Genomic DNA, 72089 nt, shown 5'->3' with positions numbered 1-72089 from the left:
ATTTTAATTTTAAAAGTTAAAATTGTTTGAGACATTATTCTTTTTAATATGAAAATTATGAAATAGTACCCAAAAAGATAAAATATAAACTGAGACTTAAAATATACTGTGCAACTTTTTTTGTGTTACATAGTAAATTTGCTCATAGTTACTTCCTTTCTCCCACTATATTATCTCCAATGTGTATACATCTCTTTATCATCTCCTGCCTCCATGTTCTTTCTGCTTTCCTCACAGACTATGCTACGAATTCCATATACCACAATAACTTCTGAAACAACATGCAAGATATCTCCAAAGAAAACGGTGTATATTTATTTTTAGACTCTGCATTGGTACCTACATGTGGTACTTAAATAAAAAAAAATTTAAAAAAATACAACAAAAAGAACAATCAATAAACATACAATATTTGAACATTCTTTCATTCTTTTTTCCGTATATTACGCTCCCCGGACCGCTTCCCGGTGCGCGTACCGGGCGCTCCCCCCGAAAAAAAAACGATAATAATTTTTTTTTTTTTGCCCCGCGGGGCCCTTTTAAAGCCCCCTCATCAAACCTAGGGGGTCAGGGAGGATGTACTCTGCCCCCTTATGCTCATTTCCCACTTTGTTTTTTCCACCTCTTGTGTCTCGATCCTACTGAGACACAAGATGGCGGCCGCTCTGGACTGTTTAGAATGTTGACAGTCACCATGGAGCCAATCCGCTTCTCCTCGCGAAGTTACGTTACGCGTCAGTTACGCGAACCGGGGCGCTAACCGGGACGCTGTCACAGATATATCTGTTTTTTCAAATGTTAATTTCTCAAAATCCACTGGAGCACATATATTGAGACATAGCAAAGGCACGTCGGGCAAACCAAATCTACAATTTTGCCAAGTTTCGTATAAATCCATTCAGCCGTTCGAGCTAAAAGTGATTCCAACCGCCCTATGGAAAAATGAAGGTGAAAAACACGTTTTGGGACCCCCCTTTTTTCTCGGCCCCCCTTGACGACACCCCCCCATATTTTCAGGGGCTGCTCAGAAACAAAATGTGCCATTTTCCTGAAAATTTCAGCCAATTCCGTCCACAAACGCCAAAGTTATTCGACATAGAATTTTCAGATATCCCATAGGAAAAAAATCCTAACTATATATACCTACTGGCGACCGCCAGTAGGTAATATATATATATATATATATATATATGTATATATATATATATATATATATATATATATATATATATATATATACATGCGTTTTTGTACATCAAAGTCTTCACAATTATGTGTCACATTAAAAATATATAGCACTCCAACAAAGTTGTAGGATTATAACACTTTTATAACTTATAAATATATACAACGCTCCAACAAAGTAAACACGTTAAAAAAACTTTTTAAACAACTATTTACATGACATTGCTTTAACCAGGATAGACAAAGAAATGACACAGTGATGTAAAAGTTTCTGAAAGAAATGCCAAGAATGTCCCATGTGAAAGTGAATTTTATCTGGCAATTTTTTTCTTTTCCTTCTCATGAAAAGAAAGTTAATGCCAGGTTCGTTACCTGCCTCATCTGCCAAAAAAAAACTCTCGAGAGGGACCGAAAAAAAATATAGCTATGGTAATCATACCATGCATCGGCACATGGAGAGGTGGCACTCTCTTAATTATTCTAAAGCACAACTTCGAGATTTGGTGGATAATCCCCGACCGGCAAAAACATCCACCAATGACTTAGCAATAAGTGAGTCAGAGGCAAGGGAAACGGTCCCAAATCTGTAAAAGAACTTTAGGCAGATGAGATTGACTTGTGTAGCATGTGGAAAATTAATTTCATGCGGAGAGATGAGTATTACTTTAATAAATAGATCATATGAAAATCATTGATGTCCAAAACGTCCTAGAAAGTAATTTTTGTCATTTTTGAGGAAGAGAGATAACCTACAGTGGTACGGGGTCGTTTTCGTTCGTACTAGGGGGGCCAGGTGACATTCGTTCGGGGTGGCTTAGGGGCATTTAAAACAACTTCCCTGATACAGGTAGCATATAAAGTAGAGGCTAAATACCAGGATCTTTATCGATTGCTTTATGCTGTAGAAAAATGAAAAACACACAACAAACCTGGACCATTCATATTTTCAATGTTTCTGCGTACTATACTTTTTAACCCTTAACTAATTGAGCTGCTTCATTTCACCTGCTTTTTTTTTTTTTTTTTTAAACGGAAACAGTGGCCATTTCTTCGAAACTTACCAATCTACGCGTTACAACTGCGTTTGCTTTTTCAAAAACCTTTAATAAAAATGTTGGTGCCCAAATACGGGCTTACAACCCCGTGGGCCGGCCACGGAGCAGGCTGGAACTGTAAATGGGGGGGGGGGTATTTATTTGTGGAAAACATAACAGAGAGTCAGTGGTCGTTGATTTCATAGTAAAAAGTGCGACAAGTGCAACAAAATCATATCGATAATTCATTGAGAATACTAAAAGTACCAAAAGTGTCGACAATTCGAACCTTCAATAATAAATACAGTAATCAATGATGCATTAGAACTTAATATCAATTCATTGTTCGAACGTGTAATCAGTCTTATGCCATATCAATTCATGTGCTAAAAATTGCATACATATCTCATGATATCAAGGCTGAGCAATCGGGGCACAACAAGGAGTTGAGAGTTTCATTTGTACCGGCGCCATTTTGGGTGAGGTCAGGAAGGTCCAAGTATGTCAAAATGTCTCCACCAAGTCGTGGTTGGACCGGGACCTCTTTCGGTAATCCAAAAGTTTTTGTTGAAGGGTAGCAGAGGGGACTGGTGACATGAACCATCAGTGAATGTGGGGTGGGAGGAAACAATTTCTCCTACCGGGTCATATTGGTGTCCCACCGGAACTGATCAAGTTGGTAGTCTTGCAGGATTTTGATCATTTCAAGACTGAGGCCGGCACCGGCATGAGCGCGCCAACGTCCCGCGACTACGTCGTGGTCGTTCCGTGGGTGATCATGGCAGTCATTCCCCATCGGGGGTCGGGGGCCCCCGTGGCTCTTATAGAATCTTCAAAGTTGAGGAGAAGGTTTCTGGACGCAGGAAACTAGAAGCGTCGTTGCATCGCAACAGTGGACGAGATCCTCGCTGGGTGAGCGGAGCATCATTGCCTCGCAATAGTGGACGAGACCTTTTGTCGGGTGAGTGCAGCGCCGCTGCATCGCAAGAGTGGAGGAACCCTTTTGTTGGGTGAGTGTAGCGTTGGGGGTGCAGCTGAGGGGCCCCCACCTGTGGGGGTGGGAGAGGCTCGTTCGCGCTGCCTCTCCCTCCCAGCGCACCCCACGCCGACACTTGGCGTTGATATCTGTCGGAGGCAGAGGCAAGACATCCCCCCCCGTGGCTTGAAGGGCGTCGCTTCAGGCCCAAACGGGTAGCTCATATCAAGCACACGTTGACTGAAACTTCATGGACTCACGTCAGGAATTCAAGGCAGCGAGCACGTCGCCAAGTGTAGGAAAACCTTTACAGTATTCAGCAAACGTGCCGACACCTGGCGTTGATATCCGTGATGTCCGGACCAGGTGATAAGAGGGGGGGGGGGTCGGAGGCAGAGGCAAGACATCCCCCCCGTGGCCTGCAAGGCGGCAGAAGAAGGGAATCGGGAGACCAGTACATTTTGGGCCATCCACCTCACGGCTGATGGCGGTTAGGCGGGCCCCGCCCTGCACGTGTCTAGGCCTCATCTTCCGGATGGGCGTAACCGTGGTCCTGTTGCACTTCGGGGTTTCCGGAATGGGGGTAGGTATCTGCTGATTTGTATCTATTTCATGTTACCGTTAATGGGCGTGGCGGCGACAGACATGCTTGGAGCAGTGTGGGGGGGGGGGGCGGAGCCTAGCTACCTCGTGGCTGCCGTAACGTCAAGCTTGGCTTTTTTCACCACTTCCATGTTTCTTAAGGTATTGGTGAAATTGTTTTTGATGGTAAAATGATGTGACTCCTGCAATGTGTTGCTTTTGCGGAACAGATATATGATGTAATTGTGTTGTTCATGTTACGGTGTACATGTAAAAAATGATGCATAAGTGTTGCACGGGAATTGTAGATACTCTCCTATGTGTGCTTAGCAATTTCAAGTCACTTCCCCCGGGTTCATGTGCCTTGTAAATACGTCCCCATGTGTGTCTGGTCATTTGAAGTCATTTTCCTTGTAGTGTAAGGCTCTTGTAAATACGCCCCCATGTGTAAAATTAATTAATTTGCCCTTAAATGTTGCGTTTTCGGTAATTTTACCGAATCGGTAATTTTACATATTCGGTAATTTTACCGAAAATGCAAGATTGAAATGTGGGTAGCCAATTTTCCATTGGCACATGGCTTACAGAATCGGTATTTTACCATGGAATACAAATCCATGGTAAAATATCGATTCCTGTGTACATGCACATCTGTGTATGTACACATATGCCATGTGACAGACAGACGTGTCCTTAGGGCATGTCGGTGTGCCACATTGCACACATGCCCGTTTTGGGGGTGCTAGATGGTGTCAAAGTGATACCCCCTGCACCCTTGACAAATTCGGTATTTACCGATTCGGTAAATACTGAATCGGTATTTGAATTGAATCCTATGGGCTTCAAGGCCCATAGGATTCAATAGCAAATACCGATTCGGTATTTACCGAATCGGTAAATACCGAATTTTTAAGGAATCGGTAATAAATCAGATGTTTGTACTTACATCCCATTTACCGATTTTGAAATACCGAATCGGTAAAATTCGGTAATATTCGGTATTTCAAAATCGGTAAATGTGATTTACCTACATCTGGCCCTAGGTGTATTATTGTTTTACATAAAATGTTTTAAAACTTTGTTTGAAATCAAATGCATGCACACTTAGGGCCAGATGTAGGTGGTCGTTTCAGGCCATTTACCGACCGGTTACGGCCGTTTTCGGCCGTTTCCAATCGTTAAATGGCAAATCGGTATGTAGGGGCTTAAATCCAAGGCCACGTGTAGGTAAATCTACATATACAGAATCGGTATTTTACCATGAAGTTTGATTTCATGCTAAAATACCGAATCAGTCATTTTACCGATTCTGTTAATTTGTTATGTAGGGGGGAGTCTTCTGAGTCCCAAAGGCCTTAACGAATCGGTATTTTAGCATGAAATCAAACTTCATGGTAAAATACCGATTCCGGTGTGCATGCACATGTGTGCTCGCACACCTATGTCATGTGAAAGGCAGACCTGCCCTTAGGGCTGGTTTGCTTGCCACATGGCACCTGTGCCTGTTTTGAGGGTGTCAGAGGGTGTCAAAGTGATATCCCCTGCACCCTTGTGCATACTTTTTTTTTTTATAGCATTGTCGAATCTAGTTCTTACTGTTATTGATTTACTGTTTGGTAATAGTGGTTAATAACATTTTTTATTATATTTCACCACAGATTCAACTGCAGATTATTTGGGAATTAGACAATGCCGTCTAAGGATAGAATTCGAAAGGCTACAAAACGTCAAAGACAGCTTGACCCCGGGAGCCGGCCGCCTATGTCGGGTGCGATCTCAGGCTACACCAGGGCTATAAGACTTGGGGAGGGGGTCGGAGCCAAGCGTCTTCTCCGAGTCCGTGCCATCACACCGCCCCTCGGGGGCCTCTGTCAAGCGGTTTAGGGAGGTACCGTATCACATTGTTTTCAAATGCAGTCAGGTCCACAAACGGCCCCCACTTACTTTGAGAATAGTGAAGCTGCAGCAGGTGCAAATAAGGTTTAGACAGTGTTACAAGTGCTGCTCAGAACTCTGAAGTATGGCACCCAACATCCAGGACTTACGCCATTTGTGCAAGGCAGTGACATCGAAGCAACTCAGGGACCAAAACCATGAACGAACACTCATGTATTAAAATTTTAGTATTGATGCTTGACTGAGGCCAAGGAGATCAGAGTGCATGAGTCTCATGCTCGATCGATTGAGCTAGCCGGATCGGGCAACTAAAAGTATAAAATAGTTATGTAAATAGTAATTTAATAAAATGTTTTACCCTGTTACTTTGCTGGTGTGTTGTATATATTTATAATATTTGCATAGGGTTTGTTGTTGTTTTGGGTGGGGTGGGTGGCGGAGCCGAGCTGTCTTGCAGCCATCATCGTGTGGAGCTCAGTTCATCTCACTAGTTTTGTATTTCTCATGAGGGGTTGTTCTTAATGTTTCTATTTTAGCTAGGTCAAAAAGAGATCCCATTAGTGGCCTACTGATTTTGCTCGATTCCTTTTGTTTTTTAAAACGATTTTTCACTATCTGCAAAGACTAAACAGAGTATTGCGACTCTGTGCTTGTTTGTAAATAGAGAATGAACCAAAGAGAACCAATTCTAAAACAGTAAATGCTTGGATAACAATCAATCAAATGGAGAGAGAAGCAGACACGACGGATTTCTATGGTTTTGTGCGAGTAAATTAAGGTTTTGTAAATGCTAATTCCTAACTATATATGGCCTAAAACCTATGGTTTTTTCAGTGAATATATATATATATATATATATATATATATATATATATATATATATATATATACATATATATATATATATATATATATATGTGTAACATGTACTTTAGAAAGACATGAAATATCACTGATTTTAAATTGTACAAAGTAAAGGAGCTCCTGATGTAAACATTCTTATTGCATACTCCCAATATACTTATCCAGAAGTAAAAACTTCCAATGGGCTACCAAGTGCGGTCCTGTATCAGAGGTGATTGCTTGAAAAAACCCAGAAAAATAGAGATCACAGAAGCTTACTGAACGCATGCTGCGTCAAAGTTCCTCAAATGTATCGCAGCTGAGGCCGATTTCTGCGAATTGTCTGATTTTTTTTATTCAGGTGGGAAACTGGGTGGGGCGGTACAGTAATGGTATCAGCCATATACCTATCTTCAGCTGTGATTCATCATTCATTGTGCAGCCAACAATTGGTCCATCGTTGATTCTGTCTGCACTGAGCACAGTGCTTCAGGGCGAGCGTTGGTTGTCAAGGGTTGCTCTTTAAAAATTACACGTCAAAGGGTTAAAGTGAAGAAACATCAAGTTAAGTTCCGTGTGGCCGTTTGAATAATTAAACCCACTCTTGATTTACAAAAAAAAATGTGCATATGTTTTTAACGCAGCGAATATACTGAACTTACTGTCTTACCCTGTAATGCTTTTTACAAGCAGTAAAACCAAGTAAACTGGCATTCAAACGCTGATTGGCTCTTCCCTTTACTACTTTAAAGTATACAGGTTGTTTTCTTTTCCTAAAAATCAAATCTTGCCGTTTTTGGCAGCCCCTCATCTTTCATTACAGCTGCCCACTTCTGTTGTTACCTGGCAGACAGGCCTGTCACTATGTCAATTACCGCTGCATATTTCGGCTTTGCCTGTGACCCAAAGGCGCTCTTGTTCTCGTGCCGTTGACAGTCACTGAAGGCTCCCGCCCCGCTGGCCACTAGCTGCTGACCCAGGGAGGCACCACATTATTAATGTAATTGCAAGGCTGAAAGCCCGGGAGACGGGGTTCAATTATGCCTGTCCTTGCCCTGTACCATGGGGGTTTGAATTACCTGGGCAGTGTGCACATGGTGGGTGCATCGACAAGGAGCTACCTCGGCTCTGTTCATCTGATGCTTGGAGGCCGACAACCCTGCTGGTCATCATAATATGATGAGCCTGTTTTTAGAAATGGAGTCAATGACAGTGATGCAAATTATAATAAACAGCATTTACTTGTTTATCCTTGAAAGGCGATTACTTTTACAAACCTTAGTTGTGTCTAATATCATATTCTAACATTTGCACATTACCAGTGAGTGGATTCAGCCAGAGACATTGCACTTGTCGCAGGTCTAACAATGGGACTTGTTCTGCCAGTTTTCTGTTTTGCAGGTCAATGTCAATGTTTATTAATCCTGATTTAGTTCATTAAAACCATTACATGACATAGGAACGTTTAACTTATGCGCAATCGATTAAAACTATAACAACATTCTAGAACAAAAATCACTTCAATAAGAAACCTAATTATTCACATTTGAAAGTGCTTGAGACTGAAATCATCTACAATTAAGATTTGATCAGATGAGACAATTCGGACTGTCTAAAACCAAGAACAACACTTCATTAAATGTCTAGTTGTTCAAATGATATACATTATCAAGTGCTAGTGCACTTTAAACTCGTTATTTGGTTAATAAAATCTATAAGTATTTTTTACATGTTCCAAATATGAGTGTGGTCATCGAAATTCAGTTTTAGGAGCAGAGTACATTCTGACTATGTAAATTGTTTCTAATCAATTTGGAGCGCAGCCCAGATACCCAGAGAGTAGACCTGTCATTTGTAAAATTGTATAGAATACAAAAGGGACTGAACCCAACAATAGTAAACTCAAAGCAAGACTAGAAAGTGCAGTCGGTGTCAGTACTGAACTAAGATACAATCATATTAAATGATTTTTCATTTGAAGACGCCCCTATAGCTATTCTCACAGCTAGATGTTACCGGGTTTCCTAGAATTGTAATCAGTTATGAGGTTTTGAAAGTAATCCAAGTATTGGGAGTTAGGAGATCAGTGTTGAAGGGAGTCTATGAGTACCTTGATGAATTTCCCGTACCTTGATAAAGACATTGTATCAGATAGAGAAAAATATATTGAGGATGCTTCCACGCAAGTACGGGCACTCTTCCTCAGAATAATTGGCTTTAATAGAGCTCTCCTTGCGTCGTCGAGAACGGGGCAGCAGCACAGAAGGTAAGTAACCATGATGCCCGCTTAACATTACATAGTCTACAGGTCCCCGGATTTCTTGGGTTGGCCCATGCCAGATTGAAATCCACTATTGGTAGACAGAGCAAATGCATATACATACGTCACTATGCACCGGCTGTTGATGGAGACTGAAAGGTATGGCTGAGATCTTCCAATCAGATATGATGAATTTATTGGGAATACATTCTCTGAAGACCTTAGAGGGCAGAATCTTGCTGGAATGAGGTTAGCCACAGCTGTCTGATAATTACTGTTTCCATGTCCGAAAAGGAATGGAGTCAAGAGTAAGTGCTGCTCCTTCAATGTGGAAAGATGTAATTGCCCTCCTCAATTGCCCGTGCCATGGGTTCCCTGGGCTCTCAAATATAACTCTGGGGCTGGCCTAAAGAGAATTCTCTGGTGCTTTCAATAGACGTATGTATTATTTGGGAAAATCTGTTCAAAGTGGAGGGAGATTATAGCCCTTAGAGGTTTGGAGGAAATGCCCAGAGTGATAGCTTCCTCCACAGCGTTGGTTTATCCACCATATGAAATGCTGCACTGTAATCAATAAAACCGCAAGGAAACTTTAGCTGACAGCTTTGTGCTTGTTGTTGGCTCAGGGTAGTGAGTACAGTGATGTCAATGGTGGATGCTCCTCAGCAAAAAACCTGTCTGGAAAAATGGAAGAAGCCCATTGGCCTATGGCCTTGCCTCCAGCTTTTTGAGTAGTAGTCGATCAGACACTTTGGCCTCAAAATCAATCAGGGCAATCAATTGGTAATTAGCTGGCTATTTTGGATCTCCTTTCTTAAATATTGGTGTTGGGGTAGAGCCTTTCCAAGCCTCAAGAATTTGCACCGAAAGATAAACGTGGTTAAATAGCAGGTTTAAGAACATTGTCCATTCCTTCGGAGTACATTTTAAAAAATCCAGCACAAAGGCCATTGGGACCTGCTGCCACATCGTTTTTTATGGCCTTAATACGTAAACAGACCTGATCTCATGAAGTTAGCTCCTGTTGGTCCCATGGGAGCAGGTCAGCTGACCCTTGTTCATCCATGCAGCCTGAGTTGCAGGGTGACTGGAGAATAGGCCTGTTACATGGCTCACCCATCCTCTTTCCGAAACTCTGTTTTTCCTCATTGAATTTGAGGATTTTAGTTTGTTCACATCATTCAAGAAACGAGTCAGATTTCTTTTTTTTAGCAATTGGTGTATTTTTAGCAACTTGTTGTCTTCCAGGGCTCTCTTCACCTCCCAATTGGCTTTTTTATATTCCTTATGCAATACATTGCGTTTTTTAATAGTGGGGTTGAGTCTGTGTATGCGGAGGCTTCTTCTGTGCTTCTGCTTCATAATGACAGCCTTGTTGTGCGACTAATTGCCTTGAACCTTCCTTGTTGGCTTTTGAGGATGTCTGCGGCGTCCGGTTCCCAATTTGTAATCCGTCAACTCTGAGGTCAATCTGGCTAAATTGTTTTACAGAACCCCTTGTGTGGTATTGGGGCTAGTGGTCATTCTCTGTAGCCACTTAGAGACCTGGATGGTGTCTGTAGGACTCCATTTAATCCTCCTGACTAGCTTTCATGCTTCGGTGCTTGTTGAGGTACTCCATGCATGATATTTGGCTGTTACTGGAGCACCAAGGTCCAGAGTTTAACTCAAGGGATTATGATCACTTTTGCCTCAGTTGGGGATCTCAAAATTAGATAAATGGTTCACAAGGGATTTAGACATTCCATTGAAGGTGATGCAAACACAACTTCAAGAAGGGGATGGTCCAGAAGGATACATTCTAGACTGCTTCAAAGGTCATCAATTGCTTGTTGTCTTGAATTATTCTACATGGTGTTGTAGCAGTTAATCAGGGGCATGGGAAAATAATTCAGTTGAGGGGCATAACTTCTAACTTGGCTGTTTGCTTTATGAAAATTGAGTGACTGTCCAGTGGGTGTCCGAATAAATGAGTACGCTTGACAGACTTGAAGAGCTCCCAAAAGCCATATAGAACTGTGGGATTGAGTGCCTATGTTTCCAGTAGGAAGATGATGTTGCTTTTATGCAGAAATGCCACTCTAGTTTTAGATGATATGGCTGTCTTCAGGCCTGCTACATACCACAATGTAATTGTGAGCTTTTTTTCTATTGTCTATTTCTGCTGTTAATGACAAAGTGGTTGAGGGTGGTTAGGGATAGATCTGGCTCATTCTGCGTTGGGGGTTATTTAGATAGCTCTACCCATCTATGTTATGTAACTTCTTGACAAGTAAATTACATTCCCTTGGTTATTGGTACATGATACTTTTAGGGAATTTGTGACTTTCGAGGTACTTGGGAACCAGTCATGGGTGGCACGCCATGCCCCTCTCAGTACACTTCTGTGCTGCACAATAGTCTCCTGCGCAAATAGTATATGAGGATATTTTGGTGGCTGTAGCTTTATTAGCTCAATGCCCCATTCCTCAAAGATGTTTGATTTGCTCAGGATGACGTCCCTGATGTCAGCCCTTTCCATGTAGTGATTGTGGCATCCGAAAATTATTTTTCCCGGTTTTTAACAAACTTCAAGGTTGGGATATATTGGGATATATTGCCTATATTTGAATAGGCAAAGCAAATTGAGAGTCTTTAGGAGTATAGTGTTAAATAAGTGCAAGTTGGGGGTGGTCCATGAAGCCTATATGTGTGGATGCCGCTTTTCTGGTGGCCTGAGGCTCTGATCCCCGTTGACGCTGGATGAATGTGGTGCGGATTCTACTTAGTTGACAAGACAAAATAGGATGTACAGGCTTGCTAGTTGGGCCAGATTGTCTCCACATGCTGGGGGGTGGATCTTGTTGTTGAGTGCAATTGATTGCCCCCCCTTTATTATTCAAGCCATTGGCTGCTGGACTTGTTGATTGTAGTTGTCTATCTCAAGCTCTCGTGTCATCAGATCCAGGGTTGGGTCCAGAGCTTATATTGGAATGTTATGGGTTAACAACTGATCCATCATGTGCAGTCGCTTGCACAAAGTTATTAGTTGCAATCTGCCAGTGGGTATTTTGGCTGCTATTGCACCCCAAAAAAAGGCCAGTCAGGCCATTATTATAATGGCCCTGGAGGTTGCTACAGTATGGTAAGGGGTTAGGTTGTTACGTAACTCAACTGTTCGTGCCCTAGACGCAGGTGAAGGTCCCCAGTTCCCTGTCTGATTTGGGGGGGTGCCCCAGTAGATGTAAATTTGGTTGTAGCAGAGGTGGGGCTTATTGTAGTGGCCTCAGCGCACTGACCAACCCACCCTATGGTAGAAGAGGGGTTGGATTCCAGTGAGAGTGTTGTACCGCCGACTGTTCTGGTGGCTTCCTGTGATTTCTTACATGCCGTTGTGGGTCTCGATGAGGCACCGGGTGTGTGGAAAGTAATAATTAGTGCCTGAGCCATGCTGGCCTCCTGGACAGTCACTTTAAAGTTATTTTCAAGTCCCGTAGCTGATGTTTTTGATGAGCTGCCTGGCTCTGACTCCGGGCGAGCAGGGGTGCATAGCATATTTTGCGGGCAACTTGAGGGGTGTGCAGTCTCCTAGTCCCACTGCTTGATTTAGGAGCTAAGGTAAATATTGGGAAAGACCTTGGTGGCTCTACCCTCTTGATTCGCAAGGGATGCAGAGTTAGACCAAGCTATAAGAGATCTTCTTTTTATAAGCTGTTGTTTTTTTACTCCTTTTTAATGTCTTTTTTGCCCTTCTTGAGCGGGTAAAGGAATTTGAAGGGACTGATTGGGCCAGTGATACAAATGGTTGGGTTTGTGGACACTTGATGGTCTGAGTTTGGGAGAGGAGGTCTGTATTAGTGTTAGAGAGACATGTGCGTAGGTTGGACGAAAGGTGGGTCCTATTTTCAGTCCCTTAAGAAGCCAATGTTTCCACGCCTGATAAAAGGTTGCCATCAGTGTCAGTTAAGTTGGATATATGTATTATTTCCGGGGGTGAAACATGAGCTTTTTCCTAGGGCGTGTGTTGAACTTTTAACACTGTCCACACGGGACCATAACATTTCCGGTAGTGAGCTTATTTCTCAATCTATGAAGAGCATAAGTAAAATTGGTCTGCTCAAATAGATTTTCCTATGTTCTTAGCCTGTGCCCTAAATCCATTAGGCTTGAGGCGATGGATTGAATTAAGTCAACCTGAAGTTCCACCATTTTTGATTGCTATAGGAGAACCCTGGCTATCATATTTTTCTTAAAGATGAGGGAGGTTGGCTTCGGTGCCAGCCAAGATGGCGGGGTAGTTGCGAGGCTCCCGTGACGACCTCCGTTCCTGCGTTCCTTTCGAACTTTGGCAGGCGGTTTTTCGACTAGGAAATACTACCAGTTGCAGCTCACTATGAGGTGATTGAGGCGATACCCTTGCTTTTCACTTCCTTCGCATTTCCAACCCGCATCCTGAGGAACTTTGCTGTCCGCGGCTCCGGCCTCCATTTTGCGACTTGAAGCGGCAGATTCCCGTACCTTCCACAGTGTGTCCCCGCACAGTTGGAACGCTCCCTGTGGTACCGGACTGGCTCTTTTCACTTTTCTGAACCAGGTGAGCCCCTGACCTCTGCAAGTTTACGCTTTACGGACCTTTTTTCAGCAATTACGGGTCACGGTCCCGGTTGTGCCATTCCGGCCGCCATTTTGGCTTTTCTGCATTACCGCATTGCCTGCCCTCAAGACGAGAGTTTTTTCCATATTAATTTTTGCACTTCCTCCTCTTGCTATGAGATTGGTGGGCCCTACAGCCATAGCACTGTCTCTCCTCATGCTCAGTTCCCTGCATCGTTGAACGTTACTTGGTTTCCTCTGTTTAACGGCTGTTTTGTTTTTACAATTTGAGGCACCTAACGGACCCTGTGCCCTTGAGGGGGATTTTCTGCTTCTTCTTCTATTTTGACTACACTGGGTGTTCTTGGTAGCCTTCTCTGTGTCACTGTTTTGCTATTACAACCCAGGCACCCTATATTTTGTGGTGTTCATGCCCCTCCAACCATCTGCTATGTTGCTACATCCCGGCTCAACCTTTCCCGGGCTTTGTGGAAGATATTATCTACTCTAATTTTTCTGCTGTTTCCTGGTTACCTGGATGGCTCAGACTTTCTTCAGCGCTTTGTTCATGGTCCTCATGTTAAATTGACTCTTTTTTATCAGTTTTGACCTTAGGCGGCCAACACTTCTTTCCTCTTCAGCCTTCTGTTGCCCATGCAAGGGGAGACTCCGCAATTTGAAGCTGACTACTGCTAATAAAGGTCCCACTAACTCAGACTCTGACTCTCCTTCACAGGATATGGAGGAAGGGGCGATGTCTAAGCCTGAATCTCACTTTGGGGCTATCGCCAAATATCACAATGGCAGCAAACTTCCGACCACTCTTCTTCTAAACGCCTCCGAAAAGATCCTCTTCCTCCGGATATTATTCCTTCTTCTTCTTCCCTGGATCTCATATTGGAAGAGTTACGGACTCTACGACCTTTTATGGAAACGACATCTCAAACATTGCAGAGTATGCAGGATAAATGGGTGACCCTGGACTCTCGTGTTTTACTTCTCGAGCAGTCAACGGAATCTGTACAAAACACCTATTCTCGGATTCGGTCCATGGAAGCTGAGATCCTTCATCTTAAAAGACAGAGGATTTGGAAAATAGGAACCGTAGGAACAACCTTCGCCTTTACAGTCTTCCTGAACTTTCAGAGGGGTCTAACCCCACGGCTTTCTTCCAATCCTTCCTTCCAAAAATACTAGACGCTCCTGCCTTGTCTTCAATCAATGTACAGCGAGCCCATCGTTTGGGTCCTAGAGTGTCCTCTAAACCTCGTGGCATCATTATGTTGTTTTTACAATATACAGATCTTCTGCAAGTTCTTTCCGCCGCCAAGGTCAAAAAACAAATTATTTGGGAGGGCCACCGTCACTACCTATCGCAAGATGTTGCTAAAGTCACTGCTGATCGACTGAAGCATTTCCTTGACATGTGTCCGCAGCTGAGAGCTCTCAACGCTAGATATGGCCTTCTACATCCATGCCTCTTCAAGGTCACTTATAAGGAGAAGACCACTACTTTTGAAAATCCTGACCCATCTCCTTAGTAAATACCGACTATAAGATTTTGGCTAAAATTTTGGCTCTACGCTTAGATCCCATATTGCCTTCTTTAATTGGTCCTGAACAATCCGGGTTTGTAAAGGGCCGTCTGTCCTCCGATAACTCTAGGGTCTTTTTCAATATTCTGAGCAAGGCTTCCTCCTTAGATATTCCACTAGCTGCCATTTCCCTGGATGCGGAGAAAGCTTTTGATCGGATCGGTTGGGATTTTATGTTTCAGGCTCTCTCCTGGTCAGGCATTCCTCCCAATTTTATCTCTCTTGTTTCTTTGCTTTATTCTTGCCCCCAAGCGTCGATTTTTGTTAATGGTGCAACCTCAGATTATTTTAACCTCCAGAGAGGCGTCCGTCAGGGTTGTCCTCCTCTCTCTCCTTTATTATTTGTTTTAGCCCAAGAACCTTTTCTTACCAAAATCCCGCAGGATGAGTCTATTTCTGGCTTCCCCTTTGCTTCACAGCAAGTCAAGCTCTCGGTTTATGCTGATGACATTCTCTTCTATTGTTCGGATCCAGTCTCTTCTCTCCCCTCGTTCTTAGAACAGGTCTCCTCCTTCTCTGCTGTTTCAGGATACTGGCTTAATGTCGATAAATGTGAAATTCTCCCTTTAAATGCTTTATGTCAAAAGCATCTCTTTGATATTTCTGGTTTCTCGTGGCAACCAACTAAGATTAAGTACTTAGGTGTTTGGTTCGCTCCCCTTTTATCGGACACTTTGAAACTTAATTTTGATTATATTTCCAAAAAACTAGAGTCTGCCATCTCTCGTTGGAATCCGCTTTTCTTGTCCTGGTGGGGTCGTTTGAATTCGATCAAAATGATGCTTTCACCTCTTCTATTGTATATTATTTCCATGATACCAATCCGCATTCCTGATTGTTATTTTAAAAAGACCGACTCTATTTTGGTAAAATTTTTGTGGCAAGGCAAAAGACCCCGCATTGCGCTTACTTCTCTGCCAAAGGACAAATCCCAATCGGGAGTTCGTTTCCCGGATTTCAAAGCTTATCACTGTGCTTTTTCGCTCAAACAATCGGCTCGCTAGCTTTCTACTGATCTTCCTTTCTACCCCCCCTTTGGTCAATAATCGAATCTTCTTTTATTTCCCCTTTTGAGTTTCGTGAATTCTTATCCTTCACCTCGCCTTTGACCAGTCTCGGTAACCCCATCATATCTCATTCTCGCAAACTTCTTTTTCCCTACTTATCTTCTTCCTACCCCTCTATCTCCTCGACACATGAACAACCCATTTGGCATAATAAACAACTTTTACTCCGAAATCGCACTTTCTTTTGGAAGACCTGGCATTCTCGTGGTATACGGTGGATTTCTCAACTTTTATCTCAAGATTCTCCTACATCTTCTAAGATCTTCGGTCTCAATTCTCCTTGCCCTCTAGTGCAGGCTCACAATATGATGCATTACTTCCTGTTCTTCAATCTTATTTCACATCCCTGCCAGCCTCTAATTCCATCCCCCCTGCTTATCGCTCTATAGCTTCAGCAGTGGAATCCTCTCTGTCTGCTTCCTTTCTTTACAACTCAGCTCAATTTTCTGTTGACAGGTCCAAATCGAAGGTCGAATTAGCCTGGGAGCGAGATTTCTCCCTAGAGTGGTCGATTGTATTGTGGGAAAAGATCTGGTCTAAACTCCATAAAGCCTCTAGAGCTGCCAATACAACCCAGACTTTGTACTTCATTTACAACCGTACTTTACTGACTCCCTCTGTTTTATCCTCTTTCTCCCCAGACACTCTCTCTACCTGCTGGTCCTGTCCCTGTTCATCTGCAGATTTGAACACATGCTCTTTGAATGCCCTCCTATCGTACGATTTTGGAACTTGGTTTGGTTGCAACTCCAAAAAAAATCTATTTTCACATTCCTTTCTCCCCTACTCTCATCTTTTTAGGTTCCTGTCCCCGACACTGCCCCAGTCACACCAACACTCCCTCCTTCTCGATCTCCTCATTGCCATTGTTTTCCACCATATTACATCTAATTGGAAGCAAGCCACTAATGTCTCCTTTCGTTCATGGTGGAACGCGGTCTGTTTCCATCATAGGTTAGATACTAATTTTGTTTCTCCTATTTCCCTAGCAATTAAGCGTGATCTCCTATGGCTCCCTTTAGTGAATTACCTCTCCTCCTCTGCCCCTTCATCCGTCACTCATGATGTTCATTCTACCGAGGTACGCAAATCACCTTAAATCTCTTTTAATATTAATTGCTTATCTTTTTGTAATTTTTATGCTTACTTTGTCATTTTTGAATATATCTTTCTGATGTAATTGAATTTTTATTCCTTCCTCCCTTGTTGTTGTATAATTTGATGATTTATCATTTTGGCTGTTTCTTCTTTACCCAGCTTTTGTTATGTTTTTTCTCTGATGTTCAATAAACTCAAACTTAAAAAAAAAAAGATGAGGGAGGTTCGAGGTGGACTTACGGGACTGGTGGGAAAGGGTGAAACTGTTTCCCATAGATGGACCAGATTGACAGGCCTTACATTTGAGATCAGTTTTAAATACTGGAGCTTGTGCCTGTGATGCTTCCATTTGGGCTTCTATTTGGGCTTCCAAAGTGGCAAAGAATTGATCTGACAGGCTTCAAAGTTCTTGATCAGATATACTTTCCCTCCTAGGGGGTTTTGTATGCATTGGAGAGAGTTTGACACAGGGATGACTGTTGGCTCCGCCTTTGGTGGTATCCAAGATGGGACCAAAGGGGTGGTCTTGCTGCTGTGCACGTGCACTTGCGCAGTTAATATAACTGCACCCGGGCGCTGACCCCTAGGTTGTTTGTTGGATGGGATATTTCCCCCGAGCCATGGTTGTGTCTGCCTTTGCCATTTAGGATGCCATTCTCTATTGCCACCTACTCTATAGACTAAAGAACTGTTCTCTGAAAGCTTGAATGGAGGTTGAGAGGGAAGGACGTATCCTTGTGCTGGAAGCCCTGTTGTAACCTTGGGCAGGCATTTGATCTGCGGGGTTTTTCTATAACTAATGGTCCCTCTGAACCTGTGCTGTGAGATAGTGATGGTGGTATGTTGTGGATTAAAGAACACAATGAGCCCTTTGAGGGTGGTGAGAGGAGGGCCTTGTAATGGGCCTTTAAGAAGTATTCATTTATCCGCCCTCGAGCTGGTGGTTGGTCTCCTTCAGTCTGGGACCTTTTAGAAGTTGCACTAATCACCACTTGAAACTTCCTTTGGTCACCTATGGTAGAGATTGATGGGGACATGAGTATGGCCACTTGCTTAACCTCCTCAACCTCTTGATTCCCTTGCTCTTTCAGTGGGCTGGTGATGATGGCAGTGCTGGAGTCCTGTAGATGAGGGGCCTGAAGTGAGATGTCTCCTTACATTTGCCCACACAGGCCACCTCTATGTCATTGTTTTAAAAAGAAATGTTCCCCGATTACCCAAAAATCGTACAGAAAAATGGGGATCACTGAAAAATCGCGTGGTTCAGTGGTTTTATGTCAATACCCATTGTAACACTGGGCTTCTGACTTGTGAAGTAATAATGATTAGGAGAGTGAGCTGGGTGGGTAGCACGGAAAAAAAGCAGTGAGGGGGACTGTATTGTAGTAAATTTTTGACACCCAGATCTGGCGGTTCGTTTATTAGACAAGATTTTGATAAAACAAAGATGGTCAAGAGAGTATGAATATAACGATTACTGCAGTACCCCTTGGTCATTTTCATAGACCTGGAATAGAGCGACATTAAAAAAAAACAGACGAGTATGATATAGCACCACTAATTAAATAATCCCACTTATGCCAAACAGGTTTGAACTTTTATGAAGCTGTAGTGAGCTAGATTGACTGAACCCAAAAACCACATCAGTGGATGATCTTCAGCTGGCCGGAAGATCCTTGAATAGCCCTATAGAATCAATCTGTTTAGATGTAACCTATTTGGACGAAGAAAATGTTCTTCCCCCCACCTGCATTAAGAACGTGCTAGCAGAATGGAACTCTCCCACCCATCATATTAGCTTTGAAGATGCAGCAGTGATAGAATACACACTGTGTGGTATCAATAGTGAACCCACCCTTCTTAGCAACTGCTCCGGTACCGATTTAGTAGATTGTCAATCCGTTGGATTGTTACAATTTCTTTTGTGGAATGTCGCAGGGGTTAAAAATAAACTATCTGACCCATTATGGCTACACTGCATACAAAATCGAAATCTGATTTTAATACAGGAAACCTGGCTTGTAGAACCTTTCCATGTAAATGGTTTTAAAACTATTTTTACTAAAGCAACTCCATCTAAGGCTAGGAGAGTGAGCGGAGGATTGGCTGTATTACTCTCTGTAACTTCCCAGTTGATTCTAAAGAAAACTTTTACTAATTCACAGCACTTCCAGTTCTTACTACTTAGTGTTAAAGGAAAGCAAAACGTAGTGATTAATTAGTATAACAATATTTTTAATAACACAAGAGCAGGAATAATCACTATGCTGGAGGAGGAACTTGATATCTTTCTGAATAGGCTGGAGGATGAGTATATAGTGATATGGGGTGGAGATTTAATGTTGAATTGTGTAAGGCAACGACAATGGATCATTATGGCCATATGGACGATTTAGGGGACCATATTACTCACTTTTTACATAATCCCTATGGCGAATCACTCAATTGTTTTATGTATAAATATGGTCTGGAAGTAATGAAGTTGGGTGATAACGACTGGGCTGTTAATCTATTTACCTATGAGGGGGCTAGATCATCTTCATGTATCGACCATTTCCTGATGTCAACGAATAGTAGGCCCTTTGTGAATGATTGTATTATATTACATAGTTTAATTAGCACCATCCTCTTCTGTTAACGTTAAAATCTAGCTTATATTCTACTGAAAAAAAAGCTCTTTGGCAGTCGATATAAGAACCCACGGTGAAAATGGGTTTTCAATTAAATGTTCTGGTGCCAATCCTGTCTTTTTTGTGGAAAATGTAATTGCAAGTAGCAACCAAGACATTAAAATCTGCTTAGGTGGATTCTCCGATAATATCGAGGTTGTTACTGCTTTTAATATTATCTCAATAGGTATAGATAAGGATTTGAGATTAAAAAATAAGAACCATAGATATAAAAAGTTTTTTTGCCCATGATGGTTTAATCAGGAATGCTCGAAACTGAACAGAGATCTGAAGAATGAGTTGACGGTTAAACCCAGAATTGGGGGGAAAATTTGAAACCTTAGAAAATGCTATAAACAAGCTTTACATGCAAGGAAAACAGAGATTAGGGAGATCGTTTGGGAAAACCTGGTCCAGGCAGCTGAAACTAAAAATTCCACTCTCTTCTGGAAAACTATAGATCAACCCCTGTTTAAGGATGTTTCCTCTGCAGGGGTTGACACTGTAGTGACACCAGAGGATTGGCTGCTGCATTTTGAGGGAATTCCTAATCCCACTAAATGCTGCAATAAAAAGGATAAGGGCAACATCATCTTATTAAAAATTGGTAAAATTGATACTATTACTGTAGATGCGATTGGAATTGCCTTACAAGATAATCCAAGTGGGAAGGCTGCTGGCCTGGATGGGGTCCCGATAGACATTTTTAAGCATAATACTGATTTCTGGTCCCACATTTTAGTAAATTTTTTTAATGCTGTTACTGATGGGGCATTGCCCGCAACATGGGTCGAAAGTGTGATTGTTCTAATTTTCAAAAAAGGTAATAGAGCTAGTGCTAAATGTTACCGTCCGATTTCCCTCCTTTACTCTACATTCAAACTTATGGACAGAATTCTGCTAGCCAGATTGGAGTGTTGGGTGAAGGAGGGGAATATACTAACTGAATCACAATACGGCTTCAGAAAGGGAATTGGTACGGTTGAACAATGCATTAAATTAGACTTGCTTATAGAGAAATGTACCCGTGCAAAGATGGGTTCTCTCCACCTTTGCTTTGTTGGTCTCTCCAGCGCGTTCGACCTAGTAAACCATACCATGCTACCATGCTATGGCAAACGCTGGAAGAGATGGGTACCCCAAATAACATCATTAGTCTCTTGTCCCAAACCTATGTCCATTTAAGATCAAAGACACCATAGAGACAAAATGGGGAATGCACAATGCTGTGTCCTTGAACCACTTTTATTTTCATTATGTATAAATGGGGTTGATTTTTTATTGCAGGGTTTAAAAGCTGCTGCCCCTGTCTGTTTTATTATATGCGGACGACGCAGTCTTGATTTCCTGGACTGCAAACGGTCTTTTAGGTTTAAAGTATTTTATTAAGGCATAAAAAAACACGGGGAGGGGAGCAGGAGGTCAGGCAAACATACATTACAAAAAGCGAAACGTTGCAGCGAGTCAGAAGAAGAAGAGGGAGGCAGGGTGCCCCAGAGGGTAACAAGGCAAAAAACATGAGGCAGTAAGGCACTGTAAACAACCCCCCATAGGCCCCCACTCCCTAAGCAAGGCCAAGCCAGAATAACACTCTGCGGCACAGCAAAAAAGAAGCATACCACACCACCAGCCCCTCGACCCCAGAAAAGGAGAAGAAAGAAAAGCAAGGAGGAAAGGAAGGAAAACAACACCCCAACATCCCCGTCCGAAAAGCAGCATTAGAAGTATATAGCCCCACTCCCCTCCCCCAGCCCCCGGTCCCCAATCCGCACAATCACTCCGCCGCAGGCGCCGGTGGAGTCAGCCTAAGGAGGCGCAAGTACCGTGGGCACGTCAGCTCGCGAAATTCCGTGGACAGCAGTGCCAAAAAGGGATGCCAGAGCTCCTCGAACTGGTCAACATTCCCAGCCACCGTTAGTGATATCTTCTCCATACCCAGTACCTGCCAGAGCCTATGCAACCAACCAGTGATAGAGGGGGCAGTGGGGGTGCGCCAGAGGACAAGTATGTTCTGAACGGCTGAGCCGAGCGCAATCGCAATCTGCCTGCCCCTGCGGGATTTCAGCGGGTACATCAAGTCATTGGGGAGGCCAAGCAAGACATACGCGGGGAAGCGCGGGAGCTCAATCTCAAAATGCCTATCCACCTCATCCAAGACTTCCTTCCAGTAGGCCGACAGCACCGGGCACTCCCAGAGAATGTGCGTGAGGGTGCCCTCCTGTCCGCAGCCGCGCCAGCAACCCTTATCGCCTAGTTTGCGCATCTCGTAGAGCCGCTCCGGGGTGTAGTACCAATAGGTGGACACTTTAGTGAAGGTTTCCGTCAGCCCAGTGTGGTACGCAGAGTGCCTCGCCCGATACGCAATCTTGTCCCACTCCTTGTGGCTCAGGGTCCTTCCCAGTTCCCTGTGCCAGCGTTCCCTCCCCGGGTTATGGTAGTGAAACGGCGGGGGTTGGAGAAATTTATACAAATCAGTGATGAGTTTGGCGTCCGAGGCCCGGGTCACCAACCATCGCTCATAGGGTGTAATCGTACGGGCGGCGACGTCACGCACTGAGGGTTGAAGAGCCCAGTGGCGGACCTGCATGTAACGCAGTCTGTCCCCCTCCGTCAGGCCAAACTCCTGTCGGAGCTGCTGGAAGGGGAGCACGCCCTCCGGCCCGTAGATCTGGAAGAGCGCTCTACATCCCGCACTCACCCAGTGGGAAAAGGCCCCCGGCTCCAGGCCCGGAGTGAAGTCCGGGTTGTCAGCAATGGGAGAGAACGGCGACGGAAAAGTGGTGAGCTCCCGCAGCTCACACACCGCGTCCCACACTCTTAGCGGGACCCGGGTGATAAAGGAAGCGTAGAGATTAGGCGGGCGGTGAGCGCGCCGTAGGAACGGGACCTCCTGGAGGGTACGGCCCGCAACTGCCTGGTCTTGAAAGAGCCAGTGTTTGTCCGATTCCCACCGGCTCCACTCCACCAGGTACCGGAGCTGCGCCGCCTGAAAGTACTTCCGGAGGTCCGGGACCCCGAGACCTCCCGCCTCTGGGGCAAGCATGGAGAGGACCCGCTTCATCCGAGGCTTACGGCCTTGCCACACAAAGCGGGAGATGTCTGCCTGCGCCTGCCGTATCCAGCCCACGGGGGGCTGAAGAGGTAGAGCGCGGAAAAGATACAGGATCTGGGGCAATATCGTCATCTTCACCGCCGCAATACGGCCCAGCCACGAAAGCAGGCCCTTGTTCCAACGGCCGAGTTCCTCCTTTATCTTTGTACCTAGAGAGGAATAGTTAGCTGCGACCATGGCAGGCAGGGTGGGAGCAAGCAAAATGCCCAAGTAAGGCACCGTGGAGGAGGACCACTGCAAAGGGAAGAGACTTTGAAGGTCCCGTCTGGTGTCGGCAGAGAGCGACACATCCAGTGCAGCCGACTTGGTCATGTTCATTTTAAAGCCCGCAACGCGGGCAAAAGCGTTCAACTCCTGGACGCAGGCAGGGAGCGACCGCCCGGGGTCATCTAGGGTCAACAAGACATCGTCCGCGTATAAGCTGACAGTGTGTGTGTATTGCCCCATCTTCACCCCAATAGCGTCCGGGTTGTCGCGGATCCTCTGCGCAAACGGCTCCATATAAAGGGCAAAGAGGAGCGGCGAGAGAGGGCAACCCTGTCTCGTGCCGCGCTCAATGGTGAAGCTGCTGGAGCTGTGTCCATTGACCCGCACTGACGCCGACGGTCTCCTGTAGCAGTTAAAGACCATAGTGCGGAACTTCTCGCCGATCCCCAGTTTCCCAAGGACCAGCTCGAGGTATGGCCAATGAACTCTATCAAAGGCCTTCTCCGCGTCGACTGATAGCAGCATCCGCTCCCCCGGAACGCGTGAGGCCTTTTCCAGGACGTGCGTCACTCTCTTCGTGTTGTCGACCGTCTGCCTACCGGGTACAAAACCGGCCTGATCTGCCTCCACCAAACCTGGTAAGTGTAGACCCAATCTGGCCGCCAAGATTCCGGTATAAAGCTTGAGGTCCACATTTAGGAGCGAAATGGGCCGGTACGAGCCGCACAAGGTCCGGTCCTTCCCCGGTTTGGGGATAACCGACACAGTCGCCGAGAGGAGGTCCGGTGGGATGGCGCCCGGTTCGGAGAAGGAGTTGAACAAGCGAGCCAGGAGAGGGGCGATAGTGGGACAGAAGGTCTTGTAGAACAAGGCCGTGTAACCATCCGGGCCCGGGGCCTTGCCATGCTTCAGCCGTGCGATCGCGGAGATGACCTCCTCCACGTGAATGTCCCTCTCTAGATGGTCCGCCTGGGAGGGGTCCAAGGCCGGGAGGGTCACGGATTCCAGATAGGCCTCAGCCTCTCCCGGTGGGGAAGATTCTGAAGCGTACAGTGCCTCGTAAAAGGATCGAAAGGTATCCGCCACCTCCGCGTCACCAGAAACCGGGATCCCATCCACACCCACCAGCTCCTTCACCACATTGCGTTGCTGCGCAACCCTAAGCCTATGGGCCAGGAGCTTACCGCACCTGTCTCCGCCGGTGTAAAAGGCATGTTTCAGGCGCAGCGCTGCGTATTCCGCCCGATCCAGATCCAGCGCAGAGAGGAGTTTCCGTGCCGCCTTCAGTTGCTTCCAAACCCGAGGCGCCCCCGTCCGGCGGTGGACCTGCTCAAGCTCCCTAACCTGCGCCGTCAGTTCTTCCCTCTTGCGCTGGCGTTCCTTATTTTCCGCCAAGGAAATGGAGATAAACTCTCCCCTGACGACCGTTTTCAAAGCCGCCCACTGTGTAGCTAGGGACGTGTCAGAGTTGCTATTGTGGGTCAGGTAGTCCTGGATGACCTCCTCCACTCGCCTCACCACCGATTTCTTATGAAGAAGCGTGTCCCGAAGCCGCCACATCCCTCTCGAGGGGGGGGCGCCGGCCACGCAAAAACTCCGGAGACCGGCGCATGATCGGACAGAGACAAGACCCCGATGTCCGCCGCCGTAGCGGCCGAGCGAAGTGGGCCGCTCACCAAAAGATAATCCAACCGCGAATAAGTGCGGTGTGCGTGGGAAAAGTAGGAGTAGTCCCTATCGGTGGGATGCATGGTGCGCCAGAGATCATGCAGGTCCATCTCTGCAATCTGGTCCCGCACCGCTTTAGAAAGCTCCCCTGTCTGCGGAAAACGCTGGGCAGACCTATCAAGAGTGGAGTCGAAGACCATATTCAGGTCTCCCCCCAAGATGACATGGCGGTCGGGCGAGGCAGTAACGTCCACCAACACCGAGTCCAGGAAACGATCCTGGTGATCGTTTGGGCTGTAGACCGAACCAACCGTAAAGGTAACACCTCCTAAGCGCATGCGATACACTAAGAGCCTCCCCTTCTGCTCGGCATGTTTATACAGCACCTCCCCCCTAAAGGAACTGGCTAGGAGAATGGCCACCCCAGCGGTCTTAGTCGCAGCAGAGGAAAAAAGTTGCGTGGGGAACTTGGCAGAGCGCAACCTATGGCAATCTCTGGAGAGTAAATGGGTCTCCTGCAGGAGGCAAATATCCGCCTGCGACCCCTCCAATAGGGAGAGGATCGCCCTACGCTTTACGGGGTTATTCAGACCCTTGACATTAAGGGTCACTACCTTCAAGGGTGGCATCGCCTCCAGGGAAACAGCGCGCTATGCAGCAGGCGGGGGATCAGCGGAGGGGGCGCGCGGGGTAGGGGCGCAGGGAAGGCCAGAGGCGGCATCGTAACCATTCGGACAACTTCGGACGGGACCCCCCCCACGACAAACCAACAATGAAACCCCCCCAAAAACCATTGATGGCAACCAGCCAAAACAAAAAGCAAAAAACAACACCCCATAGTCTCAGTCTAGCCCAGATGGGCGAGTCTGCAGAAAACAATCAAGTGGACGTACAGCCACACACCACTCCCCCGCCCCCCAGCCCCCAGCCCAGCATCGTGAAAGCTAAGAGTCTCTCCCCCCGGAGAAAATTAGGCCGTCAAGGCCACGCCAGTAGATTCAGGCAAGTTCCTGGCCGCAGTCCTCAGGGCCTCCGCCATGTCAGCTCTGATGGTGGGCGAGTCCGGGCGACTCACCGGCGCTGACGATGGGCGCCTTCTCGACCTCCGTCGGCCCCGCCGCTCAGGGCGCCTCCATGCGGGCGTAGCCCCGTCCTCCTCCGTAGCAGTAAGACCCAGCACCCCGCAGACATCTTGTAAGGAGCGCAGCTGATGCAACACCCCATTCCATCGAAAGATAAGACGGAAGGGGTGACCCCAGGAGTAGGCTGTCTCGTGCTCTCGCAGGAAGTCCGTAGCGATGCGGAAAGACCTGCGCTTTTGCAGTGTGATGGCAGACAGGTCCTGATAGAGCGCCACAGGTCTGTCGCGGAAGGTCAATGGTTGCTTCCTACGGGCCTCAGCCATGATGCGCTCCTTTAGAGGGAAATCCGGCAAGAATGCCAGGATATCAGGCGGGGGTGCCGATGACTGGCGCTGGCGGCCCACCCTGTGTGCTCTGTCAATGCGGATGGGGAAATCCTCGCCCTCCTCCAAGATGTCACGGAACAGGTCCTGCAGATATGCCACCAGGTCCGCACCCTCATCAGCGGATGGAACACCTCGGACCCGGATGTTGTTCCTCCTGGACCTGTTCTCGAGGTCCTCCGAGTGGGCCTGGAGCTCGACACATTGCTCCCGGAGGCGGAGGACGTCCTGTTGGAGATGGGTTATCTCCTCATCGCGGCGTTGAGCCGCCGTCTCCACAGTCTCGACCCGTTCGCCCAGGCCCTCAACTTCCCTGCGCACCTCCCGGACCTCTCCAGCCACTTCGGTCTTAAGAGTCTGGAATTCCTCCTTGAGGGAGGTGAATAAGTCCTCCATGAAGGACCGCGTGACCGGCGGCTCGCCCGCAGTTGCGTCCGTTGATGCCCGGGAGGCCCCCGGGGACGGCTGCGTCCTGTCGCGTAGTTGCTGGGACCTGCCGAGCATTTCCGGCAAGGTGCGATCACCCCGTGCCGCGCCACGTCTTCCAGTCATCTTGGGGCCCGGCAAAGCCCAGAATCAGTTGTGGTAGGCGAGCGCCACCGCTCGCGGGCACCAGATGTGAGGCCTTCGCCGAGGACAAGAGTAGTGCGTCACAGGCGACAAAATGGCGGTCCGGGCATGAGCAAGACGGCTCTCGGGCCAGCAGGGCAGGTAGCAATGTCCGAAGAGTAGGCCTCCCGTGTCGTGTTCCCAGGGAGGGCAGTAGATGAGCTGGCACCAGAACGAGTCAAGGCTCCCGTGTGAGAAGGGCGCGGGCAGGGGCCACCGGGCTCAGCCACACAAAGACAAGATGGCGGGAGGGTGGGACCCAGGAAGGCAGCCCGGGCCAGCAAGACCGTGGGCAACTCTCAAATGATAACGGGTCCGGAAGGTGCGAACCCGGTGCCTCCCCTGATCACCAGTCGATTGCCCGGCACGGGCACTGCCCGGACTCCGCCATCCAGCGCCTCCGGGCGCGGAGTTCGCAAGGCGTCGCCCCTCGAGACCCCGGATAGTGGGGGGATCGCCGGTACAGGCTAAAGTCCGTCTCCCAGCTATGGTGCTTGCCACCAGGGCACCGCCAGGAAGCCACCTCGCTCCGCGGAGTCCGTCTAGTCCGCTCCTTTGGGATCTCCGGCGTTCCGCTGTTCAGCACTCGGGCCAGCCAAGGCGCGCGGACAGCGCCGCGCTACGCTCCGCCTCCAGGCTCCTCTCCTCGGGGCGACCCTGGCTCTAATCCTCGGAGCGATCTCCGAATAAACTTTTCGGGAACTTCCCCCGGGGCTTCAGAAGTCAAAGTGGCACCAAAATGTGCCCCAGGAACTCCGGCACAACACCCTCGCCCGCAGTGCGGCCGCGGGGGGAGAGAGGCGCAGGAATCGGGGCTCGAGCTGAGCCGGGCTGGAGGAGCTACGGGAGGAAGCGTCCGCTCACCCCGCCATCTTGGCCACGCCCCACGCAAACGGTCTTTTGATTGATAATTTTACAAAGTTTATGATTGATAAAGACCCAGGGCCATATTATCAAGAACAGGCGATAAAATTATCACCGCTTTATCGGCAGGAAAACTGCCGGTAAAGCGGCAATAATGGCCTTGATAATATATGCTTGTAAATTCCCATAGCAGCCCAAGTTCTGGTGTTAACCTGGGCTGCTATGGGAATTCACAAGGGCATATTATCAAGCCCACCATAAAGCGGCGATAATTTTATCACATGTTTTTGATAATATGCCCCCTAGCGATTCATTTTTCCCGCTGGCTTCTAGCAACTACTGGCTTTTTCAATGGCGGCAATGGCTATTGGGGGTTGTCCTGTGTCCCTTGTCCACTCGAGCAGTTTATGGGGTTGTGGCTGCCCAGTGGATGGGGAGAGTGGGGACCCTTGAAGGGCACTATCCGCACCAACTAAATGTTGGCTGCTTCCATGCACCACCAGGTATCCACGGCTGCCTAGAGCCTCACCAGCAAGTCCTCCGCTTCCTCCCTTAAAACTGGAGCATGGAGTTAGAGGGAGGGTAGAAGGCAAAGGGAGAAAGAACACATGCTGAGAACATTTTTTGGTGCCTTCCTAATTGCTAAGTGCACCTGCCTTCATGCACTTGGCTCGTGGGATCGCGAGCTCAGTGGCTATATTGCCAGGATTGCTGCTGACCTTCTCTATGCAGGAGGAATACAATGGGAGACCTCGAGGTGGGCAGGCTCAATGAGCAGTGCAACAGCCACGGCACTCCACTCTCCCGCACTAAGCTCTGACTGTGTTCTCGGTGGTTATCCCCCCTTTTAGCCTTCCTTGTCGCCTCTCACCTGTTGTCTCATTGCTGGGTCTAAACAGATCTGTCCCTCTCTTAGCTACCTTCTGGGCCCCAGCCAGCTCCTCGATCCTCGCTCCTTTCTCGCTTCAGCACTGGCTCCATCTCATGTCTCACGTCATACGATGCTCTCACTGCTCACTCCTCTGTGGTCAGACTGTCTACTCACACATTTTGCAGGTGATATTTTCAACACCACATTACAGGACACTGCAGAGATAAATGACGTTTTTGATCTAAAAAGAAATAAATGAATGAAACTTAAGAGTGGAGCTAAGGCAGCAACATTATTCAGAACAGCCAGGAGCAGACATAGATTAATTTGGTAAAGCGAAGACCAAAACGTGTTAGTAGGGCCTTATTTAGATCTTGGCAGACAAGTTACTCCACCACAATAGTGATGTATATCACATCAGCCAAAATATAAATTCCATTATATCCTATGGGATTTATATTTTAGCAGATGGGATATCCGTCACCGTCGTAATAGAGTAACCCATCCACCAAGATTTAAATCAGGCCCATTGGGGTGTCAAATGTTAGCACTACCTGGGAAAGGGAAGTCTAGATCGTTGTAACAATTTGTGATTATGATTAGATATAATGTGCAATTGTTTAAAAAATTGGGCCTTCCTGTTCCAAAGATCTCAGCATATTTGGCGAAAGGTAAAGGATACATCTACTTCAAACCCAGAATAGTGATGTGTTAATAAGTAAACCAGGTAATACATTTCTTATTGTTGTCTAAAATTTCTTTCTCAAGGAGAGTTTGTTTTTGACTGAATATTCGGCAACCATGGTACTGATGGGTCATATTTGTTCTAAAGTCTCTTATAGTTTCTTACACCATGTAGCACAAACTGTCAGCATTCCATGGTTTTGATAACTGCTCAGCAACGCTGCATCATGATGTTTTGAGTGACAGAATGTTTTTATATGGTGTACTGTGCTATGCACATACAGTTTGAATATTGTTGTCCAAGCCAGTGTGACAATAGAAGGGTAATCATTCAGATTTCTGTTCAAACAGCAATCCTTGAGCGAGAACCGAGTTTCAGGCCGGCCCCATCGAATCATGCTGGTTATTTGCCGGTGCAGTGTGCCGACACAGGTAGTTGCACCCATAGGCTTTTATGGTTTAAATGTTTTTATTGAGTTTAAACATGTAAAGGCTTCCATGTACAATCAGGTATCATCAATGAAGATCTAAGCAGTACATAGACTTTTAGTGGGTGTGCCAGGTAACGTCCTGAATGACAATGGCATTCTTTTTCCTTTCAGAAAGGCCGAGCTGCAAAATATATGCTTTACTTTAGGAAAATCAGTACTTTGTTTTGTATTCAATTTTTTTGTTAAAGATGTAATTATTTTCAATTTCTAAATCTCCAAGGCTATAGGTCTCATGATGACCTATGACAATTTGTGGAAAGGATTAAAGAGTTGAGATTGCCTTTAAATTATTCTGAATTCAAGCATCAGCTTCTTTTTTTGGACATTACAGAGGAGACATGTCTGCCCATAGGTAACTAACACAGAATAAGATATGCGTTGGGAGAATTCAACAATAACAGTGAGCATCAAAAAGACAGATCCTATAGGAAAAGAATATTGATATGGAGTACTGTTATAAAGTGATTATGTATCAAAATGTTAAACTAATGTTCTATAAATAGCGTGAAAGTTGTGGCTATATGTTCCTAACAGCCTGTATACAACATTATTGTTAGATTAGCCCTATGTGTCATTTGTCTCTTTATGTATCTTGCATAGGCGTATGGCATAAGCGGCCTGAGTTTATGCTCTTTATGCGTCAAGAAAAGGTCGCCTTTGTGATGCCCTGTATGAATAGGTGACTATGGCACTTATCACTGCCTACTGTTTAAACTACACCCAGAGCATGGCAGCAGGTCATCTCCAGTGTGTACAATACAATACAATAAACTAAGATAATTCAATATATTTTGGAAGGAAGGTGGAACCAAACTAGGGTCATCATTTCCAAACTGTGCTACATGAAATTTCAAGGTTCTGGACGCCCGTATGAATAGATATCCACGAACACAGCCTGTTTTATTTTGGTCTTAATATACGGGCAATAAAATGCAAAGGTGTTGTAAAGCATACTCCCATAATAACTGCTAATGCCCATCAATTAATGTCTCTGCCAAACCTGAAACGCTCCTAGAAATGATTTCCAAATCACAGTTCAACACTTCAAAGGTATGTGGATATTAAAGCTTTGGTGTAGCAAGAATATCCGCCCACGCCCTTTAGTTGTGACTCTGTTTACGGAGCTATATTTATAAGTATGTGTTTTTGACCTATATATGTTTTGGAGTCCGCACAGCTTTAATAGAATGTTGAGGTTTTCTTACCTGTTCTGTTTTAATATATAAATGTGTTTCTCTTAGCATGTCATGCTGGATTTTACCGAAACATTACATTTTACTTTCAGATTGCCTGTATTTTCACAAATGTGTTTCTTCTTTGAAGTGCTGGTAGATTCAGCAGTTCTGTGATTTTAATTACACTCCGGAGGATAAAATTGCATTTGTTTTCGGATTGTTTAATTAAATCTAGCACTAAAAGATTTCCTGGCACTGAGGCAAACTGTATGACACTGACATTCAAAGGTAGAACTGACAGTGTCCTTTCTTAGAGCAGCTTCTCAATGAGGTCAAACGAATGTACTCTTGAAAGTTCCTTTGCGCCTAGTCTGAGAAGATATGTTCCAAGGGCTTCATACAACTGAGATTGCTAATACGAAGAGTATCAGGGCATGATTTTACTCCCTGCCTCTAGCCTACATGTGGTTGGATTTTGTGGTTTGGCATTATGTTTGTTACTTTTTAATACAGGTCACGATTGCTTGCACCCAAAATATAACCCATACACTGGATTTTTCAGTGTGGAAAGAGTTTGCTTTTTTCTAAAGGTTTTGACTCTTCGAGATCAAGAAACCATTGTAACATTAGAGGGAATCGAATAAAAAGGCTCATTGGCTGTAGGCCTTGGACATTTTTATCTGTTATCACAATGTTATCAGAATTTTAAGAAGAACTCCTACCAGTACAATTTGTGGATATTTACAGGTCATACATTCAATCCCATCCAGGTCCAATAGTGTGTGCTTAGGGAGTAAGAGTACCCACTGCTCTTTAGACATAACAATTTTGACTCCTCACATATGAGTAGATTTTCAATATACTTTCGCAAAACAACTGCTGTGCTCTCCAAAAGTCCTGTATTTCTTTAGCTACCTAAGAATCATGAGCAGCCTTAATAATCTTAAAAATGTCAGCAGAGTACGGGACAGAAAGCTTGTGTACTGGTGAAGAGTCTATAAAAACCTACTCAGGGTTTGGGGCACAAATGAGTGTGCATATCTTGCTGCCTGTTCCCCTCTATATGAGGCGATAAAGCCATATTCTGCAAAATGCATTTGTCCTTTCAGTGACATAGCTATCCAAGTGCTGTAGTTGCAGTGGCACAGGGGTCCAACGATATAAGGAAGTCTTGGGACCCCTAAAATATTCGGGGAAGGGTGACCCTTCTCTTAGCTTGCATTAGGGCTCATGGCACCTCTGCTACACCACTGTGATCTTTGTAAACAGATTTACAGACTATAACAAGTCTCACACTGCACACAAAGTCACGTTCTTGCTGCCCATGAACAACACATTTAATCAACATAATTGTCATTGCTTTATCCTCAAAAACATTTATTTTAATCACACATGCACTAATGTTTCCAACTGTGAATGGTGCAATTCAGCTCAGAATAGTCTTTAATATCTCCTGAATGCAGATAATGATCTGTATTTCGGTGACATAGGAAAAATACCCGGAACACTTCTACAGCAAATAATAATGGCAGCCCAGCAGCCAATTGGGTAATAAAATATGACCATGATTAAAGTGATTCGGGCCATTCCAACACAACTATCATAAGCGCACCTGCTGCAATATGCACAGCTACACTTCTGCTGTGTAAAATATAATGTCCAGCAGTGAATTTAACAGATAAATAATTGATACCTGGTCAATTGTTTTTTTTTTATTGGTTTTCAAAAAAGGTTGCCCTGTATTGTAAATTACCCTCCTAGATTTAAGGTATGTTTAGGAATTTTTGAAGTAATACTTATGTCTTGAAATGTATAATAATCGTAAATGGTAGACACAGCCTTTTCCTCAAAACAAGAGAGAGGTATCCTTTTTAGGGTACATTAGTCACAGCTTGTGTTATGTATGATTTCTGGTCTTCGGATAAGATTTCTGGTTGGAATAGTACTGCTATAATATTCTGTATGTGCCGCGGGCAGTGGTGAGTAGCAACATTTTAATTACGGGACATCATTTGCATAATTTTGGGAATTTTACATTATGCTTGTTACGCAAAAATGCCAAATTTCCCCATTACCCCACATTGCATAATAACATGCAATTAGCAGTAAAAATTCAACACGAACGAACGCAAACGACAGGGTGTGAGTAGCACAGCTTTTTAAGTTAAAATCACTTTCTCATAAGAAATGCGCATGCGCGGGCATGAGCGCATGTGCAGTTTTTGCAAGGATTATCCAGAGAGAGTAAGGAAGAGGAGGAGGGCAGACCTGGGATGCCGCAGTACAGGTGGTTGTTTTTTATTTAAAGTCTAGTTCATTGTTAATAGGAGAGGTGGAGTCGGGTGGCAGAGTGGAGCGGAGTGGAGTTCCCCGGAGTGAACTCCACGTAGTCCTGCTACGCCAACGACGTCCAGGATTAGAAAGGATCAGTCTCTTTGTACACAATTCCTTCTGCATATACTATTGGATTTTGAGGACTTTGTTTTTGTGACATCACCACAAGTAAATTAAAACACTTTTGGATAAAGGTGTTGTTGGATAGAGGGCATGCCCCAGTATATATTTGTACCTTTTAGTACATTTTTTTAATTTGATTGTGGTTGTGGTGCAAGGCCTTGAGTTGCAGTGGGGACCTATTTTTTGTATTCAGCTTATTTGGCTTTTATTAGGGAAAATGTTGCACAGTTAAACACTTTTTTCCATGTTTTTGACATTTGCATTATTATTTTATTTTACCATGTGGCTTAGTCTACCAATGAGCCATCCAGCCAGTATTAGGTACTGGGTATATGAAACAATTGTTTCTGTGGCATCTATGATTTAGGGATGGCATTGGATAAATGCAAAATTAGTTTTTATTGTATTTCATTTTGTTTCCCTGCAAAAAGTGTATTTTGGTTGGGTAATATGTTGATGCCTTCGGAGGATGTGTGTTTTATAGCTGGCTTAATGTTTGTTTTTGGCATTGCAGAATCAATGGTTGACTTTTCTCATTTGTTTCCCATGCCTCCATTGTTTGAGGATCATTTTTTTTTGTCTGGCCTATGTCTGTGTGTATGTGTATGTGTGCGTCTGGAAGCCAATTCGTGTAGTCAGTGCCCATAGGCTTGAATTTTTCTTTGTTCAAAGTGTGGCTGACTGCCACTTTATGTAGCCAGCCTGTGTACTTGTGGCATAGGCCTGGATGTGTTTTTTTGTTGTTCATGCCTTCTTGCTTGTTGGTATTTGAACATGTGGCCGGTGTTCATTTTGTGTAGTGAGCTAGTGTGCTTTTTCCATCTGCCTGCATGTGTTCTTTGTTGTCCATGCCTTCTTGCTTGTTGCTGTTTGAACATGTGGCCAGTGGCCATTTTGTGTAGCCAACAAGTGTGTTAAATCCCTTGTTTCCAGTGTTCACAATCATTTTTTAGGGACATTGATAGATACCAGTTTAATGCGATTGAGGATGTATGTATGTACATTGTTTATAAAATGTTATATGCATTTTTTTTCCACTTTCCCTTGCACCTTCTTGTTTCCTAAAAGGATTGCTCATAGTCTTTAGTGAGACACCAGCTATTAATTTATTTAACATTATTTGAATTTTCCCTGCATCCCCTGCCTGCCATAGGTATCTTAGGCCATCATACCAGCATTCATTTTGAAAGGATTATTCCATTTTCCCCTGCACCCCCTGCCTGCCATAGGTCTTTTATGCCAAAGGGGTACACCAGCATAAGTTCTTTAAGGATGTTTTTGTTTTCACTGCAACCCCTGCCTGCCATAGGCGCACTTCATCATTAATATTTTTAGAAAATGGTCCAAGATAGAAGCACCATAAATCCCTAGGCTGGCTCAAGGGGCCCCACAGGGACCGTTAGGGCCAAAAAAAGCAGTTAAAAAAAAACCTTTTTACCATATTTCGTGTATGAACCAGGCTCCTGCGCTTCATTTATTAGGCCCCCGGGTGGGCCAGGTCCTGGGAACAATGATTAAAATATATACAACTCCAAGGACCGCCACCTCCCCGGGGCTTATCTATTCAATGTGGGGGGGGGGGGGCGCTACGAGGCCCTCCCACAGCCGCAGCAACCGCCACCTCCCCAGGGCTCTATTATAAAAAAAGAATGCATGGGGGGGGCTTCTGACCCCACGGAGCCCCAGGGACCGCTACCTCCCTGGGGCTATATTTCAAAATAAAGTGTGAGGGGGCTCAAGCCCTCTACACAGCCCCAGGGACCACCACCTCCCGGGGCTTAAATATTGTTTCAAGGGGGCCACACGGCCGCCCTCATGAGGCCATAATGGCCCTGGGGATCGCACCCTCCAGGGCCGGCTCCAGCAATGTCCCGGGGCGCTACCCTTGGGACATTGCAGTTTGCTATGGCATGGCAGGAGCAGTGCTCCAGCCATGCCATAGCAAGCTCTGCTGCACTTCATGGAAGCAAAGCAGAATTGCTTTTGGTCAGAGCAAGCCCAGAAAAGCCAAAAAAGCAAAGCAATGCATTGGTTCCTTTATCGCAAGGAAGGTGATGTGTTCATTCCTTACTGCAGCGCAGAGGACGTGATGCATTGGTTCTTTACTGTCAGAGGAGGTGCTAGATCGGTTCCTTACTTTGAGGGGAGGGGATGCATAATTTTGCAGACACGTGGCCTAACTGGGCTGCTTCAATGAAGAACTTGGCAAACAGGTGTGATGTGGCGATAATCTAGATGCACTGGGTTGATCAAACAAAATAGGCACTGGGTTGATCTTCCAGCCGCGAGCAGGTGATGCATTGATTTCCTTAGCTGCACAGCAGGGTCTGCATCCGAGCAGGTGCACGGAAATCAGTAAAACTGTGCTTTGGACTCGGGCTTAGCCGATCTTTCAGCAAAACTGCATGCACTCTGGTGATTCTTCAGCCACACTACAGCGAAGCACTGGTTTATCAACTGCACAGCGTTGCTGCAAAGGAAAAAAAAGGTGCTGAAGGTCAATACATGGAATTTCGGGCTTCTTTGTAGCAAAACCACCTCCAATGGCCATGAACTGCAATAGGTACCAAGTGGCAGGTCAGAACTCTCAGCAGAGCAGTTCAGGTACCGCAGCTGAAGTCTTTGATGTCCCTGAGACTTCTTAAGAGGAGGCAATGACACACAAGACTTTAAAGAACCTTGGCAAGCAGGATTCAGAAAGCAAAGTCTGGTCCTTCCACTGCCCAAGACAGAAGCAGCAAGCAGCAGGCCAACACATCAAAGCACACATCAAAGTGGTAGTCCCTCCTGACAGCTTCTCCAGCTCTTCGTCTTGGAAGAATCTCCTCTTAGTCCACAAATGTTGTGAAGTTATGGTGTCACAGCTCCAGTACTTATATCAGTTTCTGCCTTTGAAGTAGGAACATTTGAAAAGAAGTCTTTGCAGTATGCAAGACCCTGCCCTTCCCTGACCTGACTCGAGAAACCACAGAAGGGTGGAGACAGCTTTGTGCGAGGACAGTCACAGCCCTATTCAGGTGTCAATGACAACTCCTCCCACCAGTCTAGCTAAGGAAGCCCCATCAGCCTGATGATGGTCCATCGGATATGCTGGGCACACCTCAGCTCCCTTCGAGTTAATGTCTAAAGTGAATGCACAAACAGCCCCACTGTCAGTCTAAACCAGATGTGGATTCCAAAGGCAGGCAGAGGCACAGAATTGTCAAGCAGGAAAATGCCCACTTTGTAAAATTTGCATTTTCAAACACACAACTTAAAAATTAACTTCACTTAAAGATTTATATTTAAACTGTGAGTTCAGGGACCCCAAACTTCAAATCTCTATCTGCTCGCAGTTCGAAATTATACGTGTAAGAGGTTACAAGGCAGCTCCAATGATAACCTAGGTGTATGATATTCCCAATAGTTGCAATAGTGAAAAACGAAATTAGCAGTGTTTCACTATCAGGACATGTAAAACACACCATTGCATGCCCTACGTTTTAAATACAATGCACTCTGCCTTTGGGGCTACTTTGGTCCTACTTTAGGGGTGCCTTACATGTGGTAAAAGGGAAGGTTTGGCCCTGGGAAGAAGATGCACTTGCCAGGTTGAAATGGCAGTTTAAAAATGCACTGTCAGACACTTCAGTGGCAGGCTTGAGAGATATTTGCAGGGCTACTCGTGTGGATGGCCCAATCAGTGCTGCAGGCTCACTAGTGTAAGCAAAAAACAATTCCCAACAGGTATTATTGAGAGACAGTTTCAATTGTGCATGCCTTTAGGCATTACTAAGAACAGAAACAAGGAGTCAATTAGATTTTGAAGAGAGGTGGTATTATTCACCAAGGACAAGGGGTATTCAATGTACATTTACAGTTTGAGACAGCACTGTAAAGATTAGATCTTGTGACAACCCAGTGGCACTTGGTGCAAGGTGCTATATACAGTTAAAGTGAAGTGAGAGTGCAAGTGCTTTTTAAAAAACAGCATTGGTGGCGCATAGAATATAGTATATACATCAATTACAGCTTCAATTACAATACAAGTTACAATCACTTGGAAAAAAGTTATTTTCTTGTAAGAGCTTAAAGTGTCATATGCGTCATTTAATTCAGGCTGTGTGGTCGACGGCGTTTCGATCCCCTTTGGTCGGGATCGTCATCAGGACGGGGTTGTCGATAAGTACAGTGCTGTAGACAAAGGAAGGGTGGTGATGAGCGTGGCAGGTCGAGAGGGCGGGGAAGGGGGTGGGGGCTGAAGGAGCACTCAAGGGGACTAATTCGCAAAGGTTTACTGTGTTTACGGAGGGGTGGGGGTGGTGGTGGCCGGAAAGGGAAGAAGAGTGATGCTTGGGGTGCCTAGTGTGGAGGGTAGGTCAGTTATCAAAGTGGGGTCGTGTTCCACACAAGCGAAATGGAAGAGCACTTACAGGAAGCCAAGCAGGGATGCGTGGCTTGCGGCATTCGGGGGAACTGTGCGCTGGTTGCTGGAGGAAAAGGCAATTATTAGTTTTAAGACGCAAGGTTGACTGGTGATATCAAGACTGGCGCTGGTGGTATCAATACCTGGTAGCGACTTGTCCTGGGACTGCTCACGTAGTTGGGCAGCGTCTAGATGAGGGAGACAGAGAGCGCGGTCAGTCAGGGAAAATGCCACCGTGGGCGAGTAGGCGTGCATTTTAGGAGCGCGACCTAGGCGCGCCGCCTCTGACCAGGGGAGAAACTCTTACCTGAAGAAATGAGGGGCGCAGAAGGCAAGAGCTCATCTGGCGTGGCTGTTCAGCAATGAATGCAGTGGCAGACCGCGTCTTCCCTGTGTCATGGGAAATACAGTTTACCGCGAGGTGGAGGCGGGGAAGGGGGCGTGTGCCAAGGGCGGGATCTGCGAGTGAATGCAGAGGTGTCGCGAGGCCATTGGTGTGGGTATGAGTGGGGGGCGGGGTGTGTGGAACGGGCGGGCGGGAGGGTTCCTAAGGAGACCAGAGTAAACAGGAAGTCTCAGAACCCGGGCGGGCGCACTGGAGAAAGCGCGTTGTAACGGGTCCAAGGGGTTGGAGACAAGTGCTTGTGTCACATACTAGAGGAAACGCAAAGAAGACCAAGTTGGGGCTCGTAGGGTGCAATGTAAGCATTACAAAGTAAAGGCATTACACATTACTGAGAGGAAACAGAGAACAGCTGGTGCACAAAGGATCAATTAAGGATCGCATGGTGCAATATCAGCACTACAAATAAAAGGCATTGCAAATACAGTGCTGGGCGGCAGTAGATCACAGTTGAGCAATAGGTTAACATAAACTCGGTCAAGGTATAAAACCGGGCGGTTAATTACAGAATTACATTACGTGTTGGGAGCCAATTAGAGAAAAAATGAAAAAATTAGAGAAAAGGCACTTTATTATGGATTCTAGATCATTGGTGGATCAGACGATTTTAGCACAGTACTGGTATTATACCACTCGTATTGGCAGTGGGGCCTGAATGCAGGGGAGGGAGGACCGGACAAGGAATTTAATTTAAATTAAATGGAAATCGTACTAGTCCATTCATCAAGGGTGTTGAGCCCATGATTGACCGAGTCAACCCTGGCAATCCATTTGCATTCGGCTCTGTTGAGCAGGGCAGTCATGTTACCTCCTCTGAGGGGTAAGGTGGGTTTCTCAATGACCTGCCATCTGAGGTCCGAATCCGTGTGAGAGTGCTCAATGAAGTGTGCAACCAAGGGTGCTGTAAGTATCTTGCAGTTAATTCTGCTTTTGTGTTGTATGATCCGCTGTTTTATCATTTGGGTAGTTTGGCCGATGTAGATCAGGTCACACGGGCATCGGATAGCGTAAATTACGTTTTGAGTTTTGCAGTTGGATTGATGGGTGAGGTGGTGTGTCTGGCCCTTGAATATGAATTCTTTGGTGTTACATGTCAACTCGCACACGCTACAGGATTGGCATTTGAAATGTCCGATGACCGGGGGCAAGCCCCATGCAGCTGTGATGGTGTTTTTCTCAGTACTGGAGGTTGGCCAAGTAATGGCACGAACGAGGTGGTTGGCAATGTTGTTACCTCTCTGGTATGAAAACAATGGTGGTGCATTGAATTGTTCCTCTGATCGTAGCACAGTCCAGTTCTTTTTAATTATTTTGGCTACTCTGTTACTGTCTGGGCTGAAAACTGAGACAAAGGGAATCCTCTTCAAAGTTTTTTTGTTTTGATTTGGCCTCAGTAAGTCCTCCCGGTGGTTGTACCAGGCCCGTTTTTTGGCCTGTTTGACCAGACGTCGTGGATATCCCCTGTTGATCAGTTTAGAGACTAGGATGTCTGCTTCCCTAAAGTAGTCCTTTCGCCATTTGCAATTTCTCCGAATGCGGAGGAATTGGCCAAAGGGGAGACCATCGCGTAGGCCTCTGGGGTGGTTGCTTGAGTAGTGCAGTAACGTGTTGCGTTCAGTTGGTTTACGGTAGAGCACAGTTCCAATTTTTCCTTCTTCCGCATGTATTGTAACATCAAGGAAGTGTAGGTCATTAGGTTTGGTTTCGTATGTGAATTTAAGGTGTTCCTGGGAAGAGTTTAGCCAATCGATGCACGGCTGTAGAAAGTTAGCTGAGCCATTCCAAAATAGTAAAATGTCATCGATATATTGACGCCACAGATGGATTTGGGGTCGATATGGATTGATTTGGTTGAGGAACAATGACTTCTCAAGGGCATGTACATATAGGATGGCAAAATTTGGAGCAAAGCAAGCGCCCATTGCTACTCCCTTGATTTGCAGATAGTAGGTATTCTTGTACATAAAGTAATTGTTTTGTAGTGCCACTCTTAAAAGGTCCATGATGAAATCAGTAGGAATCTTGGATGGTTGTGGTCTGGTGCTCAACAGATTTTTGATTACCTCGAGTCCTTCACAGTGGGGAATGTTTGTGTAGAGGGACTCGATGTCCAGACTCGCCATGATTTGATTGTCCATATCGAAAGGTTGATCTTCAATCGTGTTAATTAGATCCATAGTGTCACGGATATAGGTGTCTGTGATGGGTACAAACTCTTTAATCATCGAATCCACATATTTGCCAAGGGGTTCCAAGATGGAACCGCACCCTGATACGATCGGGCGTCCAGGTGGGTTTCTGGCATCCTTATGTATTTTGGGAAGTACGTAAAGGATAGGGGTCCTGGGGTGTGGATTGTTCAAGAACTCAAACTCTTTTTTGGTGATGATGTTGTTGTCTCTTGCTGTAGCTGTTATAGAGAGAATCTTCTGTCTTATGTCTGCTAGTGGATCTTTGGTTAGAGCACGGTAATGGTCGTGGTTCGTGAGTTGTCGTTCCACCTCTCGGTCATATTCGGTGTTGTTGAGGACAACAATCCCGCCTCCCTCATCCGCGGGTTTGATGACTATTCCCGGGTTATTTTGGAGGGTGGTAAGTGCTTCTTTCTCCTCCCAGGGCAGGTTGTAGGGGACGTAGCGTGGAGTGGTCTTAAGTTCCATAACTTCTTTGAGGACAAGTTTTTCAAAGGTCAAAATTTCAGGTGGCATTTGGTGCGAAGGAGGGTTGAAGGTAGAGGGGGGCCGAAATGGGGAAACTTCCACCCAATTGGTATCTTGTTTGTCTGAAAAAAAGTATTTCAGTCTGATCCTCCTGAAGAATTTCAGGAGGTTGGACTGGAGATCCAGGAAATCAGTTCTAACCGTCGGCACGAAGGAGAGACCACGTGACAGAAGTTTGGTTTCTAATGGGGTCAGATTGTGGTCCGACAGGTTGAAAATCGGGATGGATGTTACAGCAGTTGTAGTTTCCTTGTCCATTATTGTGGTTGTCCCCACTGGTAGTACCGGTTGCGGGTTTGTCTGTTGCCTGGTACTGGAGGTTGGTATTGTTTGGCCCTCGTTTGACGATTCTGTGGTTGTGGATGTTGGCCGCGGCCTCGGCCTCGTCCTAAGGCCAACCTGTCAACCTGTCAGACCACAATCTGACCCCATTAGAAACCAAACTTCTGTCACGTGGTCTCTCCTTCGTGCCGACGGTTAGAACTGATTTCCTGGATCTCCAGTCCAACCTCCTGAAATTCTTCAGGAGGATCAGACTGAAATACTTTTTTTCAGACAAACAAGATACCAATTGGGTGGAAGTTTCCCCATTTCGGCCCCCCTCTACCTTCAACCCTCCTTCGCACCAAATGCCACCTGAAATTTTGACCTTTGAAAAACTTGTCCTCAACGAAGTTATGGAACTTAAGACCACTCCACGCTACGTCCCCTACAACCTGCCCTGGGAGGAGAAAGAAGCACTTACCACCCTCCAAAATAACCCGGGAATAGTCATCAAACCCGCGGATAAGGGAGGCGGGATTGTTGTCCTCAACAACACCGAATATGACCGAGAGGTGGAACGACAACTCACGAACCACGACCATTACCATGCTCTAACCAAAGATCCACTAGCAGACATAAGACAGAAGATTCTCTCTATAACAGCAACAGCAAGAGACAACAACATCATCACCAAAAAAGAGTTTGAGTTCTTGAACAATCCACACCCCAGGACCCCTATCCTTTACGTACTTCCCAAAATACATAAGGATGCCAGAAACCCACCTGGACGCCCGATCGTATCAGGGTGCGGTTCCATCTTGGAACCCCTTGGCAAATATGTGGATTCGATGATTAAAGAGTTTGTACCCATCACAGACACCTATATCCGTGACACTATGGATCTAATTAACACGATTGAAGATCAACCTTTCGATATGGACAATCAAATCATGGCGAGTCTGGACATCGAGTCCCTCTACACAAACATTCCCCACTGTGAAGGACTCGAGGTAATCAAAAATCTGTTGAGCACCAGACCACAACCATCCAAGATTCCTACTGATTTCATCATGGACCTTTTAAGAGTGGCACTACAAAACAATTACTTTATGTACAAGAATACCTACTATCTGCAAATCAAGGGAGTAGCAATGGGCGCTTGCTTTGCTCCAAATTTTGCCATCCTATATGTACATGCCCTTGAGAAGTCATTGTTCCTCAACCAAATCAATCCATATCGACCCCAAATCCATCTGTGGCGTCGATATATCGATGACATTTTACTATTTTGGTATGGCTCAGCTAACTCTCTACAGCCGTGCATCGATTGGCTAAACTCTTCCCAGGAACACCTTAAATTCACATACGAAACCAAACCTAATGACCTACACTTCCTTGATGTTACAATACATGCGGAAGAAGGAAAAATTGGAACTGTGCTCTACCGTAAACCAACTGAACGCAACACGTTACTGCACTACTCAAGCAACCACCCCAGAGGCCTACGCGATGGTCTCCACTTTGGCCAATTCCTCCGCATTCGGAGAAATTGCAAATGGCGAAAGGACTACTTTAGGGAAGAAGACATCCTAGTCTCTAAACTGATCAACAGGGGATATCCACGACGTCTGGTCAAACAGGCCAAAAAACGGGCCTGGTACAACCACCGGGAGGACTTACTGAGGCCAAATCAAAACAAAAAAACTTTGAAGAGGATTCCCTTTGTCTCAGTTTTCAGCCCAGACAGTAACAGAGTAGCCAAAATAATTAAAAAGAACTGGACTGTGCTACGATCAGAGGAACAATTCAATGCACCACCATTGTTTTCATACCAGAGAGGTAACAACATTGCCAACCACCTCGTTCGTGCCATTACTTGGCCAACCTCCAGTACTGAGAAAAACACCATCACAGCTGCATGGGGCTTGCCCCCGGTCATCGGACATTTCAAATGCCAATCCTGTAGCGTGTGCGAGTTGACATGTAACACCAAAGAATTCATATTCAAGGGCCAGACACACCACCTCACCCATCAATCCAACTGCAAAACTCAAAACGTAATTTACGCTATCCGATGCCCGTGTGACCTGATCTACATCGGCCAAACTACCCAAATGATAAAACAGCGGATCATACAACACAAAAGCAGAATTAACTGCAAGATACTTACAGCACCCTTGGTTGCACACTTCATTGAGCACTCTCACACGGATTCGGACCTCAGATGGCAGGTCATTGAGAAACCCACCTTACCCCTCAGAGGAGGTAACATGACTGCCCTGCTCAACAGAGCCGAATGCAAATGGATTGCCAGGGTTGACTCGGTCAATCATGGGCTCAACACCCTGGATGAATGGACTAGTACGATTTCCATTTAATTTAAATTAAATTCCTTGTCCGGTCCTCCCTCCCCTGCATTCAGGCCCCACTGCCAATACGAGTGGTATAATACCAGTACTGTGCTAAAATCGTCTGATCCACCAATGATCTAGAATCCATAATAAAGTGCCTTTTCTCTAATTTTTTCATTTTTTCTCTAATTGGCTCCCAACACGTAATGTAATTCTGTAATTAACCGCCCGGTTTTATACCTTGACCGAGTTTATGTTAACCTATTGCTCAACTGTGATCTACTGCCGCCCAGCACTGTATTTGCAATGCCTTTTATTTGTAGTGCTGATATTGCACCATGCGATCCTTAACTGATCCTTTGTGCACCAGCTGTTCTCTGTTTCCTCTCAGTAATGTGTAATGCCTTTACTTTGTAATGCTTACATTGCACCCTACGAGCCCCAACTTGGTCTTCTTTGCGTTTCCTCTAGTATGTGACACAAGCACTTGTCTCCAACCCCTTGGACCCGTTACAACGCGCTTTCTCCAGTGCGCCCGCCCGGGTTCTGAGACTTCCTGTTTACTCTGGTCTCCTTAGGAACCCTCCCGCCCGCCCGTTCCACACACCCCGCCCCCCACTCATACCCACACCAATGGCCTCGCGACACCTCTGCATTCACTCGCAGATCCCGCCCTTGGCACACGCCCCCTTCCCCGCCTCCACCTCGCGGTAAACTGTATTTCCCATGACACAGGGAAGACGCGGTCTGCCACTGCATTCATTGCTGAACAGCCACGCCAGATGAGCTCTTGCCTTCTGCGCCCCTCATTTCTTCAGGTAAGAGTTTCTCCCCCGGTCAGAGGCGGCGCGCCTAGGTCGCGCTCCTAAAATGCACGCCTACTCGCCCACGGTGGCATTTTCCCTGACTGACCGCGCTCTCTGTCTCCCTCATCTAGACGCTGCCCAACTACGTGAGCAGTCCCAGGACAAGTCGCTACCAGGTATTGATACCACCAGCGCCAGTCTTGATATCACCAGTCAACCTTGCGTCTTAAAACTAATAATTGCCTTTTCCTCCAGCAACCAGCGCACAGTTCCCCCGAATGCCGCAAGCCACGCATCCCTGCTTGGCTTCCTGTAAGTGCTCTTCCATTTCGCTTGTGTGGAACACGACCCCACTTTGATAACTGACCTACCCTCCACACTAGGCACCCCAAGCATCACTCTTCTTCCCTTTCCGGCCACCACCACCCCCACCCCTCCGTAAACACAGTAAACCTTTGCGAATTAGTCCCCTTGAGTGCTCCTTCACCCCCCACCCCCTTCCCCGCCCTCTCGACCTGCCACGCTCATCACCACCCTTCCTTTGTCTACAGCACTGTACTTATCGACAACCCCGTCCTGATGACGATCCCGACCAAAGGGGATCGAAACGCCGTCGACCACACAGCCTGAATTAAATGACGCATATGACACTTTAAGCTCTTACAAGAAAATAACTTTTTTCCAAGTGATTGTAACTTGTATTGTAATTGAAGCTGTAATTGATGTATATACTATATTCTATGCACCACCAATGCTGTTTTTTAAAAAGCACTTGCACTTTCACTTCACTTTAACTGTATATAGCACCTTGCACCAAGTGCCACTGGGTTGTCACAAGATCTAATCTTTACAGTGCTGTCTCAAACTGTAAATGTACATTGAATACCCCTTGTCCTTGGTGAATAATACCACCTCTCTTCAAAATCTAACTGACTCCTTGTTTCTGTTCTTAGTAATGCCTAAAGGCATGCACAATTGAAACTGTCTCTCAATAATACCTGTTGGGAATTGTTTTTTGCTTACATAATATACCCATCCCAACGTGGTTTATGGGTTTCCTCCTGTTTTTCCTATAAGCAGGCTCACTAGTAACATTTGATTTACAGACACTGAGCACACACAGTTCACTTTACTAGATTCTTACCAGTAAATCAAATATGGCAATCATGGATAACCAATCCTAATAACAATTTACACAGGGAGCACTTGCACTTTAGTACTGATCAGCAGTGGTAAAATGCCCAGTTCAAAAACCAGCTAAAACAAAAATGAGTGCACAGTCAAAAAGAGGTGGTCAAAAGCAAGAAAGACAGGGGAAAAACATGGCAAAGATGTCAGGTCTATATATAAACATTTGTATTTGCCTACAGTAACCAATAGCAGAAGAATCAAAGGACTTCCAACTTCCTCTAAAGATAATGATGTTAAAACACAGTTAAAGACCTTAGAAACACACATGAAAAATGAAATGACCAAATGGTGGGAGCAGAAGTCCCTGCTGAATTATCAAGAAGTTGGTCGTATACTACGTGGTTTGCGTATAATGATAGCCCCCAGCTTTGAAAACCCAAATCTTAACATGCTCAAAGAATGGACCAAAAGTAATCTTGAAGAATCCATGCGCCTACTTCAAATTCTAATAAAATATGCCCAAATAGATCGCAAAGCAATTTTGAAGCAGATTGATAACATCAATATGGAATTAGGCAAGTCAGATCTAAAGGGTTTAATCATTAAAAGTCACAATGAAATCAAGGACAGATTGATAAAACAAGAAGAAACTATAAAAACAAGAAAAGCATTTAAATTTGCCCGTGATAAAATTGACTTTGAATCAGGTCAACTTTTTACCTTCTCCAGGAAGTATGGTTTCATCAAACGCACACATTTTTCTAGTTCCAATCTCGACATATTGAACATCAAACCTGCACGTGCTAAACAGCAAATGATTGAACCTTTATCTACATCTGCCTTTGATCTCAGCTCAGTCCAAAGCGAAACAGAATCTGAGGGTGACAACATGACATTTAACAACTTGGGAGGAAACAGTGGCAAATTAACTCTAGCAGAAGAATTTGATTTTTACGGCATGATCGCCGTCAGACACTGAGGCCACGGAATCCCAAACAGCAACAAGGCAAAGGAGAACCCATAGACGATCCTCCAGTAGGAAATGCTGCAAACGTAAAAAGGAAAAAACAGCCAAACAACAGATGGAGGAGAATGTAATAATACGAGACAACACTGTTGTCAAATTGTCTAATGTTGACCTGAACCAATCCGATTGGCAAATAGTTATCTTTAGGTTCTAACTTTCTGTCCAGAGAGTAACTTTGACTATGTCCAAACAAGAGGTGACATCTTCAAATGTATTAGAAAGCTGACAAAATACTTTGCCATCAAAAAACCTAAGGAAGACCTAGTAAAAGTCAGACATCTAGGCAATAAGAGTAATGAAGCCTTACAGGTTTCAGACATATCAATGTTACGAACTTTGGAAGAGTTATCAAATGATTACAGCAATAATGCCACGATAATGTCCACACAAACACTACTAAGTAATATGGACATTTCTCCACCCACTTTCACTTTGAGTCCCTTCAAACCCAATTCCACGTTCGTCCCTATAATGTCTCCATATTCTGTGACCGTACATAGGAAGAACTTAAAAAGTTACATTATAAAACTCCACGGATGTCCAGGAAAAGAAAATACCACGAAAAGAAATGCAATGATCTAATGAGAAAACTACAACCCAACAATGACATAGTGATCAATAAATCTGAAAAAGGAGGCAGCATAGTTCTATGGCCTAAAGTGATTATATCACAGAAGTCTATATTCATTTAAATGATACATCTTGCTATAAGAGATTGAACATGCAACAAATTAAGCTAGTCAAAGGCGCACTTAAGAAAGACCTAACTGAATGGAAGAATGAGGGACTCACTACTAAAGATGAATAACTATTTTTACACAATGAATATCCTGTGTTGTCTGTTATATACTTTATCCCAAAGATCCATAAACAGGTTTCCCCAGTTCCAGGTAGACCTATAATATCAGTGAATATCGGTCTCTTTAAAAATATTTCTCAATAAATCGACTTTTTCCTCCAGGAATTTGTTGTGGCACTTTTGTCTGGTGACTTTCTTAATAAACTTAGTTGGATTGCTTGGTCGGAAGAGTATATTCTCATTACCTTAGACATCACATCTCTTAATACCAGTATCAATCATGATGATGGTTTAAAAGCAGTTGAATAATATCTGGGCCACAGATTGATCAATATGTATAATCACAATGCCATGCTGTCAGAGATGATTAATTGGTGTCTTCATAACAACTACTTCCTATTCGGATAAGAAGTGTTCCTACAGCTAAGGGGTGTCGCTATGGGGCCTTACTTCTCCCCTAGTCATGCGTGTTTGCACGTAGGCTGGTGGGAGAAGTAGGTTCTCTGGGTAACACACAAAAAACAATGGGAGACACATGGCATTAGTTGGATGCGATACATCGATGATGTATTTGCAGTTTGGAATGGATCAAGTGATCATGTTAGGACTTTTGTGGACAGCATTATTGACAAGTAATTGAATTTGGAGTTTAATGCACAAATTAATCGGCTAGCCACTAGGATGTACATGAATATGTTAATGGACATAATTTGGAATTTACTCTGCACCGCAAACACACAGCAGGCAATTCTGCATTGCATGCCTCCAGCTTCCATCCCAAACATCTTATCAAAAGCATCCTGTATGGAGAGTTTTTAAGATTACCTAGGATTTGTAGTGGCAGACTCTGACTTAAATTGTTGCCAACTCGAAGCCAAAAAGAGATTTTATAAAAGGGGTTATGATAAGAAAACCATAGAATAAGCTTTGGCAAAATCAAATGAGTTTTCTAGAGATAATATGTTTTCAGAAGTTCCTAGAACTACTGATCCCGTACAAGACACAACCACTCAAGAATCAGACGAGAACTTGGAGGTTAGACCTATTACTACATATAGTCGTCAAGAAAGGAAAATAAGATCTATTATTAACAGTCAATGGCCTATAGTGATGACTGATGCTTTATTGGGTCAACGTCTTTCTAACAGACCGACTCTCACCTTCTGACAGGCTCCGTCTAAGAGAAATGCACTATTTAAAAGTAGCCCGGAGATGAACATGAGAACCACTACAAACACTAATACCAATTGATCTTATCCAAAAATAGCTTCTATAAATGCAGCTCATGCTTTGAGGTGAACAAACTGGACTATGTGCCTGCATTCAAACTTAAACCGATTGCTTTGAAGGGCGTGTACAATTGTCATACAGACCATGCTGTGTACGTTCTGGAATGCACCTGTAGGTTGCACTACATTGATAGCACTAAGCTACAGGTGCATTTGAGGATACTTCAACACTTAATGGCAATATTCAATTCAGATCACACCTATCCAGTGGCTAGAGACTTTAAACAGGAACATAACAATGATCTAAATTGTCTAAAATACTATGTAGTAGGTGCTATGCCACCCATGAGATGAGGGGGCAATAGAGATAAAATGCTTCGCCGATTGGAATCAAAATTCATTTTGGAACTAGAATCCAAAGCACCTAATGGTGAGGAATAGTGAGGAATTGCACAATTTCCTATGAATTTATGAGTATTTTACCCATTCAAGAGTCGTTTTTCAATACCCATAGCAGATTACAAATTTTAAGTAATGAGTTGATAGACCGTTAGGTGTTTGAGGCTCCAACTGCTGTACCAGGCATAATATTATAATATTATTGAGCGCCGCAAACATAAATTATGTAAGTCCTCCCTTACAACACTTACACAAATTCATTTTGCACTGCACACATATATATATTTAAAATATAGGCACTTTTTCAGATTTGCACTTTATTTATTGACTCTCGACTCGACTACTGTGGGTTTTAAGTGTGTATTTGTACAATAATTATTAAGTCTGCTCTTGACAACTTTATATATTATAGCATTTATATATAAGTTACTATCACTGTTAGTTGATCTATGTGCTTTATCATTTTACAACAATTTATGCAGTCATTAATGGGAACAGAACATTCTATAATTCCCTTGGTATAGGCATGATTTTCCCGATGTTCATGTGTAGGACTTGGCCTTTTTGGCTGAAGTTCCTTAAACTTTTTGCTTTCCCCAAGACCGTTTTCCTGACATAGAGTTGCCAATTTAGGTGCATTGGGTACTTTGCCACTGCTGATCAGTGTCAACGTACAAGTGTTCCCTATGTAAAGTGTAATGGCAATTGGTTGGTTGGCAATGATTGGTATGTTTTCCTTACTAGTAAAGTCCCTAGTGATGTGCACTGTGTGTGCCAGGGATAGTAATGCAAAGGCGCGCGAAGAAGGCAACTCAGGCCTGCAGTGTAGGGCCTGCGTGCAGTTTGCTCAGTTAGCATGTTGTCCTGACAAGTGCAACCACTTGTCAGGCCTTACTTTCCCTTTTTTCATACACATTGGGCACCCCTGTGGTAGGTGCCGGGTAACCCCTGGGCAGGGCGCAGTGTAAGTAAAAGGCACGACATAAACTAAGGTGTGTGTTATGTCCTGACAATTAAAAACACACCATTTTGTTTTTCACTGCTGGAAGGGCCATCCTGCCCATTGGACGGCATGGGGAGGCTGGGTGTTGTGTTTGGTAGCCTAATTTCCTGTAAGTTTAACATGGAGAGGTGAAGTTTAGTATATATGAACTCACATTGTCATAACATATCTTTCTGTGAAAGTGGTTTTGTCACTGTATATTCAGAAACAACTCTTTTAGAAAGTTGCTGACTTTTGTGCTTAAGGCATTTCTGTGTGTCTCTGCTGAATGTGGATTGGCTGTCTGGATCTAAGAGGTGAGAGGAGCTGGGAGAGGTCCTGACCCAGGGAGGGGTTACGATGGCACCAGGCTGCCCTGCATCTGGAGAGTAGGGGAGGAGAAGCCTGGGATGTGAAAAGGCCTGATCTGGTGCTACAAACCAATTTACCCATCTCCTGCTGAGTAAGTAAGGACCCAGACACCCAGTATCAAAGGGAGAAAGGTGACACTGGAAGGGAGACATCCAGAACTGATTTAGGGAGGGGTCACTGACACAGCAAACTTTAAAAACATTAAGGGGTATAACTATAAGAGCTGAAACCCCTGAACGTTGGAATGAAGCAGAAATGGATTGAGACTGAAAAGGCTTGGACCCATTTTGTGCTCAAGAGGAACCTCTGCTAAGGAAGGAGCAACTGACAAGACTGCTGGGGAAAGACCTGTTAAAGATTAGACTGCAAAACGTCAACATTATCGGCGCCATCTTGCCCCCTTTCCAGGCCCATTTGTGCGCGTAAGCGGCAGCCATTTTGAGCACCATGGCCTCCCTGCCCCTCACTAATAGCCAGCGCGTCTCTCTCTCTCTTAACCTCGCAAGCATTCCCCCGCACGCTGACAACCCCCGCTCTCTCATGCCTTGGGTCATAAACCCCTCTCCAGCGCAGCTTCACCACGGAACCCCATCCTGTTCCCAGCGCGACACCTCCCTTCATTCCTTTCATGGCCTCAAACCCTTTTGATGCAAACCCCCTTTCCCTGTGTCCCCGTTTGTCTTCCTCGTTCCCAGGCTGCCACCTGACCCTGCGGATACTGTTTATTACCCCGTACAGTAGGAAGCTTCCCCTCCCCATCAAAAGACCCCCGAACCGATCAAAGCCCCCACCCCATGAGATCCGATCAACCCCACGCATTCCGTGAATCGGCGGAATGCCCTGCTGTGCGACCACCATCACCTGTTGTGACCGGGGTGGGGAATCCAACTGTAAATGTATGTGGGAACGGGTCTGGAGGGGAGATTCCGAGGATGTTCTTTCAAGTATTAAAATATTACGAGAATGTGTTATGTGCAATAAAGGTCGTAAACTCTAGTATAAGAGGCCCGGCCTCAGAGATGTGGTTAGAGCACCTCGTGACGATACTTGCTGTCTGAATTGATGTGTTCTCCTCCGGAGAGAATAAAATCCTCGTTTCCCGCCTTCCAGTCTCCAGCGCCTGCTTCTTCATTGATTAATATTGGTGGGTCATAGAGGCGATACCGCCGGGCAACATAAAAGGGTCTTTGGTTACCGGTTGTCTTTGGAACCCTTTTTAACAATTGGCGTCCCAAACGTGGGGCCCATCAGCGACTCGTGGATCCAGTGGGAGAGGTCCTGACGACAGAGTGAACGACTGCAACGATCGGAAGGTACCCTGTCCGATAGACCCTCGTCTGACAGCCGATCATCCGAACTTCACTGGTTCCGAACAGACCTCTCTCGAGTGATCTGCGGTCCTGACTGGGAACCATCAGGAGTGCCACGAGAAGTACTAAGAGAAGAGGACGATCGGGCGCTGGATTCGGAAGACGAGAAACTGTCCATGCGGTCCGGGTAAGGTCGTGTAAACACGACGAATTGCGAAAGTGATAGATAATTGAAAGAAATTGATAATTGTTGTGAAAATACTAGTATTACTCTTTGTTAATTTATTGGAGATTCACTGTCTACAAACGGAGAAACAACAGGCTCTCCCTTTATAAACAGCGAAGGATAGGTACGCACCCGTCGGACCTATTTTTCTCCCCCACTGAACAATTGCCCCTTCGCCCCATTGATTAACTGTTATAGATTGTTTTCTGGAGATTCTCTGTCTGAAAACAGGGAAGATTAGGTCCCCTCTTTACAGATAGTGAAAGGGTAGGTGACGCGAACCTTTGCGAGCCTACTTATTCTCCCCATTGACCATATTGATTTTTTATTTTTGACCTAACGTTGATCGCTCAGAATTGGTTCATGAGGTATTCACTACGTGCAAACAACGTAGAATAGAAATATTCTGTCTAGTCTTTGCGCGCAGTGATAAGATAGGTAGTGCTGATTATTATCCCATTGTGATCCGTCATGCCTGTCTTCTCCCCACTGGTCAATAGCCTGTTTAGCCCGGACCGCTTATTAGAGATGAACCATCCGGCTCCGCTGGAAGGCACCCCTAATAAGGACATGTTCACAAAGCATGGATTAGTCGCTATAGCCTATAGCCAGCTGTGGCATAAATATACAAAAAAGGATCGAGAAAGTCAGTGGCCACTGATAGGATCCTTCGAAGACGATAGAATAATCGCACTAGAAACAGCCCTTGGTAAAAACAAGACGACGTCCACTATGCTTGATAGCTTCGGCATGTGGCGAAAAGAAGCCGAACAACGCAAAAAGAGAACTGAGAGTAGGTTGGGAAAAGAGCTGCGGAAAGCAGCCCACCTAGCGGCCCGGAAACTAGAGAAAGAGATAAAAGAAAGAGAGGATACCAAACAGAAGCTAGAAATAGAAACATCAAGCCAGTGCCTGGTTAGAACTCCCTCCACGCTCTACCCTGATTTACACTCAAAACAGCGAACCAACGATGATCTGCTGCTAGGTCCTCCGATCATCCACATGCCCCCTCCATATGCCCCTTCCCAACCCTCAGCCCAACACCCACTATCCCCAGGTACCAGCGAGAGTAGTCCCACGGCTTCAGCCCCCATGGCCTCCGTGCCGGCTGAACTCCTCGTATTAGATGTTACGCAAACGACAACGCCGGGCGACCCAGAAGCCCGAAGGGTTGGTCCTGTTAGAGCATATAGACTAAGCAAACATGAACGAGCAGGGATCGACAAGATAGCAAAGATACTGGTAGAGAAAAGGGAGGATGAAGAGTCCGTCACGGATGTGTTTAATTCTTATACTGGGAGTCACAGACGACACTTTACTGTACAACTGTGTTACCACGTCTTAAATGCATACGAGGACCGATATCAAGAAAAGGGTCCACAGAGCCTAACGACTCTGTACCGGAAGGTTGATATCGGGGATGAGAGTGAGAGTGATGTGACGGACCTCCTTACGCGTACGCTTAAGGTTCTCCGCCACCTCACTGAACAAAAATCAAAAATCGAATCCACTACATCTGTAGCAACCGACCCACAAACTGAACGACCTAACACTATGATGCCGATACGAGAGGCTGCCCCTTACTGGGTTCCTCCACGAGGTGAAGGGACTCACGATGACGCAAACAACAAAGATGCAAAGGGAAGGGTAGTATACAATTGGGTCTACCAACCATGGGACCGGCAAGAGATTCTGACCTTCCGGAAATCTCTGCCTGACCTACGTAAAAATCCCACTGCCTTCTATACTGAGTTGGGTACGGCCCTAGGTTCGACGATTATGACTCTAGCTGACATCGACTTGTTTTTCGGGTTATGTCTACCAGCTGATGTGTGGAAGCAAATCCGGAAAGTCGACCACTCTGAGCTGTTTGGACATAACTGGTCACAACTTGATGGCATAGACAGACAACGAGAACCCGGACAAAAGCCTTTAAAAGCCATTTTAGACCTCCCGGATAAAATCGTGCAGAAATTAAAAACCCTGATCCCAGAAAAGAAAGTGGACTGGTCGATAGTAACGGCTTGTCGCCAGAAACCTCAGGAGGATGTATCGGAATACTTCTCCCGGTTTGAAACGGTGTTCTCCGATTACAGCGGCCAGGACCTGACCACTGCAACCGGACACCATCTGTTTGTCCAGAACTACGTTAAGGGCTTATCACCGGAGGTCTCGCAGAAACTGCAGGCCAGTGAAAGTAGTTGGGCAGCCTCCAAACCTACGGCTATCCTCCAGATGGCCCAATATTATGAACATCAGAAAAACGAAAACGATAGAACAACAGAGAGGAAGAAGAAAGAATTAAAGGAGAGGGTGATGATAGCACAACTGCAAGGGGTGACTCTGGGACGAGACCAATACCGGGGAAACCATCAGATGAACGTCCCTAAAACGACACCTCCCAAAGACCGTGCCTCAACTCCCCACATTGGACGTACAGACATTAGGGAGGACCAGTGTGCCTTCTGTAAAGGATCGGGCCACTGGAAATCTCAGTGCCCGGTTCTTTTGGAACTCACCAGAAATAGAGATCCTAGAGATTCAACAAACGAACCAAGATATAGGGGACCACAGCGAGGGCCCCCAAACAACGCAACTAATGATAGACCCAGTAGACCAAACACATTTGACCGACCCCGACAGAACCAATGCCAGCAATCTGACTACGATGACGTTCATGACTTTGCATAGGACTGCCTAGGGCAAGGGAGGGATCCAGTCGAGCTCCATGTTGACCAGCAAGGCCCTTATGTCACTGCTAAGGTCTTGGGTACAAAGTCACCATTCCTGGTAGACACTGGCGCAACACGTAGTGCATTATCTAAACGACTGATTCCAAGGGCACCCTTGTCTGGCTTACTAATAACATCAACAGGTTTCGATGGGACGCCCTCCACTAACCCTTTGTCCGCCCCAATCCTCTTTGACTTAGAAAACAACACCACTGACACCACGTTTTTGCTCTCCTCCAATAGCCCTGACGCAATTATGGGACTCGACTTATTGAAACACTTCCGAGCAACGATTAGATGTTCTCAAGATGGAGTCCGAGTTTTCCTTTACGACAATCCTGTTCTGCTTAGACATTGCCCCCCTAGACACATGCTTTCCATCACCGACGCTGACACTTCCCTGCTTGACACTCTGCCTCCGTATCTGTGGGCCAAAACGGATTCGGATGTAGGGCGCATGATGATTGACCCAGTGCACATCACTGTTCGACCAGATGCCACACTCCCAAAACTTCCACAATATCGGATATCGCCCGAAGGCGAGAAGGCATTGGTAGAAATCATCCAATCACTGATAGACGCAGGAGTGGTAGAGGAAGTAGTTAGCAACGTTTGCAACAGCCCAATCTTGCCCATCATTAAGAAACAGGGAGAAGGAGATGAGAAAGCATACCGCTTCATCATTGACCTTCGAGAGATCAACAAAGTGGTGGTACCCCAGTACCCTGTGGTCTCGGACATTACCACCATCCTGACTTTGATTCCCTCCACTGCCACCACTTTCACTGTCATTGACCTCAAAAACGCATTCTTTTCCATCCCCATCCATCCAGACAGCCGATATCTCTTCGGTTTCACCCTAAAAGCCCGCTCATATAGGTTCTGCCGAGCACCCCAGGGCTACACAGAAAGCCCTAGCATCTACAGCCAGGCCCTCAAGAGACAGCTGGATCAAGTCCAGTTACCCGATGGAGTGGTGTTAGTACAATATGTCGATGACATCCTTTTGGCAGCCGACACCACTCCACTAGCTGTCACAGCCACCATTCAACTCCTGCATTTCCTTGCAGAAAATGGCCACAAGGTCTCTAAGAAGAAGTTGCAATTCTGCCAACCCCAAGTCACTTACCTAGGCCACCTTTTGTCCAAAGACGGAAGGAAGCTGACTCCTGACCGGATCCAAACCATTCTCGACACCCCCGTCCCTAAGACCCAGAAACAGGTCCGCTCCCTACTAGGCCTCACCTCCTTCTGCCGACAGTGGTTGCCCAACTTTAGCCTTGTAGTAAAACCACTGCTTTCATTGTTAGCAAAGGACATCCCTCTCCCACTCCCTTGGACCCCTGAGTGTCAGGCTTCTTTCATGCAACTACGAGATGCCCTCTGCTCGGCCCCTGTGTTGGGTACCCCCGATTACACAAAGCCCTTCTCCCTTTACACCCATGAAAGGGAGGGGTGCGCTTTATCTGTCCTGACCCAGTCCATCGGCCCAAAGCAACGACCATGCGCTTACTTCTCAGCCACTCTTGACCCCGTAGCCAGAGCCCTGCCTGCTTGCCTTCGAGCCGTAGCTGCTGCCGCGATCTCTATCCGACAGAGTGAGGGGATCGTGCTCTCGAATTCCCTCACAGTACTGGTACCCCATGCAGTTGACACCCTCCTAAACCAAACCAAAACGCAACACCTGACAAGTGCACGACTGACAGGGTACGAACTGACTCTGCTCGCACCCCACATCACACTGAAGAGATGCACCACACTGAACCCAGCAACCCTGCTGCCCTTACCAGAAAACGATCCCAATGCGCACCCTGTACACGACTGTGTGACCCTCACAGACGAACAGACCAGAAGTAGGGTTGACCTCAGAGACACGGCTTTCCCCGACCCCGACGGAGAGCTGTGGGTGGACGGTTCTTGCATCAAGCTCCCCGATGGCACCACTTCGGCCGCCTATGCAGTCACCACGGCTCGAACTGTAGTCGAGACAGCCCGCATAACGCAACGATCTGCCCAGGCAGCGGAACTGATTGCCCTGACACGAGCCTGCATCCTAGCAGCAGGAACCACAGCAAACATTTACACCGACAGCCAGTATGCCTTCGGGGTGGTTCACCATTTTGGGCTCCTTTGGAGGGAGAGGGGATTCTTGACCTCACACGGCACCCCCATTTTGCACGGGGACCTAGTCTCCGCCTTGATCGAAGCCGTCCTTCTCCCCGAAAAGCTTGCAGTCATCAAATGCCAGGCACACAAAAAGGTGACAGACATTATTGGACAGGGAAATGCACTAGCCGACCTCACTGCCCGAGCGACAGCTGAAAATAGGACGACAACACGCATGTACGTGACCAGGTCACAAGCAGAAAAATGGACTGACGCTAGGGACACTATCAGAGACATTCAAATGGCTAGCACACAACACGAACTGACTGAATGGACACGGGTGGGATTGAAAGATGACGAAGGCTGCTGGCGGACAAAAGACACAAACAAATGGTTGTTACCTGACTCATACCTGATTCCCATACTGACTATGGCACATTCCCCTGCCCACATAGGATCAGCCCCCATGATTGAACTTGTCTCCAGAGTTTGGCACAATGATAAGATCACAGAGTCCGCCAAACGCCTGGTCCAACAATGTTTGATATGCCTGCAACACAACCCCGGGAAAGGAACTGTAGTACCCCGGGGAGGGTTCGGGGTCCCGAATCACCCATTTGAAGTCCTGCAGATGGACTACATCCAACTAGACAGATGTCAAGGCCTGAAATATGTACTTGTGGTGGTATGCGCATTTAGCAAATGGGTGGAAGCATATCCAACCCGTGACAACACTGCTATGGCCACAGCAAAGGTACTGTTAAAGGAGTTTTTCCCCCGTTACGGCCTTTGTCGAATTTTGTGGAGCGACAATGGCCCCCACTTCGTAGCCGAAGTTATCCAACTCATTTTGAAGGGGTTGGGTGTAAAACAAAAGTTCCACGCAGTCTTCCACCCCCAATCTGCTGGACTAGTTGAACGACATAACGCCACACTGAAACTAAAATTGGCCAAAATAGTAGCTACCACAGGACTGAAATGGCCAGACGCACTTCCCCTGGCATTGCTTTCAATGCGTTCCACCCCCACCAAACACCACTTGACGCCATACGAGGTTGTTTTCGGCCGGCCTATGAATGTCTGGTCTGCACCGAAACCAACTTCCATTCATGAAGTCCCGGACGTCCTAATGTCCGATTACTTATGTCAGTTGACTAAAACGCTGTCTGTTATCCATCAACAGGTGCTGCATGCCATCCCTGACACTTCCAGAGGACCCGGACACACCATTCAGCCTGGGGATTTCGTCCTGATCCGGAATTTCCAGCGTGCCAAGAGTCTGGAACCCCGGTGGACGGGCCCCTGGCAAGTCCTCATCACCACCCGAACGGCACTACGGGTGGAAGGAAAACGCAACTGGCTGCATGCACACCACTGTAAGAAGATCTCCTCGACCCTGACCTCGACCGAAAACATCGACAACCAAGAAGAGCTCCTGAACAAAGACCGACCGTCACTAACCTGCTATCCTGATACCGAAACACTTGAACTTTCAAAATTCTCTGATCCCACAGTGCCATCGAAAGAAGGGTATTTCCTGCGTCGAAAGGAGGGAGCCTCGGCTAAGTAGACCACGGACTGAGTTAAATCTCAGAACGGTGACCTAAACACTACCGAGGGTTGCCCGGAGAGAAGCAAAACAAAGTCTGTGGTTCTGCCCGCTACCGAGCACCTTGAAGATGATGGAAGCGCCAGATAAGAAGATGATGGAAGCGCCAAATAAGAAGATGATGAAAGCAACAGGAAATACCCACAGCAGAAACCCAAAAGCAGACAGACTCCATAGCCCAAAGACTATTGCACTCTTCATCACGATCCTTTTCTGCTTTCTCCTCATGACCACACTCTGGATTGTGGAAGAAAATGCACCTGCTCACGAAACATTCCTGACCACTGTCCAGCCTACCACCATGAAGGAACATTATCTGATTTCGCTCTCTCCCCAACTCAGAGAGAGACGAAAGGAATTTTGGAATAACTCCTTTGTACAACTACTTCACCAGCACAACCTTGCCACCAATGCCACCAACTGTTGGATCTGTGGGTTGCTACCCCACGCCACTGGACACTCGATACCATTCATCCCTTCACCTTTCTCAGTTCACGGCTCCTGTCTTGCTTGGCTGATGCTTCTGCAAGAAAGCTTTAAGGACAATGTCACCTCCAGCAAAACCGTAACGCATTTCTACCACGGGGTCTGGCGGAACAGAACAAAGACACACTTCTGCCCGCAGACCACCAACAACACAATCCACTTGGACATTCCTGCTAAAGAACAAGTTGAAATGCAAGTGTTCAATAATCCAACCAGAACCACCTTCTCTTACCTGCGAAAACGAACGGCTGCCACTCTGACTGTGGCCCTGTCAGTCATCAACGTCACCGGCCACATGTGCATGGAAGGGCTTGGGACTCAGCTGGTAGGCCACAGTGCCTGCCGGTTTTCTAGAACTCTGGACTCTGCCGACCCACCTTCCTTTGTGGCATCTCCAAACATGTACTTCGTCTGCGGCACGAAGGCTTACACCTGGCTCCCCAAAGGCTGGGGGGGCACTTGTTTCATTTCCTTCATCCTTCCTCCGACTTATGTGGCACCAGCAAATCATCACAGACAAAAACGAGCCAAGGACATTGAACAAGCCGACTCAACAGGAGCGCAGTTCATCGATGCTATGAAAGGACTGGTCCCCCTCTGGGGCCCGATGGCAAACAGCCGTGCCATCCGACATCTGACTCAAGCAGTTGAGACAACAATGAACATCACGGCTGGTATCCTTGCTAACAACACCGCTGAACTTCAAGCGGTCCGCTTGGTGGCTCTCCAGAACCGCCTTGTCCTGGATGTGGTTCTTGCGGACCGTGGTGGAGCATGCCGCATCATTGGGTCCAGCTGCTGTACATACATACCGGACAACTCACCCTCAGTGTACAAAGCCATCGAACATCTCCACAGACTCTCTTCAGAAGTACACCAGGAACAAGAAGAATGGTCGCTTGGTGGTTGGTTCTGGAACACCGCTAAGAATTGGGGTTGGAGACTGTTCACCATTATCCTGATTCCTGTAGTTGTGATATGCGGTCTATGCTTAGGAATTCAATGTCTGCCACCCCTGTGTTCATTATGTGCAAATTGTATTTGCCCTAAGACTGTGGACTTTGAAAACGAACGTATGAGAGCAATATATGATGCCGAGGTTAGGAATTTGATGAAGATTGACATTGAGTAAGCAAGTTGGCTAAGATATGTTGAAAAGGGAGGACTGTTAAAGATTAGACTGCAAAACGTCAACATTATCGGCGCCATCTTGCCCCCTTTCCAGGCCCATTCGTGCGCGTAAGCGGCAGCCATTTTGAGCACCATGGCCTCCCTGCCCCTCACTAATAGCCAGCGCGTCTCTCTCTCTCTTAACCTCGCAAGCATTCCCCCGCACGCTGACAACCCCCGCTCTCTCATGCCTTGGGTCATAAACCCCTCTCCAGCGCAGCTTCACCACGGAACCCCATCCTGTTCCCAGCGCGACACCTCCCTTCATTCCTTTCATGGCCTCAAACCCTTTTGATGCAAACCCCCTTTCCCTGTGTCCCCGTTTGTCTTCCTCGTTCCCAGGCTGCCACCTGACCCTGCGGATACTGTTTATTACCCCGTACAGTAGGAAGCTTCCCCTCCCCATCAAAAGACCCCCGAACCGATCAAAGCCCCCACCCCATGAGATCCGATCAACCCCACGCATTCCGTGAATCGGCGGAATGCCCTGCTGTGCGACCACCATCACCTGTTGTGACCGGGGTGGGGAATCCAACTGTAAATGTATGTGGGAACGGGTCTGGAGGGGAGATTCCGAGGATGTTCTTTCAAGTATTAAAATATTACGAGAATGTGTTATGTGCAATAAAGGTCGTAAACTCTAGTATAAGAGGCCCGGCCTCAGAGATGTGGTTAGAGCACCTCGTGACGATACTTGCTGTCTGAATTGATGTGTTCTCCTCCGGAGAGAATAAAATCCTCGTTTCCCGCCTTCCAGTCTCCAGCGCCTGCTTCTTCATTGATTAATATTGGTGGGTCATAGAGGCGATACCGCCGGGCAACATAAAAGGGTCTTTGGTTACCGGTTGTCTTTGGAACCCTTTTTAACAGACCAACCCTTGCTTCATGATCTGGGGCTGGTCTGCAGTTTGCTGTTCTAACCAAGGAAGAGGTTGTTGGGACGGATCTATGACAGAATATCGACTACAAAAATATCGACCTACAAGAATATCGAGTCAACAATATCGAGGGCAAAAATATCGACATCCTATCTACAACATGGTAAGTACAAAAATATCGAAAAAATAATATCGTTGTAAAAAATATCGATGTTAAAAATATCGATTTTTTTTTTAATATATATAAATGTAAAAGTAAGTATATAACACTAATAAATAAAATAAACATATTTAAAAGTATCTAATAATGTTTAAAATTAATAAATAAAAATATATACAGTAAAGATATAATATATATGTACTAAACAATAAGTATTAATAATTAATTTACTAAAAATACCCCTTTACCCAAAAACTGAAAACTGACCCTGAACCCTAAAAATACCCCTTTACCCAAGAACTGAAAACTGACCCTGAACCCTAAAAATACCCCTTTACCCAAGAACTGAAAACTGACCCTGAACCCTAAAAATACCCCTTTACCCAAAAACTGAAAACTGACCCTGAACCCTAAAAATACCCCTTTACCCATGAACTGAAAACTGACCCTGAACCCTAAAAATACCCCTTTACCCATGAACTGAAAACTGACCCTGAACCCTAAAAATACCCCTTTACCCATGAACTGAAAACTGACCCTGAACCCTAAAAATACCCCTTTACCCATGAACTGAAAACTGACCCTGAACCCTAAAAATACCCCTTTACCCAAAAACTGAAAACTGACCCTGAACCCTAAAAATACCCCTTTACCCATGAACTGAAAACTGACCCTGAACCCTAAAAATACCCCTTTATCCATGAACTGAAAACTGACCCTGAACACTAAAAATACCCATTTACCCATGAACTGAAAACTGACCCTGAACCCTAAAAATACCCCTTTACCCAAAAACAGAAAACTGACCCTGAACCCTAAAAATACCCCTTTACCCATGAACTGAAAACTGACCCTGAACACTAAAAATACCCCTTTACCCATGAACTGAAAACTGACCCTGAACCCTAAAAATACCCCTTTACCCAAAAACTGAAAACTGACCCTGAACCCTAAAAATACCCCTTTACCCATGAACTGAAAACTGACCCTGAACACTAAAAATACCCCTTTACCCATGAACTGAAAACTGACCCTGAACCCTAAAAATACCCCTTTACCCAAAAACTGAAAACTGACCCTGAACCCTAAAAACACCCCTTTACCCAAAAACTGAAAACTGCCCCTAAACACTCAAAATACCCCTTTACCCAAAAACCCAAAAATGACCCTGAACCCTAAAAATACTCCTTAACCCAAAGTTAAATAATATTATTTAATTAGCAATTAATAATTAATTAACAATAACAATAAAGTAAATATATTAGCACATAAGCTGTAATTAATATAATTTAATAATTATTATAATTTTTCCCCAATTAATTAATTAACAGTAACTAAAAATTATATATAAATAAATTACTCTAATAATGTAATTAACTAACTAATATTATTTAATTACCAATTAATTACTAATTTAAAATATGTACCAAATTATATTAATTAATTAACTAATTAATATTAATTATTTGCCAATTAATTACTTATAAATATTTAAAAACATATATTAATTAATTAATTATTATTAAATTACTCCCCACCCTATTCCCCTATAAACCCACATCCCGCTACAGAAAATATATATCAATTAATCAATTAATTATTTCCCAATTAATCAATATTAATTAGCAAATAATTATAATTAATTAATTAATCCTACTAATTATTAATCAACTTACCATAATTAAATTACTTCCCACCCTATTCCCCTATAAACCCACAACCCGCTCCGGTACTAAAACATCAAATTTACTTATAAATTTCTATATTATTATAGAAAATGTATACACATATAATAGTAATTATTTTAAATACTTAAATTAAACATATAACACATACATAATAAAAAACTATAAAATAATACAAATATCGATATTAGTGTCATCGAAATTATTAACATCGATATATATGCTATCGATATTACTAACTTCGATATTACTTACATCGATATTAAGTATTTCGATATTACTTACCTTGGGTCGATATTCTGTCCTACGATATTCTTGCCTTCGATATTATGCTCCTTCGATATTACAGACTCGATATTATGGTAAGTCGATATTTACAACTCGATATTTTGACTGTCTACCGTTGGGACTGTGCTTGGAGGCACGGGGTCCCCCTGCTTGATGAAGACTGTGCTTTGCGCTGTGTCTTGAACCCCAAGGGACCGAGGTGAGCTGGCTCAGTGTTTGGAAACACAGGAACATACAAGTTTCTGGAGAAGTCCCAAGCAACGCTGTGTGCGTGTGCTTTTGCAGCTTGAGACCCTCAGAAGTTGTGCCTTGGGATCGTGGGCACACATGAGTAAGCTGAGTCTTGAATACACAGGGTGGGTGTTCTGGTGCAAGCCAAGGCATTGGTGAAAAGCGACTTGTCGTTGTGTGCACCGAGCGAAGAAATTAGTCTTGGACGCGCAGGGTGCATGTTGTGGTACAAAAAAAAGGCGTTGGTGAAGAGCGCCTTGTCATCGTGTGCACCAGAGAAGAGGTGAGTCTTGGATGCACAGAGTGCATGTTGAGGTGCAACCAGAGGCACTGGTGAGGAGTGCCTGGGTAGTGTGTGCACCAAAATCGAAGTAAGTCTCCACAGTGCTGAGTGTGGGTCTCAGTGTCCACTGAGACCACCGGAAGGAGGGCCAGGTTATTGGGACCTCGGAATGAAACAGCAGTGTCCCAGACCGGCAGCCCCAGAGGAGCTGAGCTGCCGGCCGGGGCTTGCCGTGCGTGTGGACAGAGTTCTGGATCAAGGCCCAAGACGCTGAAGGAGGAGAGGAGAGTGGGGTCGCGCCCCCCCCAGGTAATGTGGATCACCACCTGTGGTGGGGTGCCGGCCCGGGGGAACAAAATCTCGGCCTCTCACTTCTGTCAGCTGTGCAAGCCTGTTGCTTCGGCTCGGATCTAGGCCCGGGCTGGCCCAAGGAGGGGCAGTACTGGGGCCAGAGTTAGAAGCAGTACTTTAGTGTCATCATTGATCCAGGTTGGGGGCAACTGTTAATGGAGCACCTAGACTGTCGTATTACACTTTGCATTATTGCTGCTAATGAACAATCACACTGTCATGTTACGCCTGACCTTATTTGTGCCTGACGAACTACATGCTTGGTGATCTATGCACTGCGTTATTTCACCCTTACAGTGTACATGATTGTAATGTGATGCCTTGCATTATTTCTTCATTGCACACTACCTGATTATAATATGGCACATTGCATTATTTCTTCATTGCACAGTTCATGATTGTAGAGTGACGCATTGCTTTTTTTTCCTTGCATAGAGCATGCTGGTAATGATATGCATTGCATTATTCCTTCTATTGGAAAGTACATGACTGTGGCGCTACATATGGCATTGTTTCTCTATTGCCCAGTACAGGAGTATATCGTTATGCATTGCAGTGTTTCTTTTCTTTTGCAATGTGTGTGATTCTAGCAATAAGACCTGCCTAACCTTTTGGGAACAGTTAGAAGTAAGCTTAACTGTTGGTTAGAAGCATTGGTTGGGGTTAAAACCTACCATTTTACCAGAAGGAATACTACCCATTATTATATGTTGGTTTTGTTTTGTGTGGTCATAATGTATATCTTCTTATATAAAGATTATACTCGTTTTATAAAAACTTGTGTGGAGTCTATTTGTGGTGACATCATTGGGTTGCTGGGAGTGTGGTTGCACATACTGTACACTGGTGCCTTGGAGATAAGCCTGTCTGCTCGTGCCAAGATACTAAGGGGGCGAGCAGGGCTATATCAGACGGTGTCCTTACTTAGCCTAACGTTATAACAAGGGGTCTGGATCTCGCACCAGGAGACAGCAGTGTGGAACAGGGACTCCCGCCTCCAGCATTTGGTGGTGGCAGTGAGGAACAAGGACCCTCACTCCCAATAACATGTTTATAGGGCAAAGTGTAATTGTTGAAAATTTGCATTTAAGCTTTTATGTTTTACACTTCCTCCATATTTTAATTCAGTGCAAGTTGTGCAAGTATTTCGAGTTTTTCTATGTCTACTCAATCATTCATTCCCATTGCAAAAAAAGTACAGTGTGCCCCAACTGCACTTTCTGCTTTTACCTTTTCACTTACTCTTTTAAAGGCAACATTAGCCAGCACTGCCAAACTAACATATGTGATAGGGTAAGGAAGACAGCAGCATGGCTCAGGTTCCCAAAATCCTTTTATTTTACATCTCCCTCAGGTGCAAACACAAAGGCCAAAGTGTTTCAGCCATAGCCTTCAACATGGTCATAGAGTTTCTAAAGTGTAGATAGTGTATTTAAATGGACAATCCCTTTTCCTCATCTCTATTAAAAACAATACTTAGACTGCTAACTTTTCTTTTTCCAGAGGCACATTGTTCATTCCATGTTGTTTCCCAGCATGTATTTTTTTCTTTTTAATGAACATAAAAGGTAAAGTACCCGAATTTAAATATACAATAAGCCATATGTAAATTTGTTAATAAAGCGTAGTCTCAGATCCAAGGAAAGAATGAAAATATCATGGACGGCTTTTAGCAGGCGGGATTTAGCAGAAGGGAATGAAATAATAAGATCAAAAAGAAAGACTTGATTGCCTGTTGAAGGATCTAGCTAGGCACAAACATTCAAATTCTCTTGCTCAATATCCAGTATTAGAGCAACATCAACTGCATAATTATGATATGTATTGTTCCCATTGCCATTAATTGTAGTGGGCACAATCATTGTCATCTTCCTTTTGCAGCAAAATGAATGAAACTAAATGGTTGTATGTCTTAACATTGAATGTATTTACAACACATGCCTTAACAACGCATCAATTGCTACGCAATGCCTTTAGCATGCATTCCCGTTACAATGCAAGCCTTTACCACCCATATGCCTTTACCATGCATGCCTTTACAATGCAAGGTAACTATGTATAAGGCAAGTGAAATCCTTATATAATTCCCTACAGGAAAAAAGATTGATTTAATTCAGTAAATTATGACTGAAGGATTACCCACAATAGAATCCAAGGGAATGGATTAAACAATTCTGTCTGAAATGGAGATGAGCAATCTATGGGACCATCCAGAGGAAGCAGAATTCCCATCGAAAAAGACCTATAGTTCAGTATATTGGGAAATGGTCAAAACCAAGAGATACTCTTCCCACATAAGGCAGTCATTGTCAAGGAACTTCCTGGAAATCAAGGATGAGGTTGCAATGGAAGATTATTGGGATCTTATTACTAAGCCATATGATCGAAAGCTCAACCACCAGTTCAGAATAGACACGCTGCCTTTAAGATGCTTCACACGTAAATGGAATCTACCCAAGTGTGACAAGTGCATAGATCATTTTCTATTTGTCTGTCCTGCGTATCACCGGCCTAGGTCAAAATGGCTTAAGCCACTATGCAAGACTATGAACACTAGATCGACATTGGTTGCAAACAGTATTTTAAAATCAGACACCACTGCCTTTATAGTGATTGGTGTGACTACGTTTTTGAGTTGGGTATAGGCAATTTGTAGTAATAAGGGGTGGGGGGGAACTAGTATAAAAAGCTCAGTTGGGTTCGGCCTATATGTGCCTGAGCTTTGACCTGCCCTGTAATTGAAGGTAGATCATCTATTCCCTTTTAAATACTCGTGCCGCTCGTAGTCGATTTGACATTGGATTTCCACTTCGCCACTTCCAGAGGAATTAAGCAGCTCTTGCCCTTGCTGGATTACCAAGTGTGTCCGTGCTAAGCTACGGGAGACCGGGACTGCGAGGCCCACCAGGCAGTGCGCTCTGACATCTCGCACTCCTGCCGCCTCTTCCCGGGTCTCCTCCCCTCATCTGACTCCTGGCTTGTTAAAAGACGACTCGCGGCCCCCGCTCCGCGGGAGCCGCTCGTAGTCGATTTGACATTGGATTTCCACTTCGCCACTTCCAGAGGAATTAAGCAGCTCTTGCCCTTGCTGGATTACCAAGTGTGCCCGTGCTAAGCTACGGGAGACCGGGACTGCGAGGCCCACCAGGCAGTGCGCTCTGACATCTCGCACACCTGCCGCCTCTTCCCGGGTCTCCTCCCCTCATCTGACTCCTGGCTTGTTAAAAGACGACTCGCGGCCCCCGCTCCGCAGGAGCCACTCGTAGTCGATTTGACATTGGATTTCCACTTCGCCACTTCCAGAGGAATTAAGCAGCTCTTGCCCTTGCTGGATTACCAAGTGTGTCCGTGCTAAGCTACAGGAGACCGGGACTGCGAGGCCCACCAGGCAGTGCGCTCTGACATCTCGCACACCTGCCGCCTCTTCCCGGGTCTCCTCCCCTTCAGCCCTTTGCACAGTACTTTAGGCGAACCCAGTGCGCGTTAGCGGGACGCGTGTGCGGGAAGCAGCTCGGGACGAAGCCCGGACAAAGGGCGGGCCCTCTGAGGCCCTCGTAGGCCAGAGTAGGCTGGGCTGGGCCCACCCATTTACATCTGTAGCTCAGTGGTCCGTGCTACAGGCAGGTGAATGGCTATGCTGACGGAAGAGGAAACCCCTGGGAAAAGAGGAAGACTACGCAATGGGTCTCTGGACAATTACTTTCCTAAGGTTCTGTGTGAGGGTGACAAGGACTCTATTTTAGCTGAGCAAAGAGCTGAGCGGCGACGCTCAGTCGAGAGTATGAAAAATAGATCCCTTACTGACAGTACTCCTCTTGCTTTGGCCCGGGAGGGAGGTTTACTAGACATGAGTGGGGAAAATGCTAGCCAAGAAGGTGTCCCTCTTCTGTTGCGTGATTGTACACCTACACCCTGCTTGCCCTCAGACCATATTGTAATTGTTTCCCCTACTCCTAGTCCCGGCCGTATCACTGTTACAGCGAAGCCGAGGAAGCCGAAACCCAAGCAATTAGTTGTTGCCCAGATTCACCGCCCACCACCTAGTAAAAAAGGAGGAAATCAAGGGCGGCCCTAGGTAAAGCTAAAATCCCGCACTCTGACTTTGGTAAAGGGTTAAAAACTCCCATTTCAACTGAGAGTGTTTTAGTAGAGGTGCCGGACTTTCCATCAGCTGAGGCACCACCGCCAAAAACCAAATCTCCTGAAATAGTCACACAGGTTGTGGATTCTGATAGCAATGTTGGGGTCGTAGCATCAGATATTCCATCTCCCCCCACATTAATAGGGAACTTGGAATTTTTATTGAGATCTCTCCTCTTACCTATTAATGAGACCATTAAAAAAGTTGAAATTAGACTGACAATCCTGGAGACTGCTATAAACAGCATGGCTACTTTAACCAAAGCCCAGGGGAGCGGGGTGGTGCATCCCATACCTACAGTTAGGCTACCCACTAACAATGTTGCTAATACCCCAATCGACCCACCCCAGCCGACTAAACACCCCAGGGTAGGGCTGATCCCGGCTCTCAAAATCCTCCTCCTCCTAAACACATAAATACTCCAGTAACTGAAACGGGTGGTGACCCCAAAAGGCCAGTGTTGAAGGCCCCCACAAGTAACAAACGGGACGAACATGGGGAAGGTAGATATATTAGAAACCCAAGAAAAAAGGGGCCGCAAGTGGAATTTCCCCCAGAAGCAGTGCCCTTTGTGGTAGTTTTGACCGGGGTTCCACCGTTAGCAGGAAACAAGAAGGAGGGATATGCTGAACTAAAAAACAAAATCATTCACTGGTTGAGGACATATAGGCCCATAGCACATAATATAGATGGGGATATAGTGCATGTCAGGCGGATCAACTGGCTGGGTAGCAGACGCAAAGATATTGAAGGGGATATAGTGGTGGTTAATTTCAGAGACCCTCGGGCAGTAGACTACATCTTAAAACGGCCAACTGGAAGTGGGGACACTCGAATCATCCCTCGGGCCCTAACTTATTTCTATCCCAGGTCAGAGGCTTTTCCTCCTAAATACCATAACAAGTTCCACTGTTATAGACCAATCCCTCCTTTACCATATAGCAACACTTATTCTCAGCATGGCCAGTACCCTGCCCAGGCTGCTGACCACTTTGCCTGGAATACAGTGCCCCAGAGACACACAATGAACCACGACACTAGGATGGAACATCTAAGACCCTTTACTCCTCTGGATACTTATAATAGGTTTTCGCAGCTCTCCGGGTTAGAAGACTGCGATTGATGTTCACAGTCTAAGGGGGAGAGATGTGGTCAGTTAGGTGTGGAGGCTCCGCGGTCAGGTGGCCGTAAAGACATATGGCAGGAGGGATCCTCTGTAGTTCAAAATGCCGCTACCACCAGCACTATTGGGGCTCCATTGATAGCCGCGAGTACGGTCAGCACGGTTGGCTGTACTGTACACCCCAAATCTCCTATTCGGGCGGTGGGTAGCTGCACGACCATGGTGGGTAATGATGGGGGAAGTAAGGGGGTCCATACCAAAGTACCCAAGGGTCGACGGGTAATAAACCTGTTATCTTGGAATATAGCGGGGTTAAAAAGGAAGCTGGACATACTGGAATGGCATACTTTCATCGAGAAGTTCGATGTTTGTCTGTTTCAGGAAACCTGGAGCCTGCTACCCATAAACAAACCGGGTTATACCACCTATTTTTCGCCAGCAGTAAGCAGAGGGAAGGGCAGACCGGCGGGAGGCCTCACGGTCTGGATAAAAATTGATTTAGACTGGGATGTGACCCACCACGACTCGGAGTGTAGTGATATACTTCATCTCTCCTCTAGGGGTCACATTGAGGGATGTAGGCTTGAACTATTCAATGTGTATGCCCGAGGGGCACCAGGGGATACCACCTCATCAACCATATCATCTCTAGATTCAGCCTTAGCTAACTGCCCTCCTGCAGCGAAAATCATTGTGGGGGGGGGATTTCAATTGTACGTTTGAACCCCTCCTCGGAGACGACCCCTTGGGTATTGAAGAAGAAGATTCGAAATGGTCCATCCCAACCCTGTCTTTGCCCCCTATTAGAAAATGGTCTGCTAGGGCAATCCAAATCAATGCACTAACCAGGGATCATAAGCTAAGAGCTCTTAACGGTAGGACTACGTCCGACCGGGCAGGTGCATTGACCTTTAATAGGCTCAGAGGGCCGTCCCGAATCGACTACATCCTAATGGATGTTAGTTTGTGGACTGACCTAATTGATATGGAGGTGTTACCAAATCAGGATAGTGACCATAATCCCTTGTGTAGTAAGTTTAAGTGGGGTAACACTAAAGATAGGAGGGTGAGTGCCCCCACAAAGATAACTAAAGAGATTATCCCATATAACAATAATCGTAGATTGAAATGGGATAAGGCAAACTTGAAGGAGGACGAACTAGGAACCATTAAATCCCTTGTGGTGGGCCTGTACTCGGATCTGGAGGTTTGGGATCGTGATAACGGGATTAGCACGAACCCTCCCACTTCCCTTGACACAGTCTATAAAGCCACAATTCAGCAAGTAAGTCACTTCTTTATCTCCAAAGGGAAAAGTCATAGGAAGAACACCACACCCCCCATCTCAAGTAAACCTTGGTATTCGGACCAGTGCAAGGGTAAAAGGAAAAATCTGACAGAAGCCCTACTTTCAAGGGATCCTTTACTAGTTAGAGCGGCTAGGAAGGATTATTTGAAAGTATTAGCGCTGGCTAAACGCGAATGGGAGGAACAGCATTGGCAAGACTTAACAAATGCCGTGAGCAGGAGGAATCCAAATCTTTTTTGGGACTTAATCAATAGAGCCAGACAAGGGAGATCTCAACCATTAGCAGCTCACATAACCAGCCAGCAATGGTTCAATCACTTTTCAGCCTTATATGGCGGAAATGAGGACACAAATAGCCTCGGGGTAGCCAGCTGTGGTGATGGGGATCCTACAGGGGAGGACGAGCTCCCATTTACGGCCTCTGAAGTTGCAGTGGCTATTAGACATCTAACCCCCAAGAAGGCGGCCGGTCCGGATGAGATCCCTGGGGACCTCTTGATTGCGGAACCTTTGGCCTGGGCCAACCTAATCGCCACAATAATGAATCTGATTGCAAGGGGACACCCTGTGCCTGACTCTTGGAAGGGGGCTGAGGTGGTAACAGTGTTTAAGAAGGGGGCAAGTGATGACCCTGCCAATTACAGACCTATCAGTTTGATAGATGTAATCCAGAAAGTGGTTGGCAGGGTCCTTATCTCAAGGGTTGGCGATTGGATGGAGGAGGCTAACATCCTCTCCCACTTCCAAGCTGGATTCCGAAGAAAGGTAGGCACTATGGACCAGGTCTTTCGCTTTTTTGTTATCTATTGGAAAACAGTTACCATCAAAAAGGGCAGTTTATATATGGCCTTCATAGATCTTAAAACAGCTTTGACCTGGTCCCTCGGGTAAAATTGTGGGAGATCCTAGGAGGGATGGGCTTCCCCGGTAGACTCTTGAGTTTAATTGTAAAGCTCCACGAGGGGAACTATGCGAGGATCAGATGGGGTACCCAGGGACAGTTAAAGGATAGGGTACCTGTGAGGAGTGGAGTACGCCAGGGCTGTGTCATGGCCCCGACTCTTTTCTCCTTGTTTGTGAATGGAGTGGTGGACCACCTGAGAGGGGAAGAGTCGGATGCCCCATCCCTGGCGGGGAAAAGAATCCCCACCCTACTCTTCGCTGACGACACTTTATTGATCTCCAAATCCCCAGTGGGTCTGCAAAAACTCTTGAATCGATTTAGCTCCATTTGCACAAACAGAGGCTTAAGCATCAACACCTCGAAAACCAAGCTGATGGCCTTCTCACCTTCCAAAAGATTTAAAAATAACTTTTCGCTCAATGGGGCCCCCCTGTAGATGGTTGACTCATTCGACTATCTAGGGGTTCGGATAAATAGTCGAATGACCTGGAAGGACCATCTGGCCAAAATGTTACTCGGTCACAAAAGAGTATCTGGGGTGACTCTGAGGGAGCTTCGTGAGTCAACCAGTAAACCGTCTCCCCGGCCATGGCCATTTATGAGGGCCAGATACTCCCGGATACTCCCGGCGGCATTATATGGCTCTGAGCTCTGGGGGTTCGAAAATGTTTCGGAACTTTCCATAGCAGAAAATACGTTCTTGAGAGAGGTGGTGGCTCTTCCCGCCTCTACTCCGCTGATCCCCCTTAGACTTGGGTAGACGAGCCCTTAAGGACCTAGTGAGGCTGCGCCCATTGCTCTTCTGGGTCCGCTTAAGAAGGACTGAGGA

This window comes from Lissotriton vulgaris, chromosome 1_1 (genome assembly GCF_964263255.1).
Source record: "Lissotriton vulgaris chromosome 1_1, aLisVul1.2, whole genome shotgun sequence".
NCBI classification, from domain to species: Eukaryota; Metazoa; Chordata; class Amphibia; order Caudata; family Salamandridae; genus Lissotriton; species Lissotriton vulgaris.
The sequence above is the reverse complement of the archived record's forward strand: the minus strand, read 5'-3'. Positions refer to the sequence as shown.